Source organism: Zonotrichia leucophrys, chromosome 3 (assembly GCF_028769735.1).
Source record: "Zonotrichia leucophrys gambelii isolate GWCS_2022_RI chromosome 3, RI_Zleu_2.0, whole genome shotgun sequence".
In the NCBI taxonomy this organism is placed as follows: Eukaryota; Metazoa; Chordata; class Aves; order Passeriformes; family Passerellidae; genus Zonotrichia; species Zonotrichia leucophrys.
The window spans coordinates 87,044,503-87,116,591 of record NC_088172.1 but is presented as its reverse complement, the minus strand read 5'-3'; the positions used below and the strand labels follow the sequence as shown (position 1 = coordinate 87,116,591).

The window sequence follows — 72,089 nt, the reverse complement described above, 5'->3', positions numbered from 1 at the left end:
GGCACTTTGCTGCATCTTCTCTTCTCTGATACACCAAGAAAAAATACCTCATATTGTCCCACGGCTTTCAGGCAAGAGGATAAGGTAACACTGTTAAAAGTATTGTAGATAATGATGATGTCATAATTTTTTTTTTCTTCTAAGATTAAATCTTAGAAATTGGAGGGAGGTCCTGTAGAATACAGCACTGTTGACTGTTGTTTCTGCAAATGTCTTTTGTCACCTTTATTTGCTAATGTGTGTGTTATATGTGATGTGTTGGCCTGAGTCAACAGTCTGGATTCTCATGCAGGGATTTTTGCACTTGGTCCCTTACTTTTCAGGCTGTGACTTCCCTAGGGTTTGGGCAAAGACATCATATTTCTTGTGAGCATTAATGTATGCCAGCATTAATGTATACCTAATGGAAGAAAAATCTAGTGTTAAATAAGGGACTAGGCTGAAATTACAGAGTACCACCTTGCAATTTCACAGAGGACATCTGAGGAAGAGAGGTTTGACCAAGAGATTTCTATGGGGAAAATCCATATTTACTCAAGAATTGTTACTGTACATGTGGAAGGGAAAAGTGTCTCTTCACCTTTGATTCAACTTTTCATTTCTTGCTTTGTAGTTAGCTTATAACTTCACTGTTTGAAGTAATAAGTTTGAAATTAATGTGCCTTATTTCATGCTTCTACTGCATAAATAACACTGAAACAAGGAGAAGAAGACAATACTTATTTGGGACATGTTAATAACTTGGACAAGGAGATTAGAGCTTCTGTCTGATTGCTTCTGTCATGCACTTGTCTTTTCTTTTTTGAAAGGTTGCATTTTATCCTTTTGTTTTTTTCAACAGTGATCTTTCCTACCTTTTGCTGACTGGGCTTTGACAAAAGACTAATTTTCTGTATATTTTCATATATAGAAATCTGCGTTCAGAGGTTTAGAGATCCTTAAAGAAAAGGCAGTTCTGAAGTGAAGTGTTATCAAATAATGTTTTCTGCCTCCCCATGGTGTCATCTGACATTAGAAATATATTACTTGTTCCTATCACCAAAATGCTGAAGTGGAAAGACTAATAACAGAAATTAAAAAACAAAGCAGTTGAAAGTGAACTGCATTCCCTACCAACTCTGACAGCACTTTTTGAGTTTTCTCATCTCTTTGAAAAGGTATCAAAATCAGCAGATGAAAATTAAAAGCAGTTTTGGCAGAGCAACATTAATGTATCCTAGAAGTTCTGCAATTTTCCTGGAAAATTAAGGAGATTTAAAGCTGAGATTCAGCCACCTAACTTTTGACCCATGACTAATGCCTAGAGAGAAGCCTAGTCACTCTGAGCTTCATTTCCAAGCAGTCAGAAGAGATGGATTTGGCTGAAGGGAGGAGAGTGTAGTTTCCTCTCAGATATGCTTCAGTGTTTCGTAAAGGGCCAGCTGGGATATTTGGAACTGAACCCGTCAGCGCTACCGTAATAGGAGTTTAGCCAGAGGGAACACTGCATCTTCAGGCCCTTCTAGGTTGTAATCTCCTGCTTTGCAACACTGGTTTCTCAGAAAAATAGCCTGTAATGTTGTCTACAGCACAGAACTGCATCCCAGTAGCGGTCTCCATCACATTTATATTTGTGTGTCTCTTCTTGAAATACCTCTAACCTCATCTCCATTGTTCATAGGTTCTGGGTTGTGTTTATGAATATATGTCTGGAATAGAACTTCTAAAAGTACTTTGTGCAAAAGCTACTTCGAGGTCTCTCTTCCAAGGACCAAATTCAGAGGATTTCCAAACTGTGACCACAGATTGTGTCAATTTTCTGTAAGAAAGACAGTACTTCATTATTGCCACAGGGGGTACTGTTGGCTTAATTTTGTACTTGAGTCACTGCTGCTGAAATTATGAAGTTAATGATTTATGCTCCTATGATACAACAATCTCTAGTGTTTAAATTGGTTACTATGTTTTGTTTACTGTTTATAACTACCACAGTTGTTTTAAATGCCACTAAAACTACTTGCCAGCTTGTATGGTTTATTTTTCCCTGCAGGTTTTTACAAACCACTTATTGATATAGTGGGAGGAAAAAAAACTATAGTGATTTATGCTTGAAAAAAAATCCCAAGAGCTATGAATTAACCACTGTTCTGCTATATAGAAAAAAATAACACTCTAGCAACATTGAACAATGGATGTCAAAACCTACTTATTCTAGCACTTGCTTCTGGTTTTATCATAGTGGAAAATTTGAGTGCTTTTTTCTTTCTTTTTCTTTGAGTACTATGACTGCATCAGTTTGGGACTATGAGCTCACTACTTTTTCCCCAGGGTTCCTCCTCATCATGCCATGTTAAGTACTTGATTCACTTAAACAGACTAATGTTTGCAAAAATGGAAAAAATGTCCCAGAATTCGCTGCTTGACAGAAGGTTAGCTCATTTAGCTCCTGGTACACACAGAAAATTTGAGAGGCTGATTTACAGCTCCAAGGAAATTATCTGATAATGAAGCTCAGGTAGATTCTGGGCCTCTATTGCTTTAAGGAAAAGAAACACGTTTCTGTTTTTCACTGGAGAAAGCACACAGCAGTGAGGTCAGAGCTGAGCTGTGTAGGGCCGGACAAAGAGGTTCTACCAGAGAATTACAGCAGTTGCCTGACAGTGGGCACTTTCCTTCACCCTGCTGGGTGAAATTGTGGTCACAGTAAAGCACAGAAAAATACACCTGGTATCACATCTTAGACCTCCTTTCTGTCAGATCTAGTGCCCATTTTGGATTTGTCTCTTTTTCATGTGCCTCCTGAGCCACTACTTCCACATGCTTAGCCAGCTACTTCCTGGTGGGTTTGTAATCAAAACTAGGGGTACAAGCTAAATGATGTTATGGCAATATGTAAAACACACAGGAGAGCCTTTTCCAGGAGAGCTGGAATCCCAAATTCCGCCGACCTGCTCCATGTCCATAGATACACAGACTGTGGATCAACATCTGAACAGCTTCTCATTCAGCAAAGAGGTCATGCTGCTGTTCCACCTCTCAGCCCTCAGTGCTTCAGCCACTGGCCTAGCTCCTAGCAACTTCAGGCTGTCCAGACAGACCTAAATGGATGGAGCTGATTAAGTGGGGCTGTCAGAGACATCCCAGCAGCACTACCAGACCCCCTCTTTATGCCCCAACGCATGGGCTGGGATTTCCTCACTATTGGGATCTCTGGAATCTAATACTTACCCTTAGACTGACCTAAATTGCTCAAACACAAGGCAGAGTGATGAGCCTAAGAGTTTCAAGTAGAAGAGAGATGTTGACAAATGTAGAAAATCAGGCACAAGTACTTTTAAGACAAAAAGGAACAGGATTCCACTTCTATACTACAATACAATGTAAACCCAAGTACTTACAGCTAATAAAGGCAAAACAGGGCTGTAATATTTCTGTTCCAGTTTCCCAGCAGAGAGTGGCACAGATCCTGTGCACAAGAGATTGGTGCATTTGGGGTCCATCTGACTCACTACACGAACCAGTACATTCACCTGGTGATCTGCACACACATTTGCCTGGGGCTGCTGTACATCTGGCAGCCAGAGAGCTACCTTTTCTCTGGGCTCACTTACCCAGACAAATGGGAAAAATTATCTTTTACTACCCAGAGAGCATTTCCAGGCAGAAGGAGAAGGATATGTTCTAGGAAACCCAAAGCATTTAGTACCCCCAGATAGTGACACAACCTGTTAAGTCTGGACTTTCACAAATTCATGTGATTTCATTAACTGGTTGCATGTAAGCAATTTGAAGTCCTGAAATCCACAACAGAAAAGCCTCAAGTCTTCCATAAATGAATGTAGGCTTAAGTTAAGTTCTGGGTATGTTTTCACATGCCTGTCGTGATCTTTCTGTGGATCCAATCCATCCTTCTCAACAAGCACTGCAGAGAGAACAAAGGCATTTAATGTGGTGTGCAAGAATTTCTCTCACATAAGAAAATTTTAGGTGTGAGAGATAAGAGCATTGATTCACAGAGGAGATGGGGGACAGGGAAGTTCAGCTGTCCAGAACACAGCTTTGGGTAACTACACCTAATCCTGTAAACCCTTCCCAGTATAGACTGGGAGAAAACATAGATGTGAGTAATTCCTCTGGAGATTCCTTTGAAATGCCAGTATCAATTTTACCTACAGCATACTTCAGCAGTGAGTGGTGGGTGTCCAGGGTGCCTGGACTGTGGGAGATGCTGGCTATTCATCCTACACAGAACGTTCTGTTCTGTGGGAAGAGAAGTCCATGAGTGCTGCTGTCCAGGCTCTTGTTAGGGAATACATCTGCCAGAGAAACTGGCAAAGGAGAATGCATATAGTCCTCTTGCTTCATTACGTATCTTTTTAACCTAACTGACATCTAGTCAGAGATGAGCTGCACTTTTAGTTTACTTTCAAAGACATTTCTTGTGAATTTTTCCAGAGCTGGAATGCTGTGTATGTGATATTTCCTTTAATAAAGCATCCAGGAGTTGTTTTTCAAGTAGGTGGATGGGAGTCCGCCATGCAAGGGAGGCCATGGGTAAAAGATCTGAGAACCTGCTGGCAGAATTACCCTGCAACTTTACTTTATAGGACTTGAAGGGGTTTTTTCCCTTCTCAGTTTATAGAATAACACTAATCTGTGTGTGAATGTGGGGCCTGTGAAAGGTGTGTGAAAGGTCTGCTTAGCCTTTTGCACAGAAAAGACTCATCTCCTCTGATTTAGGTGACTCAAAAGGTTCACAATGTTCTCTAGGTGAAAATTAACTCATATAGGAAAGTGTCTATAGCAAGAAAAACTTAAAAAAAAAACCTTTCTGGCATCAGGGAAACTTACTCATTAATACATTGTGGTACTAAGACTCTGAGAAAATAAAGGAAGGTGATAAATCCAAACTGTGAGCTATCTGGAAACACCTCTCCCACGCACAACACCCAACACACACCTCTGGAAGGCTTTTAGAGGACTAAATGAAAGATCTCAAACAGACCAAGTAAGAAAGGAGACTCATTTAAATTATTTTCCCTTGAGGTTCTAGGATGAAATATTGATATAAAAATGTAAGTGATTATTTCTCTCTGTGATGCAAAAGCTTAAGGTGGGAACTCCTGCATTTCAGGAGTAAAAGAATACTAAACACAACAGAGTTCCATCTCCATTACTCTGCCAGGAAGATGGTACTTCCTAAAGCATTGAGAGCATCAAAACAACAGGGGCAAAAGAAGCTGCAAGCTCATCAGGTGAAATTGTGCTCCTAAAACAAATGGGAGATGTCAGTTTTCAGAAATTAATTGCAATTTTTCAATGTTTCATGAGTTTTAATGCATCACTGCTGATCAGTCAGAAGAGAACTGTATAAAAGAGCCTCCAGTGAGGTATGAGGTGTTTGGCTGTTTTCACCAAGCAATAAAATTGTGTAGTAACATGGCAATAAAAAATTGTAAATTTTTAAAATAAAAACGCAAAATTCACTATTTAAAAAATTCTGGATGTAAAATCTGCCCTATTAGGTAAATGAATGTATAATTATGCTTTGCAATGTATAATTATGCTTTTTAAATGTTTAACAATGTTCTTTACAGTTTTTGCTCTATCAGGAAATATGAGTTTTAAGTTTGAAAATATGATCTTAACAGCTTTTATTCTAATAAAGTAATAACATTCTGGTATGACAATTTCAGAACTTCCAGTTAACTCTGAAAACACTTTTTACACTGATTTTTCTCTTTGGTGACCAGTGACAGGGCCTGAGAGAATGGCCTGGCACTCAGCCAGGGGTGGTTTAGGTTGGAGATCAGGAAAAGGTTCCTCCCACAGAGGGTGGTTGGGCACTGGAATGGGGTCCCCAGGGAAGTGGGCACAGCACCAGCCTGACAGAGTTCAAGCAGCATTTGGAAAATGCTCTCAGGCTCATGGTGTGATCCTTGGGGCTGTCCTGTGCAGGGCCAAGAGTTAATGTGGTAATCCTTGAGAGCCCCTTCCAACTCAGTTCTGTGATTCTCTGTGTCTATGCACCCTATGTTCATGAAATTCGTGTTAAGAAGTTGTCTTAGAAGACTATATTGACTTGTAAGCTTCTTTCTTTCCTTCTTTTCTTCCTCCTGGGGGGAAAAATCCCAGTCAGAATGTAATTCGTTCAGCACTTTGTATTTTCACTAAAGTTGGTGGGAACTTAATTTCTGTCTAGAATTAAACTGTTTTAAACAACATCTGTTCAGCCCTTGTGGTTTTATTCTGAAGCTGTGATCATTATTTGAGCTGAGAGCAAAGGAAAATGCTTTCTTTTCACTTTTATTTACTGCATTAAAATGCCTTTGTCACTTACCGAGTGAGAGGTTTATCCTCCCCCACTGTCTCCACTCCCTTTCTGCTCTCCCAGTCCGAGGCTCCTGTTATTTTTTTCCTTACCACCCTCAGTCACTGTGTCATCTCTAAAGCCAGTTTTGAAGTAAAACCCTGACAGTCCACAAGCTCATTCAGATGTGTGACACCCTGAGTCTTTGAGCATATGATTTGCTACCTCTCCCTATATTGAACTATTCACTCTTACTCATGCCTTCTGTTTCCTGCCCAGAAACCAGTTTTGAGGCTTACAATACTTGTACAGCCCTCTCTGTGTGTTTTGAAGGATTTCTGAGAACTTCATTACACCAGCCATCATACAGGGTTGTGCAAGAGGAAGGGAACCACAGAAAGTCATCCTCCCTCCTTGCTTGGCTTTTCTGCTATGCCTTAGGGAAACCTCTGTGCTGGGGGCAAAAAATGCTCTTTTACTGGGGCTTAAGTCAGAAGGAAAAAGTGTTTATTTTGGTGGATCTCAAGCTGTGCCCCAATACTTACGCAGTAAAATAAATCATCTCCCATCAGAGAGCAGAGTGGATTGAAGAGGTGGATGGATCCTTGTCCCTTCCTCTTGCATATTTTCCTAGTCACTGGGGGGAGGGGAAAGGACTAAGAAAAGCAGGAGACGGAAGGCAGAAGTCCCTTCACTCACTTTCCAGACAGGCATGACAAAAACGTTGTGCTGAAGCGCAGAAAGTGGAGTTCATTTTAACCTCCCTAATGAGAAATGAAAAGTAAACAGTGCTTTGAGAACAGCATGACATATATCAGTAAACAGTAAAAACTTGTACAGAGGAAACCAGGTTGCTTCAAGTTACCAAATGTTTTCTATAATATTATATCCCTCTCCTGTGGACAATTAGGAAGACTGTTCTGCATTGGAGGACTAGTGTTGACAGCGCAGAGCAATGGACATTTCAATGAAAAAGTTGCTGTTTTCTTCCTCCTGAGATCCAATAAAGATTTTATACATTGGGGTTTGCCTTATTTCACTTCCATTATGACTTTAAGTACAGAATGGTGTTATTTATTTATGATACACTGTCTGTTTGCATGAATACATAACTATAAACAGGTACTTTCATTTTCTATGGAAACTGTGTCAATCTTTTCTAATGACCTCTTACACTGATTTTAAACGATCTACCAAGCAACTTTTAAAAATGGGCTCAAGCTACAGTTACATGACTTTGCCCCAATGTTTAAGTTTGTGTTTGATAACCTATCATAAACAAGCAAATCTATCCTCATTTGCCAAAGGAATGCTAATAGTGCCTTACTAGATTGTAAAATCACTAAGTCAAACTTTTCTGGCTTGTCCCCCACTAAAATCTCTATTCATGGAAATAATTTTAACTACAGAACATCTGCCCTTCTCTTAGTCTTCCATATTCTGCACGTCTTCAGAGCCTGACTTCTGTCCTTGGTGGCCATCATTTGCATGATGTTACATTCAGGCCTGGGTAACCAGGTTCCCACAAGGAATCTGGCTGCTAGTTCCTGAGCTCTGTATCTGTCATTATCATCACGGTCAGGGAAATACAGTTTTTAGTACTGAGGTTCTTTGTTGTCAAGTCTGCCCTCCCTGGCTTTCCCCTCCAGGTCAGCCGGAGGAGAGGAAGCAGAAATGTGGTTGTTTTCCCACACTGCTTAGAGAACCCTGGTTGATCACATACTTTGGATGTTGGACCTTGAAAGAGTTGTCCAAATGGACCATACGGACTTCTGAAGAGGCAGCTGTAATTAGTTTAGTGTTACAACGAATCCATGGCTCCTTGCCAAGGGTGAGCTGGTGAGCTGTGAGCTGCTCCTCCCTGGGAAGGGCCCAGCACAGGGGTCTCTGGTCCTGGGCACCAGGAGGGAATATGTGGCATACACACAAGGTAACAGATCCAAATTGGGCTTGTCAGTCATCCTACGCTGTCAAGGCAGTAAGACAATAAAATAATTGCTAAAAAATCCATTTCTGCCTCATCACCAAAAATTTCGCTTTGCTGAAAAAGGCTTCAGAAAAATTGGAGGCAACGATATTCCCTGGAAGCAAGTGGATGGAAAGTGAACCATTGTGGACAATGGTTCCATCCTGTTATCAGTAACCCTCTAGGAATAATGCCACAGAACTATTAAGCAAAAAAAATTTCAACTTCTCCAGGGTCCTGATGGTCCTCCAATAAAGTATAATTTTCAATTTTTTTTTTTAATCTAGTTACCTAATGCTGTCTTATACTTTTCAAAAGTGTTATATAACTAACCCAAGAAATACTTATACAAAAAAGAGTTCTGAAAGTCTGATTTACCAGACCACTTAAGCAGATTAAGCTGCTACCATGAAGCCAAAGCTGGACATTTGTACCATCTATGAATTAGGCTGATCAGTCAAAACAGCCAGAAGCCAAAACTAAATCTGATCATTAATTATTACTCATTTGCAGTCCAAGAAAATATAAGGTCCCTACATCATTGAAGTTTCTGGTTGGGATCAAATTAAATTCTCCAATGTTTTGAACACAGTACTTTTGGAAAACTTGCAGACTTTCCTTGTACACCATAATACAGAGGTCTGCTAGCATTTTTCAGAGCACACAGATAACATAAAGAGAAAAGAATGGATTGAAATGTAGTTACAAAGAAAAGGCCAAAACAACAGAAAAAATAGCACTTTTTTGAATGTCCCACCTGAATTCTGAAGCCCATGGGTAGCTGCCTTGATTCTAAAGATGTTTTTGCTACTTGGAATCCTTCAAAGAATCAGTTCTAAACTGCTTAGCAACAGCCTTCATTTCCCAAAGATAGAAATTAAAATTAATTTGGACTGACATGGATAGAAAGAGAGAGGGAGAAGAACAGATTGCTTTTTTCATACAGCCTTAACAAAAATGGTGTGTTAATTTGGCTCAGGAAAAAAGGTGCAATTAGAAGAAAGCAAAAGGGAGGGGAAAGAGAAAATAAGTATGGTTTTAATTAATAAAGTTTATGTTAAAAAAAAGCAGAAAATAAAGGATTCCATGATGTTGTAACTAATTAACGATCCTTTAGAAGGATTTATCACATGCTGCCACTAAAATATATTTTAAAATATTGCTTAAGAAATATGTGAGAAAAGCTCCAGAATTTTAGAGACTGAATGGAAGGATTTAAAGCATCGCAGAAATTTCATCTGTAACACAGTGGGCTGAGTTTTTACCATCTTACAGTGTCAATAAGACTGGTGTTCAGACAGAGCTTAGGTTGATGCTGCGGTTGTAATTCATCACAGATGGGATTAATTTGATTATATTTACCATGCCTTCTTTGAGATTAAGCAACAGAGGCTGGATAGGATCTTCAGCAAGTGAAATCACTCATGTTTTGGGTATGATCTCTCGATTTGTTGGTAGGAAAGTGGGCAGGCACTCTGAATGCTGGATGCTGCAGGATGACAGGGGTCAGACTCATCCTGTGTCACAGCACTGATTCAGCTCAATGTGTGAAATACACTTGTGTAGAGCTCTGACCACTCTCCTCCCTGTAATCTCTGAAGTCTGCTCTGAATCACAACAGTGAATCACAGTGCTTAGCAGAGCAGGGTCTGTCTTGTCTAACTTCAGCAATGCTCACCTAAAGTCTGTCAGGAGTCAAAGGAGAGAGGTAGGAACTCCTACCAAACTTTGTACGGAATTTACTGGACTAAGTAGACCAGAGGAAGAATGACTAATTTAGACTGTGTGCCTAAAATTTAGGTGGCCAAGCTGGGAGAGATGATGATGTGCAGTCACTGTGGCTGTACCAGCCGGAGGATTAATGGATCACTGCTTGTTTTGCTACCCCACCATGAGAGTACCTTGAATATGGGAGTAGTGGTAGTGGTGGGAGGATCTGGAATCACCGCACTCCTTGGAATTTTTCCTTTAGTGGAGGATTCCCCAAGACAAGGCTTGTTGGGGAAATTTCAGGTTTTTTAAAGTCACTTTAGGAGGACAAAATGAAAGTCCTGATTTTGCATGTGTAGAATTCCCATGTCGTCAGGAAGCTGACAGAGCTTTAATCCATGCCATAGTATACACCAAGCTTACAGTGGAAAGCTGAGAGTAAGCCCCAAAATATAATCAAAACCAGCAGCTGTGTCAGAAAGCTGCAGAGACATATCTTTAGTTTTGCTGTTTTTCTTTTACCTCTGTGATGCAAGTGGACCTGTCAGTTGCTGTAGTGTGAATCTGACCTCATTTGAGGTTCATTTTTGCAAAGAATAGGAGGTCTGTTCACCAGGCTCTGAAGATGTTCGGACTCTGCTCGTCCTTTGATCTCCAGAGTAGGCTGGGCTCACAGCCTCAGTGTGTATTGCCAAAAATTCAGTGACCCCACAGCTTCTCCTATTAATAAGATACCATCTGGTTTATAAGGGTGAGAATAAATTTAAATTCAAAGTGAGAGGCATGCCTCACAATGTGGGTAAGTAAATGCATAGTGACATAGTGCTGTCAGTACTGTTTGCATGTGTGCAGTTCAATCATATGGGCCACACATATGTGGCCATGCTTTCAAAGATGGGGCCAGTTGCTTTGCATTTTATCTGGGGAATCATAATCTTAGTAGGAATCAACCATAACTCAAGCAGAAAGCAGAGCTTTTAATGTAGAGGGCTTTTTTTTGTTTGTTTTTCTTCCCTTTTCTGATGTTCCAAATAATCCTCATTCCTCAGTAAGTTCTGTCAGCCAGAGTTTTGATTTTTCCAGAGTGTGCATTTTTCATCTATCAATTTGTGAAGGAAAAAATTTTGGGAGCTAGTAGCAAGGTTTTAATTGGGGAAACCACCCAAGAGCTCACATGTGCAGCTGACCTAGGTTATCTCACCCCCATGAATCAAATATACTCCAGTACAACCACACTGGAAATGAGAGGCCAATTCCTCTTTCACAGCCTCTAGTGTGAATCAGAAATCATTATTTTGAAGGAAGAGCAATGAGGCTGTGTAAAAGCAGCACAAATTCTTGGAGAAAACCCAGCAGAGTTACTGGTAAGAATCACCCTCTACAAAACTGAGTCCTGGGAGTTCCAGGCATTCTCACACACCCAATTTGATCATGTTGGAAGTAAAACAAAGTCATCTTCCTCAGCTTTGATCTGTGTTCCTGCTTCCGTGCTGAAGAGAGAGATGAAAAAAAAGAAGAAATAAAAGAAAATATAAACAAGTATTTTTGAATATCAGAAAGTTTTGTGTCAGTAAAAAGCGAGGGTTTTTTTAAATACATAGACTTGTAGAATCGTAGAATGTTAAGGGGTTAAAATGAACCTTAAAATCACCTAGACCCAATCCCCCTGCCTTGGGCAGGGACACTTTCTACCAGACCAGGTTGCTCAAGGCTTTATCCAACCTAGCTTTAAACACTGCCAGGATTGGGGCATCAAAACTTCCCTGGGCAACCTGTCCAGTGTCTCACCTGGGATATGTAGAACCCTTATATTTTCTGAACCTGTCCCTTTTCCTACCAAATAACTGAAGGATCATCTTCATTCAAGCCTCAGGTCTCAGTCTTACAAAACCTTACAAATAGGCTTCCTTGCTCCCTCTCTCTCTCAGGCAGTGTCAGGAATATACATTCACAGTTCACCCGGTACAACCAATGCCAAGCAAGGATTTTGAACCAACAACTTGGACACAAGATTTTTGCAAAACAAACTTTTGCTGAGCTACAGCGTCTTATGTTGTGCGAAAATGTCAACTCCCAGAATACGTGTTGAAGTGAAATATTAAAATTCTGCTTCTTATTTTGTCTAGTCAAATACACCATTTTAACAGGGGTTATTAAGGAAATACATGCCAAGGGTAGGAGAACTGCAAACAGACAACATCTTTTTCATGGTTGGGCTAAATGTCAGCTTTCTGATAATGATGACAGAGGAACATTAGTCAAATGTGAGCTTTGATTAAGAAAAACATCACTCTGGATAAAGAGCAAAAAAGAAAATGTGCAATTTACTTTACAGGCAGCATAGGTACAGGATGCAATAAGAGAGGGACAGGTACTCATTAATGAATATGCTTGCATTAATACTATCTGTTACAGAACAAAGGGTTGTGATCACATTCAAGACTGTGAAACAATGTTCTCTGTGTGTGAAAACAGTTGATTATTCTTTCAGAAGGTAATGCTCCTTTTTCCAGCTTCCTCCTTACATCTATATTATTGCAGTCTCTCGAGGCACTCATAGACATAAGACAATTTCTAGTCCAGTTAAGAGGAACCAAATCCCAGGAGGTGACTGTGTTGCTTCCACACACTGCTTTCCATCATTTTCCTTGGTGTTATGAACATCTACAGATGAAGGAAGAAGGGAGTGTGTTGCAGATGCCTTCCCAAGCTGCAGAGTCTGTAGTTTGAGACGCTCTGGTTCCTGCAGCAGAGCGTGGTCCAACATCCAGCAAAGCGAGCGGGACACTCTCCAGTCATCTTACCAAAAGTCCACAGCCATTGTATCGTGTAACTCAAGATGTCTCTGGTGGGTAGAGAAATGGCCAAAGCAGGCTCTGGGGTTGGGAACAGGCACTTTACATTCCATGTCTGTACACAATACTAGTGGAAAGTGCAGGAAAACAATAGCAACTCTAATTTTGCTTCCTAATTAACAGCATTTCATTTTCCCATATCCAACCTCAGATGCTTCTGTCACAGCTTTGTTGCCCATTTGTATCCAAAGAAAAGTGCAGAAGAATGAGAAGCACACAGATCTGGGACTAGGTTCTCCCCAGTACATGGTGGGAAGACCACATGAAAGTCTTTATTACAAAAGTTTCTCTGAGGAGTCCCTGCTGTAGCAATTCCAAAAAAGCTCAGAAAATTAGCTTTATTACATGTACCTCCTCAGGAGATCTTCTTGTCCAAGGACATTTTATTTACAAATTAGACAGTCTGTTCTGCCATGCATTCTTAATGCAGCTCATTATCTGTGCCAAAGGCCCCTTCAGGATGTACCTGAAAGATTTCTGCTACGTTTAAAACTCGAGGAAAATGTCACCTAAAGCCCATGGGGAATGTGATGGGTTCCCTCATACCCACAGCAATTATTCTTCACATGCTGTGAGATGCATCTGTAGAGTCTGAAAACAAGAATCTGTCATCTGGTTTTATTTTGTTGTTCTTAAGAATGCCAAGTTGATTCAGCAAGGTCATGCATGGTCTAAATATATGCCAATAACTTTTTTGTTGTTGTGAAAATCATCTCTAGATTTATGACTATGAACAATAATCTAGCTTAAGCTCAGTTTTCTAGTTCTGCATGCTATTTTGAAAATAAAAATAGCTACAAACTTTGAGCTTTCAGACCAACCTTGAAGTTGGCATGAAAATGTACATGCTGAGCTATCAGTTTCCTAATGTTTGTACTGTGAATATGTTCTCTTTTCTTAACTCTGCAATGCCCTCACATTCAAGATGCAGTTCTTGTATATCCATTCTGAAGGGTTCTGTGGTGCTTGTGTCATATTTACAGACTCACAAAGGAGGTGGTCGTGCTTGCATCCTCCCTTTTTGCTACACTTCACTGAAGCTCCAAAGAGCAATACTGCACAAATGTAGTTCCTAGAGGCTATATCGCAACTGGACATTTTTCAAAGCTCCTTGAAAGCCATAAGCAAACATGTAAAAGTTATGGTGTGGAAGTTAATGATTTTGATCTGAGTTTCAGTAATGTCAATATTACTGGAATAACTTCAGTGACCACATAAATGTATGCATATTTGTCTTTAGAATTTGGTTGTAGTCCCATCTACCAGGGTCCCATACATGCAACAGAAAGCTTTTACAGTGAGGTGTGGCAGCTGCTTAATGCTGCACAGGAAAGCAAAATTTAGGAGAGTTCTGCACCAAACTCTGCTTTCAAACCATTTTTTGCAGCACTGCAAAGGCATTGATCTATGCATGATTAAAGCATATACAATTAAAGGGTGATTGGAGAAAAAGAAAAATTACAGCCAGCTGAAATCAAAGGATTTCAACAGAAGCAAATAACTAATTATGGAAACAGTGTTTTTCATACTCAGCAGATTTAACAACAACATTTTTGAGAATGTGTCAGGGAGTGCTTCATGATCTCAGTCTTTGGTAAGTAGATTTATGTTGTTTCCAAAAGGAGACAATTATTCATATAGAGGGCCCTCTACTTCATTATCAGTTCAAGAACCAGCTCAGATAGGCAGATTAATAGGATCATTCTAAATTTAGTTTGAATAGTTTTTCAAAAATGACTGCATAATGACGTCTGGAAAAATGCTACAATTACAGTGCACTTGCAATGAAAAATAAATTGTTTTATTGTCTCATTTTAAAACATGTCAAGTTGTAAAAAAAAAAAAAAAAAAGTATGCTATTGCTCTAAAATTATAAAAACACAAGGGCTCCTATAGTAGTAATCCCTGGAAATTTTTTTGCCCCATAATGATGCAGTGAGCAGGTGTTTTATATTCTGACCAGAATAAAAAAACACAGAATCACAAAACCAAACTGAGGTTAGAAGGCACCGCTGGGGTTATTCCTCCTCAGGTGGAAGATTTTCCCTTTGCTTTTGTCGATGTTCATAGTACATCAAACTTGGACCTGATATCAACCCCTGAGTGCACAACCTGTGACCAACCTTCAGGGAAATTTCTTGCTGGGCCCAAAAGTTCCTCAGGTTTCCAGCCCACCTTGGTGTCCATTTATCCAGTCTGCATCTTATCCTTTTGTCTGTGATGAACATGGACAAATAGCCTTGCCAAGGTGAGGACAGACAGCACAAACTGCTCTGCCCTCACCCATCGACACTGTGGGTGATTCCCCACACATATATCAGTGTTGGTGCCTCAAAAGCATCCTGCCCTTTGTATGTTTGGAAATGGCTTCAACGAGGATTGTCTCCATCACCTTCTTGGGGATAGTGATGAGGTTGATTCCGATTGGTTCAAACCAGTTTTGACCAGTGCAGACTGGATGCAACTGGATAAAACTGGTGAAAACCAGTTCCAACCAGTTATGGCTGATTCTGACTGATTCAAACCAGTTCCAGCCTATTCAAACTGGTACTGAATTGTTCCAACTGATTCTGACTGATTATGGCCGGTTCAAACCAATTCTGAACCAGTTGGAACCAGCTGGAGCTGCCCAGAATCGATCAGAACCAGTCTGAACTGGTTTAAACCAGTCAGAACTGGTTAGAACCAGTTGGGATTGGTTAGAAGTGGTCTGAAGCTGTTGGAACCAGTTAGCACCAGTAGGAATTGGTCTGAACTGGTTTTACCTGGACAGAAGCAGTTTGAACTGTTTTGAACTGGTCTAAACTGGTCTGAACTGGTTTGAACCATTGGTGATGTCAGCCTTGAACTTCATGGAAAGAGCTCCACAACCCTTGAATTGTCACTGCTCAGCCACAAAATGGCCAAGAACTGAATGTGCAGGAAGGTCCAAATGTCTGCTCCACTCCCAAGAAGATCCCTGCATCCAGGGACTTAAGCTCATTGGCAGCAAAGGGCACTCCTCACCCTTCTCTTGATCTATTGGGAAGTAAAGTGCTTCTGTTTCCAGACTCCCCTTCTAAAACATTTCCTGAGAACTAAAAATGTTTAAAAAATGTAAAAGAAAACAGTTACAGAAAAACGATATTAAAAGAAAATTCCAAACGGCAATGAATGCCTCCAGCCAAATTTCTAAACTGGGCAGCAGACTGGGAGGAAATGGCAACATATTTTTGCAGCATTTACACTTTTTATGCTACTGCTGGCACACACAGTTTTGTTCCTGTAGAGAGAGCAAAATATTGGAGTCAAAACCTTCCCTGTAGATCCGAGAGCAGAATAATATTGAAATTCAGGTTCTTGGTGTAGGTCTGAAGATACAGCCCTGCCCTTGAGTTGAACTGCCTGTGAGAGGCTGGGAGGAGATTCTGGGAAGGCTGGCGATGGAAGTGGGACGAGCGAGCGAGGCTGGTGGCTCCACTGAGGGGACAGGCAGGTCCCTGCGGCGAGGCCAAGGCCAGCTGGCCAGCCCAGCCTGTGGCCAGCAGCTCTGCCGAGCCTCCTGGGGACAGGGAAGGGAGTGGGAAGGCTCTGCTGGGAGGATGCTGAAGGTCCTGCCGGGAGAATGCTGGCGTTGTTCAGGTCTTAGGGAAGAAGAGGCGGAGCAGGTTGGATGAGAAGCCTGAGGAAACCCAGCATTGTTGCTTTGCTGTACTCAGAGGAAACACTTTTGTTTGTTTGCTTGTCTAAAATTTTCACAAGAGCACCCTGAGTCCCTTTGAAACTTGTTTAAAAATGAATGAAACACAGCATTAAGTGTCTGATACATAAATCAAACCATTACTGTAACTGTGGAATGATCAGTAGAGACAAACAGTCTCACTTTAGTTTGTTACTAGCCTGGAAAAAGCATTAATTAGCACTAATGAATCACCAGAGCGATGACTGAGCCAGGTTTCCAGCACTGCCAAAACACAAGCATGATTCAATTAATGCTGAAGGTTTTAGTACATGTGTTTTTATGGAACAGTCTTTTGACACTAGTGTCTTTTTAATAATGCTTTGCAAATCTCTTCCAATATTGTTGCGTGCAGACTGAGCTTCCCAATTTACTGCAAACAATAAAGAGTCAGAATACATCTGTGACCTCCTTTTGGAAGAAATATTCATCTGGGTAATGTAATTATTATGTAAATTACTCAAAGTTAATGGTATTTTCTATTTATGCTGGATTTACTGCTGTCAGAGTTGATGACTGACTAGCACTAGAGCTTAGATATTGGCTCAAAAGTTAATGTGTTATTTAATTTAATTTAAAGATTCCGAGAAACTGCTCCTAGTGTGTAAACAAAATCTTATCAACAGACCTCCACAACAACTTGTGTTTTCATTGGTAATCCCTGCAGTTCAGAGACAGAGGCCAGGGGATAATGTAGAATTGTCCTGAAGAGTTGTGGGAGATCAGCTATGATTCTTGCCCAGTGTCCTCGGAGCAGGGGGAAAGACAGTGCAGCCTCTGCCTTTGCTGTGCAAAGAGTTCCATTCTCTTCAGGTGGACTCTGAGCTCAAACCAAGAGGTGCCAGAAAGTACAGTACCTGGACCATGCAGTGGCACAGACTGCAGCTGCTGCTTCATTGCCTTCTGGACTGGCTTATTCCCAGACATTATCATCTTTAGGGAGAAGATGACTTTCCAAACCCCAAAATGCTCAAATTTTCAGATTCAGTGTGCAGTGGTTTGCTCTCTGTCATCTGTGAAAGTAAAGGTAGATGAAAGCCTTCCTGGTTAAAGCTGGCTGAGAAAGAAAGTAAAACCAATATCTAAGGTGGTGTTTCCTGCTGGGTGTCTGAAGCAGAGCCGGTGCCTCCTTCTTTAGCAGGAGACTCACTGAAGATTTTTTTCAACAGTCTCTGCCTTTCAAAAGAAACTCAGAACTCCTTATTTTGAAAGAACAGGCCAGTTCATGTTCCTGAACCACCCACAGTGCTTGGAGTAGAGACATCTCACAGAGTCTCTAAGTATGCAGAAACAGAAGCTTAATGCCAGTGCTTGCCAAATGTGAGCTACCAATGCAAGTGACCTCTTTTCTTGCCGTTCTTCCATGTCACCTTCAAGGCCCTCCATCTCTTAGCTGAAACTGAAGCTGCTTCCTTCAAGGGGAGGCTGGAGGTCACTCAATACTGGATGGGCAAAGGGAATTCACTGACAGGGGAAAAGAGCAGCTCTGGCAACATGGGAGCTTCACATTTGCACCTGATTAGTAATTTGAATGTACTGCTAATGAAAGGGCATTTTGCATTTTCTCTGGAACCACTTGACATAGTCATTAAGACCATGAACTGATATTACCACTGCAAAGAGGACATGGAAGAATTCCCTCATGTAGAGATAGTCTATACCAGAAACACTGGTTTGAATCTCTTCGTCCTTCATCTACTTGAATTCTGAAGGGTTGAATAAAGTAGTATAACTGTAAGCAAAATCAAATCTGCGACATTACACAAATGCAGCACAATTTCATATTCCAGATGGCCATCAACTTTGCCCATTTCCAGTTATGTCTCAGGCTTGCAGTCATCTACTCATCTTCTCTGCTGCCAAGGCTGCCTGCTGAAAGTCTCTTTTCTTAAGAAAGGCCAAGCAATTACTCAGTGGGACTACATGAGGCTGTCAGCTCCTCCTATACCACTAACACTGGGCTTGTTGTAATCTTTTCCACCATAAGCCAAAATTTCTCAGCACTAACAACCCAGATGTACACATTAATTTTGGTCTGAAACTGAAAACAGAAGGAATTAGGCCACCCAGCTCTGAACTAAGGACAAACTTCCCAATCTATGTGTAGTCCCTATGAGAAAAGTATGGGTCTCAGTTACAGCTGGGAACATTTATGACATTTGGTATGTCTGCACATTCTCACTGCGAGGGACAGATTGTCAAATTCTGCTTCTAGTTACATGCATCCAGACCAAGTGAAATCAGTAAATGATCACATCACCAGCCTCTCCAGTGAAATCTAGGTCTTTTATGAGCTTTGATAATGGATTTTTTTCTGCCTACTGTCACATAAATAAAATAGGAAATTGCATTTTAAAGGTTTGCAAAATAATTTTATAAACACAGTGCAAACAAAGAAAACATGAGTCTTAAAACAGGTAACTGAATGCCTTCTAATAAAACCTGTTGGCACTGGTGTATTTCTGACATAGCTTTAATTGCATGTAAATGTTGAATTTGAGATACTTCATGTGAGGCTGAAACCTGAGAGCAAACCCAACTTGGTAAACAGAATAGGCTATGTTAAAGAAATTATTTACAGAGCAACTCCAAGTCCAGCTGAAGTTCCCTGTACACTAATTTCACAAAGCCTACTGTTTTCTCCAGTTGTCCTCTGTAATGTATAAGCTCCTTTCTGTAGCCCATGCAGATGGTTACAAGTCTGGATGGTACCATTTTCCATTTGAATCATGTCACTCTCTCTTAGCACGGGTGTATTTTACTCAAAATCCTCCTGTTTGGCTTAAGGGGCAACATGTAGAGCTATCAGAAATAATGCCTTCTCTAAAATCCAAATTTGTGTTATGCTCTCGGATAACACCCTAGAGCTAACAACTCTGTTAGCTCTGGAGCTAACAACCCTCCAGAACAAATGGTTTTCTTAATAACAGAAAAATGCACATTTTAGCCGTCGTGTACTTCCAGTACAAGTCCTCTTATCTGCAGTTCCTGTGGGCTGCATTAGTGTCTCCTCTCCTTTCAACCAAATGCTCAATCTATTGTTTCATCCATCAGAAAGATTCCCCAAGACAATACTTGTGTGCTTGCCGTATGTTAGTAATCAACTGTTTGCCCAATCATATTGACTCTAGGGCAGCTATCCCTAATCATGTCCCAGCTGGAGAGTGACATAGTGGGATGATGTTTTTTAGGAGATGAAAGCCTTTTTATAAGATCCTCATACACAAGACAGAGAATCATTGATTTTCATTGGAACAGCAGCAAATCACTTCTTCATCAATCTAGGCAACTTTGGTTTTTTGTAGATATGATATCAAAACAAATTTGTCTAATCTTTTATCCAGGATCAACTCTCCTCATAGCACTCTTCAGGAGAGATTGCCAAACTTGAAGTCACCTATGAAAGCTGCTGCTCTGTGATTTTCTTTCTTGGAAGAACATAACTTAGTGAGTGTAAGTCACTCTTAACCAGAAGTTTGGGAAGCTGAGATGTCAGATGGGCACATGGAAAAGCAGCGGGAGTTGGTCTCTTCTCCCAGGTATCAAGTGACAGGGTGAGAGAAAACAGCCTCCAGTCGTGCAGGAGAGGTTTAGATTAGATACTAGGAAAAATGTCTTTACTGAAAGGGTGGTCAGGGATGGAATCAGGCAGCCCAGGATACTGGTGTAATCACCATCCCTGGAATTGTTCAAAAAAGGCATGGATATGGCACCTGGGGACACGGCTTCGTGGTGGTGTTGGGTTAACAGCTGGACTCAATGACCTTAGGGCCCTGTTCCAATCTTACCGATTCTATGATCCTAGCTACAGAAAAACAGTAGCAAGACGATTTCATGTTCCTTAAAAATGGGCAAGAGTATGAAAATAAAAAGATCATTACTTGTTGGTGAGTGATTTTGGAAAAAGTGAGCAAATATGCCAGTAAAAATGCAGTGGTAAAAGGCTGGGATGTGTGTGTGGATCTGAGCTGTTATGTGTTGTGCTAACAGTCAGTATTTCACTTCCAGCAAGAGTGAGGAGCACAGCAAGGGAAATGCTCCACTCTAATTAGGCCTATGTGAGTGTGTTTATGAAAAAGTGTGACAAGGATCACATGGAAAACATCATGAGGGCTGAATCTTTTGGGTGATGTTATCTTGCCTTTTCAAAACCAAATGCAGCAGTCCCAGCTAGTTAAAGATTTTTCCCTTAGGTGCCATGTCTTTATTTTTCTTGTGTTTCCTTGGGGATTTTCCCAGCTTCAGCAGGGCTTTGCAAGCACATGTGAGTGAAACATTCCCATGTGGTCACAAAAGGGGAAGGTAACAAGATGGTGAAGATTTCTGTAATGAGATACCTTTATCCTCATTTTACACCCTTACTGCAATAAAGATAAGATGGGGGATGAAATTTCAGATTCAAGCCCAAAGCAACAGAATCAAGAACCCCATCTCATCTGCAACCTTAGGGTTTGCAGAGCCCACATACAGAAGTTCAAAAGGTAAATTTAGATACAGGAGCTGCTGAAATCGAGGGATGGATTGTAATCTCTCTGCAACATGACTAGAAAACTGCATTGTGATCTTAGTTACAATGTGTATGGATGCAATAACTACACTGAGGTCCTGAGTTGTTCTAGCTTTACAAGCAATGTAACAACCATCAAAACACGGGACACAAAGCACATTGCCCTCTTAAATCTAAAAATCTCTGCATAAAATGCATTAAAACTGCTTAAAATCTTCAGTGTTATGTTGTCACAGAAAGCACTTCCTTGATTGTCAGGGAATTGGTGCTGCTTGTGTCTGCCTGCATGGAGGACTCCAGACTTTCTTACTTCCATATTTAAAGATTATCGATTTTGTAGTTCTTCATGATGACTTGAAAATTCTTCAAATATGTAGGACAAGGAAATGTTGACATTTGAGTTCTTAAAATCTATGCTGATCACAGAAGTTATCTGAGAGAAAATGAAGGGTTTAGAGAGACTGTTTAAAACACTTTTCTTCCGGAAAGGAAAGGTCATTCCAGGAAAAGCACTATGTTAAGAAACCTTTGTACCATGGCTTATTATTTCATATTATGATCAAAATTTTCAAAAGAAGAATTCTGTGTTGTACATCCTGGTACCATGAGACTCTCGAGAGTAGCACCTGCAAGACACTTTTCATGTGTGTATGTGTACTATGTACACTTTTCATGTGTGTATGTGTACTATGTAAAAGCAGTGAATCTCTTAAATTTCATAACTTAGTTAAATTCTAGAAAGCCAAAAATTGTGTTTATGTTGTGATAAGCCCAAGTTGTGAAAAAAAAGGCTAAAACCAGGGCTCATAATTTTTTCATCTGTCTTGTTGATGCTTGCCACTGAATGGCCAATTTGGTGGGTTTCAAAACAATGAAAAATGTGCCATAAATTTTTTACGTATTCTGACTGACTGTAAACGCGATTGAATATGTGGGACTTCCTCCAGCTTTGTTCTTTGGCGGATTGCTATTAGCTTACATTCGAAGTCTCTGTTGGCCACACATTTCACATTGTTCTTCCAAATGTAATAATTTCTTTCTTTTATCTGATCTCTGACAGTCTCTCTGTTTTCATCAATATTTGACAGCAATTCCCAAAGATACAATATAGTCCATTCTAATATCCTTGTGCATACTGTCTTCTCCCTTTGAAATCCAATACCTAAGCAGTGAAATAATTTATTGTGCCTGATTTAGAATTTTATTTTTTGCATGTGTTTTGATACTGTCCTTTGAAATGAAAGTTATTTGGAAATTTAAACCAACTGTTCTCAAAACATAGTAATGAAATGTTGTTCAGTCTGCCTCCCTTTTCAAAGATGCAGTGTTTATCACGTTTTCTTTCCATGCATTGTTTAAATATTTTTCACATTTTACACTCCAAACCCTAATTTTATCCAAATGTACACAACTCAATTTACACCAGCCACCTGAAAACAAAGTTTAAAAACAATCAGTCCTGCACAGATCAGTGCCACCCTGAAATCATTTGACCTTTTAGACTGGAGGATCAAAATTGGAACTGAGCTTTCTTCATCTGGCATTTTCTGGCAAGAGGAAAACATGCCATATGTAAAAAGGAGAGAAATTAGTTTTCTGAATAAGCATGACTATCGCCATTATCCCTGAATGCACAGATTTAACTGTGAAGATGATACCTTTTCAAGCAACCTATAGAGGAGTGCTGGATTCTTAAAGACAGGCATTAATTAAATGCCGGTTAAGAGGTTATGTTCAAGGATAAAGTGGCAAGAGTGCTTGATTAAAAATCAGACTAAGTAATTTAGAATTGTATTGATATTTCTTAACATTAAAATTACAATTCAGAATTCTGGATCATATGATGTTGCAATGAATATGGAAGTGCACTTAAATTTACAATAAGGAAAATTGAAAATATATTCTTTTAACTCCTAATAACAGACTTATAAATTGTCACTTTATTGACAGAATGAGAAAAATTATTAACTACATGCTATAACTGATAATTATTTTAAAAATGCACTTTTCAGATGTGAGGAAACACCAAGAATGAAGTATTGCTCTGTCTAAATTAAAATAATGTTAATATACTAACCAGTATGTAGAATAAGCCAAAGCACTTTTTGGAAGTCCAACAATACAAGAAATAACTACAGCACGGCTGAACACATTAACTTTCTGCCTCAGCTAAAATAGCTCTTGGAAATTAATATTAATAAAAGTTTTTACCGAAACAATTTTCAAACAGAAATTTAATTTTCATTTAAAACTAAATATGTTAATACATTAATTTCAATAAATATCTGTTTTGAAAAAAGAAACAAAACAAATCCTTTCAGTAATGTCCAAGACATATATTGATTTTAAAAATTGACCCTTTTTTATTTTAAAAGCCAAAAAGTTAAGGGTGATCAGCTCTTAACTAAAGTACATACTCCTTTTATCTAGATAAGATGTTGCTACTGACTTCAAACGGTCTTTAAATTTGTATTTCATGGGAGTTTGGAGGTCTTGTTCCTTTCAAAGTAGCAGAATTTCCTTTCCAATGACAAGCCAGTTCCTGCCCACTCAATTATGCTGTCCTGGGCTTAATCTTAGTCCTTCTGCTCAGAAGAAAGCTTCCTTCTTAGGCATCAAATATAAATGGCCTTTAGTTTTCACAAAAATATTGAGGTAAGGGTGAAAAACATCTTGCTGCATTGCAGAAGTGGTAAATTGGGGTCTCTTTTTTGGCCAGATTTTTGACAGATCTCTGATAGTGAGTGATTCCTCTGGTCTCTAGCACATGAATGCATGACTGATCTGCAGTTGTGAGTATGCTGGCTGCATGAGGCAGGATGATTTTGATTTTCTACCAAGAAATTTATATTTCTCAGGTGGCATATTCCAGCTCCATACTGACTGCCAGTACAGTTCTTCCCCATGTGCCCCCTCAGCAGACCTAACTGTAAGTGCTGTGTTTTGAAGCAGGTTAACCTGTTTCATCTTCTCACATGTGGTATCATTTCTGTTCTGTGTTTTTGGGGCCCACTGAGCAACTGCGCTGGACTCGGATGAAAAGAGTTCTTTCTGGAAGGGGAAGAAACTGCTGCCTGTGCAGCTCTGCTCATTTAAGGAGGGAGGAGATTGCATTTGTGGAGTTACCTGTCTCCCATTCAATCTGCAAGGTATACCAGCAGCCTGAGCCGCAGCATCCTTTGTGCATTTTCTTTCCATGAATGCTGAATATTCCCATAGCATTCCTAATTTATGTGACCACTGACTTGATGTTTGTCTGGGTTTGCTACCAAGAAGTGGCTTCCTGCAGCCTGGTTCTTCCCTGGCAGAAAAGATTAAATAGTTCTGGACCAATGTTTCCCATTCAGGTTCTGGAGCAGGCCCCTCAAAGAAGAGGAGAGGTTTTGATTTTAAGTACTTAAAGGGCTTCACAAAGTTTCAATTTCTACAACAGTTCCTCTTATGGAGTCAGCTGGTCCAATCACGAGCTGTGAAAATAATTACATAAGAATTGAATTTTCAATTCATGTGTCAAATAATGTTGAATTCTGCTAAAATTCCTAATACTAGGGCAAAAGGAAGAAAGAGTTTGTGTAAAAAATGTAGAGTGAGATACAGTTCAGGAAATATCTGCTATCCCTCCACTCACACCACAGTTTCTGGGGAGAAGGAAAGGAGGGAGAGAGCTTGGTTTATTTATAGTTTACATTCTTTCCACTCTTCTTTGGTTTCCTTTTCCTTGTGTTGTTCTTTTACCTACTGAGCACTGTGTTGGTCCTCTTAAACCTTCAGAGTTTGGGACAGTCTGTTTGCTCATTTGAATCAACTTTCATTAACTGTTTGGGATTTGGGTTTAGGGCTGTGCAGAAATGCTCAGAATTTTGCAAGGGAACAAGAGACTATGCGAAATTTCTAAACCCATGAGTCTCAAGATGATATGAATTAGCAAAATCTGAGGACTGAAGTTATAGAATCAGGGATAATGGAAACGAAAGGGCCGGATGGGAGAAGAAACGAATGCTGGGCTGAGACTGGCACTGCTGGCAGAATCATTGGTATTGGCCATGGAAAGAGACAAGCAGAAACAATCTGAGAAAGCAGTGTTTATTCTCTTGTACTTGCTGGGCTATCCAGAACGAAGAAATATAAAACCGATTGAAAAGGAAAGAACAAACATTACAAAACTGAAAGCACATTTTGAGCACCTTGGAGTAGATTCTTGTTTGAGGGTTGAGTTTGTTCATTCTGCCTGTGTCTGAGTGGGTTTGCCACCTTTAATTTGCATCATATGTTTCTGCTTGTGTACAGTGGAAATTCTGATCTTAATTACATATTGCACAACATTATTGCCATAAACAAAGTCTGAAAAAATGGAGAATATCTAAAAAAAATTGTATTAATTGAATCAGAATTTTAATGTTAACTAGTCAATATTATAGGAATAACCATTAGCACAGCACAGTTTGGTTTGGTGTTTATTATGCACATCCACTTAGCGATGCTTTTCTTCCTGGAATGGAAAATTTCTGTAGCACTATATAAATTTGAGACCTAGAGCTTATATTTTGGCATCTTTTTAATGAATTCACCACCCAGCAAGTTTCCAGGGTCACAATAAGACTTAAAACTTCAAAAACATGTTTCTTTGTTATTTTTTAAGCTCATACTCTGACAGTAAATTATTTACGACATCTTTTTGGAAGTGAAATGTTGCTTGTCTCTATAAAAATTTTGACCTTTTTTTTATTCAGTTCCAAAAGATAGAAGAAGAACGTATGTGAGGAGGCATAAAAACACAAAGAAAAGTTGTTCCAAAAGTACTGAAACAATTTATTTGAACATGGTGATGGTGTCAGGCAGTAAAGCACTGGGTGTGCATTTTCTGTTTTGTTCACATGAAAGTGAATTAAAGAAACACAAAGTATACTGTAAGCTTAGCAAGCTCAGTGTTTCATGTGCTTGTCTGTGCATATGAATTTATAGCATTATAATCCTTCACATGCCTGATTTACAGTACTTAACATGGAGTAGGTTTGGTTTCTGATACACTGTGAAAAAAATTGTCATGTAAAAAAATTGTCGTGTGGTGTTTTGTTGTGCTATAGGTGTAACTCTTTCCTTTTATTGGAGATCTTCAAATAATGCCAAAGCAAACCTGTGTTGTAGAATCCTTCTAGACCTTTCATTTTTGGTCTGCATTTGAATATAAAGTCATGCTAAATCTCTGTTACTAAGGTCTATAAGAAATCTGTTGTGTGTAAGAAAAAATTTCACTCATTAAGTAAAAATGACATTTTGGTTCTTCTTCCCTTTCCCTCCTATTCTAGGGTAAATAGAATTATCACTATTTCAAGCTGATTTAGACCTGGCAAATGCTGAAATTACATAATATATGAAGGGTGGAAAAGATTTTTAATCAGTTCAGAATTAAAAAAAAAAAACAGAGAAACTTATAGGGTTGCTCTATTTATATCATGGCAAGTAAAGAGATTAGAAAGGGAATATTGATATAGGCAGAAAACTTCTGTAGGAGAAGAAAGTGTCTTATGGAGAATTTCACTCAGCATTGGTTGCTTACAAAGAACTGATTCTCTGCTAAAGCACTTTACATATGTTTCCCAGACCTTATTGAAAGAACACTCTTACCCTGTGTCCATTCCTCAGGAAATAAAGCATTCTAGGTCTACTTCTAGAGATTATCAGTGCTATCTAAGGGAAGTGTTGGAGATGAACATGTTCAATCCAATTGCAAACACCTCAAAAGACTTTGCATGGTCCAGCATAAACCCAGAGCCCAGAGACAGCTGCTGTAAACTGGCACAGCTCCACTGACCTGTGGGACATAGTGGGGTACTGCTGATGTACAGCAGGTGGACATTTGACCTCTCTTGTTGGACATAATCTTTGACAAAAACTGACTGTGAGCATCATGGTCAAAATATTTAGGGAAGGGAAGTCAGGTGGTATGTCAGTCTTTTCCCCAGCCTCAGCAAAATATATATGGGAGAGCAAATGGAACCAAAATCAAATCCACAGGTAGGTCTGCTCCAGCCTTCTTCACTTACAGTATCTCATTAATAGAAGAATGAAAGCATACAGTCACTATTCCTAGGAGCTTGGTGTGTGTCTCTCAAATGGCTTAAGAAATTAGAATTTTATTGTATCTGTCTAACACATAAATTGGCGCTTCCTGACCTGTCCAGTGCAAAGTACCCATCTTACACACATCATCCATCTTTGTGGGAATGAACTGACTCTGCTTTCTGAGAAGTTTGGAACACTGGCTTAAACATTTTGTGGAGTAAACTCTTGGCTTTTTCTCCACAAAAGGAAGAGGCCTTCCTATAAAGCACTGTAGTGACAAAATTCTAGTCATAGAGCCATGTAGGTCACCAGCCCTTGCACTGCTGTGTGTGAGCACTGCTGGGCCCACCTGAGGGCCTGAGTCAGGATTTGTACCTGACCACGCAGTGCACAACACCTCAATCCAAGGTAGCTTGCCCATTCTGCATAATTTTGTCCTCTGTGGTGTGGAAAAACCCTTTGGATACACTAGAGTTGTCTCCATGGGTGCTAGATTAAGGAGTGTGTCAGAGATACACCTCAGCTGCATATCCCAATGAAGAGATTTAAAATCACAGGAAAAGGACTGACAGCTGGCTGCCCAGCTCTCCAAAGTCCTGACAGGAGCAGCTCAGCCTGTCCTATGGCAAGCTGTGGTTATGTAGGAGCATATATGAGTATTGAAGAGGGTTGGGTCCTGAGAAAGGAAAGCAGAAAGAAAAGTGGGAAGGTATATCTCTGGACTGCAAGGCTCCTAAATGTCTTACTCTGTTTTTGTCCTGAGTGATCAGGGCTATGAGAATGCCTTGGGAAACCAAGAAATGGTCTGACTTCTTTTAAAGGAAATAGCACAGGACATTTTAGAAATATATAACCTTTCCTAGCTGCTTCACAGAGGAAATGATCCCTAAGTATCCCTTATCTTAAAATTAAATAGGTGGCAATGGGAGAGAAACAGAACAGCTGTTTAGAGGCTGTACTGAAAGAAAACAGAGAGGATTGTGTTTTTCTATGCTGTCCTGCTGCTTTAAAAAAACTTTTACAGGCAATTAAAAAGTGAAGTGGTGATAATAGTCTGACAAAATTCTTCCTTATCTTTGCTCCCTGACTTTACCTATCACTGCAGGAAGACCAGTTCACAGCTTGACCATATCTTAGTTTGCAGCACATGAATCACTATTCTCCAAAGAGGTATTATTTACTTAAGAGTGATTAACAGGGATAAGAAGGGTCAGGGTGTTCCACTTCGTGCTGTTAGATGAACTAACTTGATGATAGGCATAATGCAATGGGTCTGGGAGATCTGGACTATGTGCCAAAATGATCCCATGCATTATCAGATCTTACCTACCCTTGTTTAAACTAAACATATTTGGCAGCTACTCAGTTACATTTTCCATATGGTGCAGTATCTTCTGAGCAGCAGCTTGAATCAGCCTTTTTGAAGCCATATTTTGAGTTATTTTCCTGCTATCCATATTTCTCTCAACAGTGAATGTTGAGTGCAATAATAAAAAAAAACCTAAGGAGACTGTGTGCTGTAATTAGTCTGTTTTTATAGCTATTGTTATTATTAATGGAAGACCCATGTGATATTTAGTGAGAAAAAACCGAACAAACAAGCCTTTGAAAGGCCATTTCATTTTAAGAAGGCAAACAAATTACATCATTTGACTTAAAAAGAAGAAAATGGATGGATCTGATTCTCCACTCACCCATGTCATTTTTTCTACCAGAGTAACATAACTGATGTAAGTAGAACTTTCCAGGATGTAGAACAGAACAGGGGAACAGATACAGGGTGTGTATTTATGCAAGTCTTTCAACATCAGTTCTGGGTTGGGAGGGTGATCAGAGTTTGGAAGCCAATTCTGGAAGCTTTTCTGAGGACACTCAGTGTGAGTGCATTTGCTCAGCCCATGTAGGGTGGCTATTTTCTGGAAGAAAGACAGGGCAGAAAGAAACAGAAGAGGGGTGAAAAATAGTTTAGATCTGGAAAGGCTGGGATGTGAAACACATGTCACAGGATGACACAGTGGGATGACAGACTGGATGAATAGTGAAGGAAGGAACATAGGAAATAATGAGTTGGGGGCCCATGTTTTTGGTTGGCGTGAGCTTACACTTTATTCTCTTCCTTCCAGCCTCCTTCCCAAACTCTGCAGGACAATATCCTGATTTCAGTACAACTCCTCAAAAACCTGGAAGCATGACTGGAAAACCAGATCATTTTATCCACTCACATGGGAACTGGCTGAAATAAAATGTACAGCAAGCCATTCTCCAATGACTTGTGATGTGAGAACAGGGAGTATGGGGAATGGGCAATAGTGATGGATTCATTCCTTGGCAGATCTTCTTGGCCATTTCCTTCCACACTCTACAACCCCGGGGAATTTAACAGCTCAGCTACTCCAAGCCTCTGGAAGTTTTGTTGGAGCAGGAAAAGTTACGCCAATTTCTGTTCCTTGCTACACCAACCAATGCTTTCATCTAGAGCACATTTTGATCCAGAGTGGTTTTTTTTAATTATTTCCTCAAAATGCTTCGATTTTTCTCAGGGATTTGAAAGATGTTGCATGCTGACCCCATGATGACTTCCATTCATGAACTTTTGATATATTTTTCCTGTCTATCCATATTTAAATCTCAAAACTCATGCAGCATTTCTGCAGGTTCCTTGCAATCTCTGCCAGGTCACTGAGGAAATCCTGCTCATTAGATTTGGTCACCCATAGTGTGAGAACTTCACCACAGAATAATCTCTACAGCACATTTCCCTGTCCCTTGCAGGGACAGGGACTTCATTTCCTGATCACACTCAGTTAATCATTTTATCAGTTCGGCCAGAAATGTTAATGCTCTTTGAATAGATCATTTCCTTTAGCTGGAAAGAATTTCTCTGGTTTAATTAGCAGTACAGGAAGCAGTTTTGCATTGATATGATTATTTATTATTTCCTATTAGTAAGCAACATATCCTGTGATAATTTTCCTAATTAGTGGGTCAAGTGTAAATTTCATCAGAATGAATGTCATAGCCCTCACTTTTGGCTTAAAATACTAAGTGCAAAAATAGTTTGAAGTCAGATGCCCTTCCTCCAAAGCACCTTTGGCACGGTGTTCTTATGTGGCTTAGCAATTTTCATAAAGTATAAAAAATAGCCAAAATGCATTTATCTTGTGTTTCTACTAGAGTTCTACTAAGCTGGAATATGCAGTATTAAAAATATTCCTGTGCCACGATGCTTTGCCAAAGGGATAGCCAGGAAAGAGGCCAGGATGGAGAATGCATCCTTCAAACACAGCACTAATTACCACCCATCGTATGCTAATACTTATCTGCACCAATCTGACCTTTAGGTCAGGTGAGGACAGGATTCATGGCAAAGAAGGATTGGAAATTTTGGTCCCCCTGCAGTGAATCACTCTGTGCTCCCATTTCACTGGCTACAAAAGGAACAGGAAAGAAATGCAGGGGGGACATGATATTGTGGTAGGAGCAAACAGAAAGAAACTGAGGTATGGTTATGTTTAAAAGCGATAAAAGAGAAAAGAATATGGTATTTTCCTGGAAAAAGGCACTCCTTTTTATTTCGGAAAGCTGTAATTAAAGTTGCACTCATCAGATGTTTGTGGTCAATGAATTCAGCACTCTATCTTCAGAGAAAATCTCTGGATTCCTCTTCTTTACAAGAAGACCGGAACACTGTTTCTTGGAAACACTCTTAGAAAAAAGCTCTGTTTTCTCAATATTTCCTGCTGAAAAGCCATCATTTTTCACCTAGGTCTGCTCTTCCTCAGCTTTGTGGAGGGGGACTCCCCACTTTGGGATTCATTTCACTTTGTGACTGGAGATGCATCTGTTCTGGTGGGCCTGGTTCATGCAATCCAAAAGCAGCGTGGGTTAAGTTGGACACTCAGGGATGTGCTCTGGGGCTGAGTGTGGATTGACTGTGTCCTTCTCTGACACACATGCAGAGTCAGTAACAGTTTTTATAGACTAATTCTTTCAGCCTTTCTTCATTTCTGTTAATTTTCTCTGAAGTCTTTGAAGCCAACAGTGTCAAGCGCTGTCTGAAGCATTATAGGTATTATATGATTGTTGGTACTTTGCCATTTAAAGTAAGAAAGTTTCCTTTTTTTTGGCTAGTGACATGAATTGTCTGTAAATGCATCCCATACTTGCATGAGGCTTTTTGCCATTTTACCAGATGGAAATTTCATATCTAATTTAATGTCCATTAGGTCTTTTTCAGTGCCACTGCTTTCCAACTATCTCCCTCCTATGAAGTTCATATTAAGTGCTTGCCTGACCTCCCCTCCCACTACACAATTATCCACCCCTTCCTCTGCCTGAAGGTCTTAAAACAAAACCTGGAATTAAATATATGCACATTTAGTGCTGTGCACGCCTGATGCTTGTGTTGGATCCACCGACACCTGGTGAGAGCAGGCTGTGCTGGGATCAGCAATGGATAAACAGGAGGCCTGCTGCAATCAGTGTTTTCCTACTGGCAAAAAGAGGAGGAAGGATCATGCCAGGAGTGAGAAGCAGCAGGGTCACAATTCTGTTTCCCTCAGGAGCTGACAGCAATGAAACAACACGTATGGCTGCTGCAGGCCTTACTGCTCTGGCCAAGGTGGAAGCAGATTTTTTCCACTTCCTTGCACAGCACAACCACTCCATTAAATTAATAATCCGACCCTTGATGCCGCAGATGACAGAGGAGGCCTTTGAAACCTGACTGAACAAATGCTTCCAGCACGCAGTGAACTCTCGGCACACACGGACTCCTCTCTCCATCAGGGAAATCATTCATTAGCCAGTGCTGGATATCCTGCTGATCTGGGGGCTGCTGGGCAGCCTGTCAGCAGGAGCTTGCTGGGGACTGGTTTGTTTTGTGCCCTGTGCATTTTTAATTCCCTTCTGCCTGCCCCTTCATTAAGCTGTTGTTTCTTGAAGAGGGGTTCAGACCTTCCCAGGAGTGCAAGGGCCAACTTATCTCGCAGCAGGAGGTGGGAAACATGCTCATTGCTGGCTCAGGTTCTAAACACAGAGCAGGAAAGGAAATTTATCTTCTACAAATTGTGGAGAACAAGGAAGGGGACGAAATTCATAAAAGTCAGGCACAGGAGGGGTGAGTAATCCTGTTGAATAGTCATCTATATAAGCCCCACTTAAACAAGACAGATATTTACAGTGGTAGAAGAGCTGCATGGGGGTTGAATAATAAAACAAGGATTTATTTTTGCAGACTTAGAAATCCAGGTAGGACCATAATAAGTATTGTGAGATTGTTGAAATTACCACTTACCAAGAAAATCATGTGTTCTGATACCAGGTATTGCCAAAACATGTCTTTACTTTAGTATCCAATCCTGAAAGATCTGAACCAGCAACCCAAGCTAGCATCCCACCTTAGAGGAGCCTAATCATAAACCTGGGTGAAAGATCCTACAGGCTCCAGAGGGTCTGTTTCTGGGGCCACAGCACAGGTACTGCGTGGGATGGCTGTGAGTCTGCACACTGAAAACCCCAGGACATGATTCTGGTGCAGGAGCTCTGCAGCTGGCACAGAGCACTAGGAATAGCTAGGTAACTTCAGGGGCTCTCTCCAATCTGGTGTTCACAGTATGGGTGACAACAAGGATTCCTCTAAAGATGCCTCAGTGTGTTGCCAGGTTCAGCATGTGCAGGACAGAACTTCAGCCTTGTCATTTAAATATTAATTGTTGTATTAAACAATTGTCTTTGCATTTACGCCACCAATTTATTATTGGGGAAGGTCTTGCTTTGCCATTGCTATGGAATACATGCTGCAAGAACTCACAGTTTGACAGAAGGACAGGGAATCTGATGAATGATGAGGTTTACTTGCACATTTTTAATCCAGCCTGGATGTAAATTTCTCCAGCGTCCAGGGACTGTTTGGATCCAGTTTTTCTCCAGGCACATCTCTTCTTTTTTCAGATGACTGTTATTTTTTGAAACATAACACTGTGCAAATAAAAGTGAGGCTGTACTTGATTGTTAAGAAATGTATGGAGAACATCAGTAGTGTAGGGAATGTATGCTCAGGGAATAAGCCTTCAGCAGGAATGCTAATTTAGTTATAGTTTTTGAAGCTGACTGCAAGCAGCTGGGTAGCATTAACTGTATTAGGAAAACAAGAAAGGTGCAGAAAAATCTAGGGGACTAAGGCATGGCAGTGCCAAATATATGGAAAAGATTTGGGATATGTGAAGCGTACTGGTGCTGGACCCACACTGAAATGAGGGTGATGCAGTGTGAAGCTATCCCTGGGATTTCCCAGCACATTAAAAGACTTGTGGAGCAATGTCTGTGGCTTGTGACAGGCCTTGATAACGTGGCAGGGACACAGAAACACTGGTAAAAATAGCATGTGCTGTGTTCTTCTATTGTCTTCAGTCCCACTAGAGAGGAGATCCTGTCAGTCCTTTATTCTCCTTTCACACACATGCTGCAGCTACTTAAAAAGTCTGCAGATTCAAAGCTGAGGGATTAGGTTTAAACTACATGTGCTCCAGCTGCATAGCACTTTGCACTTTACATATTCCAAGAGCTGTACAAATGTTTATTAATTAGACTGAATCCCAGCAACACCACTCTCACAGCGCTAAGAGCTTTTCTCTGTTTTTATGGATAGATGGAGGCAAAACATCCCCTCAGGAGCAGACTGCATTACTTAGCCTCACGTAAGTAGATCCATGTTCATGCTGTTTCCATAGCTCAAGTGCAAGTTTCGTGGACTGTGATGTTAAGCAAAAATGCTTTGTAAGGAGCTGGTTACTAGTGTGAGTAAGATGTTCAAAGTATGGCCCTTTGTGGCTTGCCCAAGACCACACAGTGAGTTAGGAGCAGAGCTGGGATTTTACTTCCTTTAACTGATTTTCTCACAATTGTGGTTTCATTGCAAACTTCTTGGGTTACTTTCATATTTTTTATATTGCTCAATGTCTCTATACCTTATTTTAGATTATTTTTTAGGCTTATTAGAGATGGGTCTGAGGTGGGACAGCAAATGTACTGCTTCTTGACTCCCTGGGGACACTAAGAGGTATGCACATTCCACCAATTGCCCATTACCTTCTTCTTGTGGAAACAGAGCAGTTGATGCAACAACCCATGAGAGGTGATTGAAGCAACCTTTCTTTAGAGCTAGACACCTAATCAATAACAATTTAGCCACTGGCATCCATGTTTTTATGTTCACATATTTACTCTTATCATCATGTTCTTCATGTATTTCTTTGAAAGATGACGCTTTTGAATGCATTGGAAGAACAACCCATTAAGAAAAAGCTCTTTTTTGCACAGATATTTTTTTTAGTTTTTTTCCTCTACTCCCCAAAGAAATGGTTTATGAAACTCACAAGAAGTTCATGTTTCAAAGCATGAAATCAAAGTGTCACCAACAAAGTACTGCTGAGCTGTGCTATGTATTATCAATTTCAGGCCAATCCTGACTGCTTATCCCTTCACCTTTGCCAGAAGTTAGTGTTCTGTCAGATCTTCTAGGTTAAATAATTAATTAGAAGTTTATTTAAAAATAATTAAATAGAAGGTTTTTCACTCTTTTGCTTCCTCCTATGTATTTCAGTTTAAAAAAAAGTTTTAAAAGCCAAACTGTAATAAGTTTCATGTTATTCTTTACACCTTAACCATATCATACAACTGAGCTAGGAAGAGAAGGGAAGCAGGGCTGAACTGGCAGGACTTGGAGCTCAAGAGAGTTTCCTTTAGCAGACACAGAGACAGGGAGCAGGGATGGGGAGGAGACTGAGGAAGGCACTTGCTGTAGCTGGGTCAACAGTAGCAGATTTAGGTGGGCCAAGTGTGCCCAAATTGTATCACTAAGTGTAAAATGTGTATTAAATTTTGGTTTGGAATTTGCTTTTGGAGAGCAGTTGAAAACCCATTCTCTAAAATTAGCTTTTAGCAAGTATTCCTGTTTATAAAGTTCATTCACTAGCATGTTTATGGAAAGTGAGCCCAGAAGGGAAGGAATGCAGTAAAAGTACATTCATTTGAAAATTCAAATAAAAATATTTGCTTTGAATCAGAGGCTTTTTTCAATCCTTCTGTGCTCTTTGTCCAGTTTCTTAGTACTTTTGTTGTCCAGCAAAACAGTCACTGTCCTGAACTATTCTCATTACAGTACAGTACATGCGAGAGAAGACTCGTGCCTGTTCTGTTGGTTTTGCTTGTAAGAATGGGAAATTATTATTTTAAAAATCCAACAAAAAGAAACCAAAAGAAAACAACATCTCCCAGCCCCAAACCCACCCTCCGTTTTTGAGAAGCTGGGTGTGAGCAACAGCTGGGAGCTGTCACTGTTCCACAGACAGTATTGATGACATCAAATGCAAAAAAATTAATCAAGCCTTCACCACACTGACTTAAAATAATGAGGTTCCTAAACTGACAGTTTTAATTTGTCTTCTGGATTCTGAGAAGGGCTCACTAAGTAGTAATCAGTGAATAGGATTACATTTTCATTTTCCTTTAAAGTTTATGTCCTCCACTGCTGGCTGTTCGCTCCACCCTGCCCCTCAGGCATTGTTCAGCCATGCTGCCATTCCCTGCCTGGTGAAGGAACGAGGCAGAAAAAAAAACATGAAAAGAAGAGGAAGGAAACTACTGGAAAGAACAAGTAAGTGGCCCAGGAGGCAGATCAACAGAGTAATGGAAGTGAAAATTGATGTTGTTACTTAGCTCCTTACACATCTGGTAATGCTAATCAGATATCAAATCTTCTGGGTACTCACTTCAGATATTTATACACATGGGGTTGATGATAATGCACTTGGATAACTGGGAGGGCTGAGTCACAGCATCACTGTTATGTGGGATCCTCTCTTATCTCCTTGTCAGGCAGTGCCAGGCTAGGCAGAAGGTCACAGTGGGACAAAGGAACCTCAAACTGCCCGTAGGTCACCATCCCCAGGGAAAACACAGCTCTGCTGCCCTAACAGTCACTTTGTGGATTGAAAAGCACTTTGATCACATCATATGTTAAGAGCTGTATAGCTGCAAACGCAAAGTCATTCCTCTGATTTCATTGTATCTGCTCAGCATGGAGCCAGATTCCATTAAGAATTAACCTTGTTATCTCTATTAATTACTTCTATTTGGTTACTTATATTTAAACACACCAAGTCTATCTAACTTCTTATCTCCATTGGTTATGAAGGGAGACTGATGAAATCCCTTCACAAATTATATTAGAAACAAATGTTTTCCACCAGCTTTGATCATTTTTTATTGGCGAGCTCTTTGTTTTCATCCTTTCAAGCAAGAGAGACCACTGTGTAAAGAGGAGGACCAGAGCTGCTGATCCGAACATGCTGATTTTTTGAGAGCTTTGGATCCAGAAACTGATATCTAAGAAAAAATAAATACACTGGGAGGCAAGGACGCTCTTTTATCCGAGCCTGTTTCAAGCTCTGCAGAGACTGAGATGTGAAGGGGAACACAGGTCACCTGGCTTCTCTTTCAATGTTTTTTATTAAATGAACGTAATGGATTTTGTTTACTTCTGCTACTAGGCAGATCTGCAAACTACCCAGGAGAGAACATGAGAAAATTGGCCTGGCAAGGTTATTGCCATCTCCAGACTTGTCTTAATCCAGTACCTTCTGCAAACACTAGAATAGTGCCATTAAGAGTTTTAAGAAGTCAATCAAACCCTTTCTCACATTCATGTGTCTTTAGCTGTGTGTGGTAGGAAAAGGATCCAAAGAGTTTTCTCTTATGTGTTTGCTTTCATGGCAATGAACTGAACTGTTCCCCAGAGCTTTCACTTTAGGGGTTTCATGGTACAGAAAATTTAGTGGGCTTTATTCTGGCCTTGCCTTCTCTGTTCCTGTAAACTGTGCAAGAGTAACTGTTCAAAGACATATTAAAAGTTCTCCTTGTTTAATGTAAGAGCTGGTGAAAAAACATAGTTTCTGCTGGAAATAGTTTTACATTCCAAATCCTGTTCTGTCACATCCTTGTTCATCTACTAATTTACCTTCAGAAATAAAGCTACTTCAGAAAACGCTATTTCCTTTGTGGATTGTTCATTTACTTAAAGAAAACCACTAAACAGACAAACAGTGTTTCACATGACTATTAAGAAGGACAAAAAGTCCTCTGAGTGCTTTCTACTGCTATTAAAAAGACAACATCAAAGTGAGCATTTACCTCAGCAACTGTGAATTGCATGTTTTAGGCTTTCACTGTCCTATATGATATCTTTTATTCTGTGCTTTTCGATGAGGATCATAAAATGCCTTACAATATCTTCTTTACATCATGAAAGTTATTTGTAGACTGAGAAAGTGGAACCAAACAAAGCCCATTTCTAGCAGAGTCAAGACTTCTGGACTAAAGTTTAGAAGCCTCCAACTGCACAAAGCCATCTTCTTTTGTATGTACTTTCTGTAATTCGGTACAATCACATTGATACAGATTTATGGACACTGATGACTTCTAGTTTTTGGACAGTCTGAGTGCTCAGCATTTCAGAACAACTTTATTCCTTCTGTTTCTCTGTCCCAAATGACACCTTGTAATTCTTTCTGATGATGGCAATACAGAATTTGGACTTTCAGGCTCTTGACTGACTCGATTATATCCAGCAGATAACAGGAAGTCCTATGTTTGTCAGCTACTTACGTTTCCCTACTGTGCCTTCCCTCAGATTACTCTCCAAAAACATGTGTGTAATTATGCCATGTGATTCAGAGTCTAATGGCTTACATGCCCTGATTGCCTCACTCAAAAAAAAAAAAAAAAAGAAAGAAAGAAAAGAAAAAAAAAAAGAAAGAAAGAAAAATCTGTGATTTTTCAGTGGTCATATCAGAAAGATTTTCTTCAGCTGGGTAACTTTTGTGTTCCACTCTATATTCAGCTTCAAGTTTAAAGTTAAAATGAACCTGAAATAACAAAAATCTCTGAGTCTCACATGGTTTCAATACAAAATCATGTTTTGTGTTTGTTTCAAAATAGGCCCAGGTTAGTTCAAAAGATTCATGGACCCTGGCAAACTTTTCAAGCAGTATGATTTAAGTTTCTGTGTTTGTACTGTGTGGTTTTATTGTTTCTCATGGTCTTAGTTAGGAATATATCATGGATTCACTATACATCAGCTGTGCTGATATCTGGCCTGCATTTGATGGTTGATGCTCATGTTTTGATTCATATCTACCACTATTCCTATATGCACAGCTGAGCACTTGTTTAATCTAAAAGATTGACTTTCCTTAGATCAATTAAGAATTTGGTTTCACTTGTAAAATAAACACATTCAGAATTACAGATGGAGAAAAAGACATCTAAGGTCAAAGAACTTAGGAACTTGGCAGATCCTCAGAGGAACTATATCAAAGAAACAAGTATAAACTCTTTAAATATGGAAAGAAGGCTAGTAATTTGAGTTAGAGACAAATTTGGTTGAATTATAAGCTTTTCAGAGCCTTTGAAACAAAGAGGAAAGATACAGAACCAACCATTTCCATTCTCTTTCCTGGTCTCCTTAATTTCTGGGGATGCAATGGCATGATATAGGATACACGGAGGTAGATAATATTTTCTTGTTTTAATATTGGCAAACTAGAGTTTACCCAGGTTCTTAATTCATGATCTTGAGTATCAGCCAGATGTTTGAGATATTTTTATTCATCCCACAGAATGTGTTGAATATTACTGCATCTCTGAAAGGATCTATGTTCTGAAATTTGGACTCTGATCCAAATTTTCTCCCTGTTTGAGTGGGCTTTAGATTTTATTTCATAATTAGGGTTATTAGGAGACATGCACTGATAATGATTTGCTATATTCCAAATTGTTTCCTAAACTGAACCAGAGCTCAGCATAAAGAAGCACCAGTTTGCTTTTCAATTTCTGCATTTCTGTTTTTTGATATCACGTTTCCTTCCAGTCAGAGCTCTGCTGTTAAGGTACTACTTCAGCAAGAAAATAGGAGAAATAAAATCAGAGTGAAATAAATCTATCTTCATCTCATTTCTCTCTGCCATTCACAGATGTCAAGTGAATACAATAGCTCTTTGAGATGACGGACCCATGTGGGGCAGCAGCTCCAGTGACCCGAACACCAAGGTGTACAATTCTGCAAAGATTCCATAGCAACTGCAGGAAAAAAATTGTAAAAGCTTGGCACAAAGGTGTACTTTCAAAAGCACCCCTTTATTTATATAAGCATGTGTACACATTCCTTGAGATAGCTCAGAAGCTGGAGATTTTGAGGTCTCACTGAACAGTGTGTCAGTCATTATTCAGCATGGAGATGCATTTTCAGCATTGGCTGTAGCTCATGCAAGCAGGAGGACTGTGTGTTACGGGCCTTGTCCCTATGGTGCAGCTAAAATCACCAAATTACCTCCTCCTGGCTCAGCTGGAAACAGCGCTCCTCTCTGCCTGGCTCAGATTGCTGCTTATGTTTTCAGTTGAAGCTGGCTGAAAATGTTCTTTTTTTCTTTTTTTTTTCCATTTTTTCTCCTTAATCAGTAAATAGGGTTTTATCAGCAGTTACATTTGTCAGAAGGAAATGTAGAGGTGGAGCTCCTCAAAAGAGGAACCCTTATCTTAACCAGTCTCTAAACACAAGCTTTGCACTCTGCTTTGGAAATTTCTTAAGAGTTTCTGGATCAGTTTCTGGATCTCACTCTGTGTGTTTGCTTATACAAAGAGGCATTTTAACCCTGAGTGTGTAAAGGGCATGACCATGGACTTCCAACCAAAACCAAAAGGGCAACACCTCTGAATTAAAACCTGTGTGATCTGGAAGTCTTCTGGCAGCTGATGAACCCAGAGAGAAATTGAATGATATCAACAGTTTATCTCCTTAAAGACGAGCTCAGGGCCACCTTGCAGCTTGGAAACGGTAAAGTTTGGATGCACACTTTGCTGGATAGTCTCTTAAAATCCCAAAGGCATAATCCTAAAAATCTTTTTCCAGTGGAAGCCATGGTGGCTCCAGATCTTGTCACACCCTTTGGCAGCAGCGCACGGAGGCCTGGCACTGAGCAGACCACCCTCTTTCCTGGAAGCCATTTACTGCTGCAAGCCACAGGAGACATAAAACTCTTTCTAGAGTGCCTGGAAAAATGTAGACCTAGCCCTATTTTTTGTCACCCTTAGCTGGTTTTGGTGAGAATTTGCTTGGTTAAATTGGCAAAAAAAATACAACACATTTTTTTTTCTTCCAAGAAAAAAAAATTCAGGGCAGAAAAAGGATTGTAGGTTTACATAAAAGTGGATTAGAAACGCAAATCTATCTTTTCACCAGGATAAATGCAAGCAAAATGTAGCCTGATACTTTATTAATTTTCCATTATATTTGAAGATGCTCAATATTTTCTGTACAAAAGTAGTTTCAAGCCAGTGAAGATTCATTAGAACATCTTAGTGGCAGTTTAGGAGTACTTTATGAACTAGATTATTATTTATTATTAATCACATGTTGGTGAACTGAGAATTCAAGAGGTCAAATACAGTTGGCATTTAATAGCTGTTTCTTACTCAAAAGATCATCTTTTAAGCAGACTCAGTAATGAAAATTAATTTTTGAGTTGAGCTATTATCAGTTTGGAAATGTTTGACTCCCACAGGCTGAGGAGGGAATGTGGAGGGAACCCTGAAAACCAGCCGAAATTCTTTATTGCCTTCCCATGTGATGTACATTTGGTTTCCCCATGATAACCAGTGTCATGCTTGTCAGCAGTACATAAAACAACTCAACCCTTTTTTTACCCTTCTTTTATGTGCCTGGAGGCCCACCAGTTTCTAATATCTCAGGATCCAACAGGGTGCTTTTAGCCTTTACCATGAATGCAAAATGTTGTGTTTCCGTGGTCCACATCCTTAGAGAATCTCAAAACATTTTATGTATTCTCATGTTTCAGTGGACTCCACAGTATTCCCAGGAAGTAAAATAAATTAAAAATCATAAATCCCTTGATTTGGAGAAGCATGTGTCAGAGGACCCTGTTAGCTGTGCTCGTTAAAACAGCACAAATTCCAAAATCCAGAGTGAGCCATGTGCAGCTCCTGCTCTCCAGCCTCCCTCCTGTGTGAGCTGTTAGTCTTCACAAATGCTGATGTGGCTTCCTTGCCTGTCCTCGGCACTAAATTACCTTTATTGGCTGTAGGATACCAGAGTGGATTTCCTCATGCAATTGTGGGTTTATGTCTTTCAGCACAGGTTACTTTTCTTCACATCTTGTCTTTCCATCCTTATCTCCCTGAGAGCAGTTTCTGAGCTAATGCTTTAATAAATTGACATTTTGGTAGACCAGAGTCCTTCTAAAAGGAAAATATGCAAATAGAGATAAAATGCTGAAGGCAAACGTCTCAAAGACAACAGAGAAACACAAAGGTATACATGACATCTCTTGTAGTGACATTTCTTAAAATGCTTCAGAAGTTCCTGGAACATTTACTTCTCACCAAATTCATTCCATCCGCATGCTTGCAAACATCTATTTTTAGAGTAATGCCTAAAGTCACAGGTGCTTCAGGTTGTTAGAGAGATATTTTTACAAGTGCAGATGGAAGCCTGGATCTAACCATGTATTTCAGGTTAGCCAAATTCTCACATCTCCAGGCACAGAGCAGAAGTAAGAATAGCTCTGTGCTGCTCCAAGCAGAGTCGTGGGGGCATCCACAACTTCAACTTCCAGTCATTGCAGTGTATGAGTTTTACTGACAAAAACACAGTGAGGTATTGGGCTTTTAGGCCTTCCCAGAGAGCAGAGTTAGGGGCGCAGGTGGCAGTTTGAAGTGCAGGCTGTGCCTTGCTCTGGTCATGGAGCTATGCAGCGCTGCTCCTCATGCCGGAGTGTGCCAGGCTCTGGTGGGTTGTTTGCTCTGAGCCACAGGTGTTCTGCACTCTACAAAGCCGCCACAGATCAATCACAAATGTTTCTGTTACTATAAAGAGGATTAAAAGGATTTTTAAACATAGTGGTCGGCCCGACTGCTGGTGAGATTGCCAGCATTTAGCAGAAGAGGGGGAGGCCAGGGTAGCAGGGTGGAGTGGGAGCTCCAGGGAAGCTGCACAGCTCCTTTCAGGGGGGTTTTATGATCCTAATGTGGATGTGTAGCACTTTCAACTGGAACTCATTAAGAATTCATGGAGCAGAAAATGTGAGAAGCTCTGGAAAAGAGGGCTTTGAAAGGCCAAATGTGAGCTGTAAAAGTAGTGTGGGTATTCAATTTTGGCTATTAACTATCTCAGAAAATTCTCTCAGATCCACAGATAAGGCTTTCAACTAAAAATCTACTTTTAAAAAGAAAAGGAGAAATGAAAGGAATTCTACAGACTCCTAAGGCAGAGAGCAGATAAAGAGCAGAATCAGATACTGTATGTCTCAAAAACATGAGCACTTATTGATTAGAAGCGCTGAACAGCAGTATTCATTCTGGCTCTGATTGAGCAATGTACCAAAGCATGTGTTTATCTTTAGGCATGTTTTGAAATCCCATTGACTTCAATCACCATTGACCCCTGTTACTGAAATGGGACCCTTGGGAAGACACAGCTTTCCTAAATATTATGTGTATAAACAGGAGAATCAGGAACACCCACACTTGAGAAAGCCAGCAGCTTAAGCAGAGTGCACCAGGATCACTTAGAAGTTACCTTCTAACTTTATCTGCTGCAAATAGGTGGTGCTGGAGCTGTCAGTCATTCATCACTGTATTTTATGGAGGCCAAGACCTCTGTAAGAGAACATTTTATCTGCTGCTATATTCATTTGAGGCCCTCTGTACAGAAAGTCCTCATTCCCTTCATTCCTCATTGCTGCCTTAGGACATGGACCCCAGTCATTTCAAGAGTTTGAAGGTAAGCGTATCAGTGTAAGTGAAATGCTGGACTAGCTTTATAGTGAGGCCTCTTCAGGAGCAGAAGGGCAGCTGTGTTGTCAGCAGCTGAAAGCCAGATGAAGTAACATCACCTGGTTTGCAGCCTTGTTCTCTCCTTTTGCAGGTGCAATTTTGTGTTGGTGTTTAAATGCAGCCACAATATTTACCCTAGCTATGGTAATTTTCCATTGGAAACTTGGACTTTTCTGCCAGAAGTGATTTGAACATAGTGGTCTTTTCTCCTTTGTCTTTTGTGTTGAATTTCATGAATACTGATGTTACTGAAATTTTTACTGAGAACTCTTCAAGGAGAGCAGTCTAATCCATTATTTCAACACTGCAATAATAAAAAATAAGTGTTTGCTAGCATCTATCAATCAAAAGTTGGGATCAAATAGTGAGGAACATTCACAGCAGATCTAGAGAAAGCAAAGTCTTTCTATGCATCAGGTCAGTCAGTGCACAACACAATTTAGTCTAAAGAAATCAAGAGTATTAAATCTGGGAATAATAAATCAATAAAGGGAATAAAGTCTCTCCTGCTTATGGGAACACCTGTTAAAAGTAAACTGAAGTTAAACAAGCAATTCTCAGAGGACCCGATTATTGCCCGTAATTTTCGATTGTGGTTTTTTCACTTAAAAGAAACACTTAGCAGCTTTCAAGAACATGTTAAAAATTTCACTTACAATTTTAATGCAAATAGTGGTCTCTCTGGTCAGTCTCTTCAGTTCCTGCAAAGGGTGAGGGTTATTAAACATATGAAAAAACTTGAAAAAACTTTGAGGACTGGGCAGATACAATGGGAACTAGCTGGTGTTTTACTGAGATTTCACCAGCATTTCTGTAGGTCAAGAGCCCAACATTATCTTTATAGAAAAATAGCTCCTGGAAAGAAGAACATGTGCAGCTGATGCCTCAGCAAGCTGATAACTCCTTGAAACATTACAAAATTTGATTCTTACAAGCAAAATATTCTGAAGTTCTAAAAAGTATATTAAAAAGTAAGAAGAACTCAAATATTAAAAGTGGCAGTTTGACTATAAGCAAATTTACAGTGCAAATCAAATATGAAAATTCCTTTTTTAGGTGATTTAGCATATATCTACTGACACATTTTGGGAGTGCCTAATATTGGCTTGTCTAGAGGAAATTTGGTCTTGAATTTATTAGGTTTCACGTTTGGATATCTGCAATACCAAAATTACATGACCACTGCAATGGTTAGAAAAAGTTTGTTTACATCAGTTTTGCAGCAATTAGCTTGTTATAACTGAATGTTAATGTTTTAGCTGGCTGGGAGATTATGACTGTGTTGGGTGAGAAAAAATTCTAGCTTGATATTTTAAGCCCATAAAGTCATTGAAAAATATGTGTCGGGATAGAGTTTTTAAAGATACTGGAAATCCCTTTCCAATTCACAGAAATTCAATAAGGTGTCTGGAGATATTAATGTTATACCCTGAAAAAGACCATATTAAAATTATTATTGTCTAGTTTCTGAGGCACTGTTTGCCTCTTGTAAGTACACTTATCCCTGATAAATACCGGTAATGGGCCTTCTCTAAATCTGCCCTAGATAAGACCCCTTTTTCTCTCTCATTTTAGCACTCAGTTCTTTCCCCAACAGAGAAAGAATTGGTTATATCTTGGAAAATGTGGACTGAAAAATTTCTGAATTACCAGTATTGCACTCTAAATATTTCAACTTTGTATTTTATCTTGCTCTTTTAATAGAATTGCCCTTCTCACATAAACTCCTTTCATTGGCTTAACATTACATCACAACATTCAGATGCTCTGACTTGATCTGCAGGATGTTGTGTTTGTCATCTCACACCTGCCTATATCTTTTGTTTCCCACTTGTGTATTCCGCTCTGAATTCTCCCAGATAGAATAATCTCATTCTTGATACCCTTTTCTGTATCTTGGGTTTGCTCCTTCTTTGTGCTGCCCCTTGCTCTTGGGTTACTCACTAGTAATCAAGTTTGGGGTAGCTCAGCTAAAATCTGGTGTCCCTCAGCAAACTGTTTTGGCCATGAGACAAGTCTTATCAAATGGCTCACAAAGCACAAACTAAATTTCTTTTACATCTCCATTCTTGTCAGAAGAAAAAAAAATGCAATAATAAGAATGGTAATTAAAGTATGAATGTTTCTATGTTTTTGTTATGGATGGTTATTTAACATAAGGTTAAGGTTTTGCCACACTTTCTGAACCTGGACATTTTAAAAAACACTAAAAGGCTTCACAAAATGAAACGTTCTGCCTTCATGAGTGATAAATACTCACCTTTTTTTGTTCCCCGAATACTTCAGTTCTTGGTGAAAAAGCTTTAGCCTCACTAAAATTAAGAGAGTTGATCCTCACTTTGAATCAACTCACATGGAAACAACTGTACTAATTTGGCATGGCCTTCCCACAGCTGGCAGAGTCCACAGAGTGCCCTCAACCTCTCCTCTGATGTTGTATTCATATTGTATTATATCATATTTCTAGAGTCTCATACCTTCTGGGTGGTTTTCTCACAGCAGTGTTGTCATTACTTCTCAATCAAAGCCCCTCTCCAACTCTCCCCAAATGCCCCAGTCCCTTTTATCCCAGCTACCTCCACGGGCTACAGCTGCTGCCCAATTAAGGGCATCACAGCTGCAGCCCCTTTACAATAACTAGAATCAGGGCAGGGTCACTTCTACAATACAGAGATCTTCTACTGCAATACATATATTTACTCAGGCCCCTATACTCTAAGGCTGGGGATCTGGCTGAGCAAACAGGGCAGAGTTATGTCCTTTCTGACAGGTGAGTCAGAGGTATAACCATAGTGACAGCAGTGAGGTGTCTGCATGTTCTTCCTTCTGCTGGGTTTTGAAAGAAAATTAGGATGATGTGAAAGCGTAAATACTGCCTTGTAGTAAATAGACCAGAAACAGCTGGTGCAATGCTGTTGGAAAGGCTGCTGAGGTTCTTAAAAGGTTTTGTACAACCAGGGTGCTCTGCGTTGTGCTCTTTATCATTTAGAAGCATTTCTCTCTTTGTGAATGAGGAGTTCTCTCACACAAACTGCTCCACTGGAAGGTTGCTGTGAACAAAATGTAGCGAAGGCAAAAGGAAACTGCAGGTTCTTCACACTAATGCCAAAGTGCAGGATTATAAAGCATTGTCAGAGAAGAGACAATTCTGGCTCTGCACCTTAGCTCATCTCTGAAGACCAAATGCTATGAAGGAGAATGGGATGTGTTTTGGAGTCAGTTGCTGATATACATGGGGCCCTGTAGGGATTCTTTACTTTCCCAAGTAGAACAGCTTGCTACTCCATTTGCACATCAAAAATGGCCTAAATGTTGGAATCAAAGCCAAGATTTTGTTGGTTTTTTTTAGAGAAGATCTAGCAAGGTAGGAGTCCTTGCAGCCCCTAAGTTTTAAGTAGCACTCTCAGATTTTCTTGCTGGTCCTCACACCTTGCCTGAGAGTGCACATCTTCAAGGGTGCCAAGTGAGAGCTTTGCTATGATAGCCCCAAAAATCTGGGGTCCTGTTGCTCAGCCACACACTGAACAGGGAGAGTGGAACCTGTCAGAGCTCATAATCCCCTAGGAGCTGTGACAGGGCGCAAGGGGGAGCATCCATGGCTTTTCTGGTCTCCCACCATGGAGCCTGCCTTCAGCCTCTTGGTTTGAGGTGCTGTCCCAAGGAATGGACCCAGCCTTTCCCTCTTTGCTCAGACTGGTGCAGGAGCAGGATCCAGGGTGAGCTGTGGGATGCCAGGCTGGGACACTCGGTGCTGCTGGGCCCCTTCCCTGTCACCAGGAAAACATGTTTTCCAGCTCTTTCTTAAACGCAATCAGCGCCCTTAGCAACTGGGTGCCTTAAAATGTATTTATTACAGCTCCAGAGAAAACAGTAGTTTGCTTTTATATATGGACACCATAGTGACATAACAGTAAACTTACAGCAATTCTCTGTGTTGCTGCCATTTACAGTGGTTGCCTCAGGAACTGCAAATAAAGTTACATGTTTTATTTGAGCATTTGAAAAGGGTCACTGTGAAGTAACTTAGACCAAAAATGCAAACTTTGGTAGCAAAGGACAGAAAATCTACAAAAGACTCCCTTAACAGGAATGGTTTTGAGATTTTAGAAAGGCAAAGTTAAGTTACAACTTTTTAAAACTAATTTTGCTATGTTCCCCTGCAGCATTTGCAGTCCATTACCAAGGGTGTTGTAGTAGTCAGACCACCAGCAAGGGAAGGAGAAGCAAAGCTGCTTATGTCTTTTCAGCCTTTTGATTGTACAAAAACTTCGACAGCATTGCTGTAAAAAAGTGAGTATGATTTGTTCAATGCTATAGTTTTCAAACTTTAAATGTCATCAACTCAAAGCAAAAAAAAAAAAAAAAAAAGAAGGAAAGATCATGGAATGTAGAGTTTAACCAAAGCTTTGTTTTTTCCCCCAGATATCACAAATATGGTGGATTTGCGGCACTTTTTCATATTTGAATACTTCACTGATTTGATTAAAACAGAGAAACTTTGAACCACAGTGAAGAACATTTAATATTTTCATAATATGGCCATTGTGCATCTGACTTTGGGATGCACTCCAGACCACATTCCATTTGGTTTGCTAGCCCTAAATCCACAGCAAGTGTCCAAAATATCAAAGCTATGGGTGTTATTATGAAAGCAGACCTGGTTCACCAGATTTTAGGGAAGGCTGTAGTTACATCATTCTCCTTGTTGGTGGACTTGCACTTCCACCAGTTCCTGCCAAACAGTTGCATTAGGTCCAAAGATTTACATGGACATGTCTGAGGAAATAAGATCTTAGCAACTCCCACAAAACAGGATTCTAAAATAAGAATTCTGACATTTTGAAGACATTTATCTGTGTTTTAGACTGATCCATTCTTCAGAAGAAGATTTGCATTTGAGCAATCCAGGCTGAAGAATCAATGGATTTGTAGTCTTTATGTGCAGAGATGTATAAAGTGTTACTGAATGCCGCACTTTGATACACAGTTGCATTAAAAATACAAATTACCAAGAAACAGATTTCACACATTCCAAGGAAAAAACATCTTCTGCTGTTCTTTTGTAGGCACAGTGTTTGTAGAGTATAATTTACATAGTTCTAAATGAAGGAAAATCTATCCATTGCAGAGGTAGAAGCTGCCTTTGCGTCCTATAGTATGAGTTTAAAGATCCTAATGCTCTACAATATCCATAGCATATCATCGAACTGACCGTGTAAAGATGCGTAGGAGATTAATTGGCCACCCACTTCTTCAAACTTCACATTGCTGATAATTAAGCACGTGGAAGGAACAGCAAAGTTTAATGACCTTACTGGTGTAAACTGTCCGCAATTATCTGATCTAGCCACACATTAGCCTCTTCTGCAAGGACCAGATACGTGAGTTTCCTTTCTGCTCCAAGAAGGAAAGACAGGAGTTTCAGACCACCCATTGAGCTGTCTCCCTGTGATGTTTAGGGCTGTTTCCCCATTTGATGATAAAACCATAAGGTATTTGTGTTCCACTGTGAGGACATGTGGCACTATTTTAGAAAATGCTTGCGTAACTTTGACCACTGAAATATACAGAGTTAAAAATAGGCCAGCATTCCAGAAATGCCTTATTCCTCCACATCCACAATGGTTTTATCATGTAAAATTCAGAGAAATTCTGGTAAGGAAATTAATCTCTAGATTTCATATAACTACAGAAGGAACAGGGATTGCTTGGGAGGCAGGAGACATTTGGGGATACAGATTTAGGTCAACAGATACTGCACCTCCTTACACAAATATAATGTTTTAAATATTCATCTCATATGGATAAACTTAAAATCCAGGGGTAGTCATCTAAAAAAAGGAGATCAAGAGAAAGACAAAAATATCCATGGATGAAACATAGAATCAGAAGGTGATAAAATAATTACAGATACTTCAATTGGTGAGTTTGTTAGGATTCACTGAAAGTTTTAGGAGTTCTGCTTGAGCTTTGTTTACTTCAGAGCTTTTTATTATCTCCATGGGAAAAAGACAGAGTTGAAAAAGTATGTTACAAAAAAGAGTCAAAAGGCTTCAGCTGTCCTTTCAACACTTGTATTATTTTTAATAATGGAATGAGAGGAAGAGGGGGTTAGGAAAAAAAAGAAGTAAATGATTGTTTGTTAGTTTCTTTTAAAATAGAACTGGTTTTGAAGCTGTTCTTTCCTCTTCCTCTCTGCATTCATTATATAAATTTTTCCCTCTCTTCATTGTGCATTTGTGTGTGCTGCATTTTGTTGTGAAAGATGCACAGCATTTTTCTTGTCTTGGTTCTAAAGGTTCCAGAGTTAATACTCAGCTTCCTAGCAGTGAATGCCACTGGAAGCATCCTAACTGCCAGAAATGTCATGGTGTGCCAGCTGTGCATCCCTTTCATTTCTTCCTACTCTTGTGTGTCTTTTGTGATGATGAGGAGGCAGCATAATCTACCTTGCACAAAGCAGGGCCAAGATTCAGGCTTGACTACTCAAAAAAGTCTGACTCTGGGGAACTCCATGTCCTTTCCACACCTGTATTATAGAATCATAAAATCTTAGAATGGCTTAAATTAGAAAGGACCTTAAAGACCACCTCGTTCCAGCCCTTATTCCTAAAGAGAGAGATCTTTATGAGCACCATGCAAGTCCCAGTGAAACAGCTGTTTTAATAAGCACTGCATAAAGAATTAAAAACCCAAGTGATGCTGCCTAAAGCACTCACATGAAATACATCTGTTAGGATGTGATTCAGGAAAGATTTAAGTTTTGAGATTAAGGTAGGAACTGAGCAAAGCAGAAAAATCGAAGAAAAAATACGTGGACCAAAATCACAGGAATGTTGAATAATGAGCAGGAATGATGTCTGGAAACATGACAACCTTTCTTCAGGTGGTGTCATTCAGGATGACTGATCGGACTGTGCGTGTGCTTGGAGTAGACAAAGGAAAGGAGGTCAAATCAAGCATCATGGGCATGAAGGAAGATGGAAACAAAACTTGTGTGTGTAGAAGATTGAATAGGATGGAGATAAACACTGTGGGATTTTACAAACAAAGATAAGAAGTTTATTTTTGATGCAATAATGGGAAAATAATTAATAAAAGAATGCAAAGGGAAGAGGGCAATCAGGCCAAGTTATTAATAGGATTCTACCAGCAGTGATTTAAGTGGATGGAAAGAGGATGCAGAACTATGACAATGTTTATACACCCCAAAAGTTGAAACTTACTTTCCAAATGAAAACACAAGAAATTACAGCTTTCTGCTTTCTGAGTAGACAGGAAAAAATAAAAAAAGAAGAATATTTGGTACAGAAACAGAAGTGGCAAGAGAGGGAGGTGGCGTGCTGTGGAGGCATCTGGTTTTCTGGCTCAAGGGCCTCACTGGAAATGCTGACTGTAGTCTCTTCACAACCAAGGAGTCCATTGCTCTCCATTGGCATATTTCACTGGATTCCCTTTCAAAAAAAAAGCCCTAAATATTGTTTGGTAAAATGAAAGCAGTAATACAGACCATTATACTAAGCCAGTCTGACACAGTATCATTAATTCTTTTTTCCTATTACTATTTTTTTTACACCATACACCCTTTTAATTAATACATCCAGAAAAATCAGGATGAATAATAACTCTGCTTATTCTGCTTTTGTCTGCTCCTCAGAAAAAAGACCTATCACAAAAATGTTTCATTATGTAATAAATTTTACTTGACCACTTTTTTCTCTTTATGTCACATATAGAGCAGTACCAAATAGTAAAAGGAAGTTATGAGTTCCAGTAATACAGGTGTATGAGGAACTATCAAAATAATTCTCCCACAATTTGCTTGAGAAAAGAGGTCAGTGTAATCTTTCCAACTGTTTGCTGGAACAACCATGTTAGTGCTGTAGTGCTAGCACATATTAATATCTGTATTGCATCATTGCACATATGTAGAACAAATAAAGTGTGCAAGTGTGCTAAAAATACTTGGAATTTTTTTCCCCAAGATTTTTAATCTATTGAGACTATTGGTTAATGGAAATAAAAATGTTTCTTGAAAAGCCATCTCTTGTACTATTCTTTTTCTGTTCTCAAAAATATGAACCAGAAAACATTAGAAAATTTCAATGAACTGACTCTTAAAAAAATAAAAAAAGTAGAAAGGTACTATACCAAGAGAAAGATTGTCACAACATCCCAGAGTTTGCAGGAGGTATTAGACTTGCGCACTCAGATTGTCTGAAAGTGCCTTTGCCATCCTTCCAAATGACACCAAACAAGGTCCCCTAAATTCACAGAGGCCAATTCATTACTCAATAAGTGCTTTGGAATTTCCTTTAAACTGAGAAACTACCAGCTGTCCAGATGAGAAAAAGAAAGAGAAACCAAAGTTTGAGACTCCATTGTAGGAGGGAGTCTGAGACATTCTCTGAAAGAAAAGTAACATGGGAGCAACTGAACATGAGACTCACATTGGATATATTTGGTATCTGTATTTTATTAATAGTGTGTGTTTATTTTATAAAAACAACTTTGCTTCATGAACATAAAACTTCCTTTTGCTTTGAGCGTGTCTCATGCTTATTCAGGAAACAATAAACATAGGCATTTTTATGGAAAGGGTAAATTCCTATGAATCAATATAACAGGCAAGTCCTGAGGAGCATCTGCAATAACTAAACCAGCCCAGGTGTGTTTTATTCAAGCTCTGCGTGGATTGATGCCATGGTAGGAATGAAGGTTTTCCCAGGTGGACACAGTTCAATGTTTCACTGGGAAGGAGCTGAGAAGGAACACAGGACTTTTGGAAATATTATGTAGGAAATTTGTGATGCTTCCTGATTTCTACACGAGGAAAGAAAGTTGAAAAACCTCAGGCAGAAGTCATAATGTAGGACAAGACCATATTGCAAGAGACACCACAATCCCACATTTGTATTGAAGTCCCTAAAGGAGGCCTGTGTGGAAGGCACTCCTCCCAAGGACATGCCATGATAGGACAAGGGGTAGTGACTTCAAACTGAAAGTGGATTAGGTCAGATTGGGAGGAAAAGTTTTTTACTCAGCTCTTTGTCTGGAAGCAAAGGCAGTGAGGAACTGAAGTATCGTGAATGAAGCACCAGACATTAATTGATTTGGATTATTGAATTAACTAGTTCAGGGCTTGATTATTATAGCTGATGAACACTCTCAGGCCACAGGTTTGCAGCTCTTACAAGATATACATGTGAGCAAGTAGAGGTGACACAGGGATTTGGACACTAAACCTGGAGGTTCTGCTGCAGCTTGTTGGGTGACCCCAAACACTGTTCTCAGTGTTTATGGTTTATGTTTATGGTTTTTCCAGCAAAGGGATCCTGCACATCCTTGCCTCAGACCCCACTTTCAGTTTTTGCTTCTACACTACATGTTCTAAGAAGAGTTAAAAGAATAAATGGGAAGGCAAAATTAAAAGGAATGAACAAAACAAAAAAATTGGAAAATCTGTGTAAAAACTGTTCATGTACTAATTTTGGATGCACTAATTATCTATTCCTAATGAGAAATCATGGTGAGGGGTGGGGTGAATGTTGGAGACAATGATTTCCAGAAAATAGGAAAAGAAATCCAGGGCCTAAAAGTAAAGTGAGGTCATTGAATTATAAACTGTTGAAGAAAGGAACCACCATGGTAAACCCAGATTTCAGCAGATGGTCTTGGAACACAACACAGGGAAATTGCACTCTCTGCTGCTCTTGTACCACACAAGACAAGAGGAGATAAAATACTCAGCTGGAAAACACAGCTACAATGAGACATCTCAGGAGAGATAAATTGAAGACTACTAGTTTTGTTAACTCAGAGGAAGCGCTTCATTAAAGAAAAAGGAAATATTAAACAATTCACTATATTGAACCTTCTATGGATGAAATTATTATTATTATTATTATTAGAGTCACTTTTAGTTAGATCTCCAGCAGTGTCCAATTAGACAAATGAGAAAGTCAACCTAGGGAGCAATATTCATGAGATAGAGAGATCAGCAGAGGGTCTCTATGAGCACTCCTAAAATAACATACCTTTTTCCCTCTATCACCTCCAGGAATCTGGAAATGTTTGGGCAACATTCTGCCTAAATGCCAGCCACCATACAGAAAGTAACCCTTAGAAAGTTGAAATGGGGAAGAAACTAAGGTAACTGATTACAGGAAACCTAGAGGCAATAAATTTTCTTTATTAGGGGATTTCCCTTTACTTTCAAGACTTTGGTTCACATTCAGAATAACAGTACCAGAGACAGCATTTTTCAATACGATTTTTTTTCTTTTTATTTCAGAGTAAACTCTTCCAGCTGTCTGTGGTGACTGTCCGGGGAGATTTAAAATTATTTTCCACATGATAATGACTGGCCAATTTTCCACTGTTCTCAGAAAAAGGAAATGTCATTTAATTGTTGCACACAAAATGGCTTCTGCTACGGCCCTCCCAGACATGGCACTGTTGATACCTCACATTTTTCATCAAGCCCTTTAGACTAACATCTGAACAGAGAAAAGATGCTGGGTGTGAAATAAGATTCTGTTATATCCTATGTGGCCCAAAGCATAGTGGTTGTGAAGCAATGATTGCATTCTTTTACCAATCTTTGCCTGAACATTAGAGGGATAATTTGCAGAGAAGACAAAGAGGCACCAGCCAAGGGACCAGGCTGCAAGGGAAAATAATTGCACTTGGTTTTGCCATTTGTGTGCAGTCCAATGCCAAGGCTATGAAAAAATCAGATGCTACTGTGGAAAATAAAAGATACCCTCCCTCAGGAAATAAGTGGGTCATTTTCTGAGGAATTATCTCCTATGAGAAAGCTGAAAGCCACTATCACCAGGCTGGTGATTTCAGTGTGAGAACTGTCATGAGAATCGTCGCGGCCTTTGCCTGAGAGGGCAGGGAAAGGTACCCCACAGCAAGCTGCAGCCCAGAAAAGCTCCCACAGAGATGCTGAATAACTCACCTACTGTGACCAAAACCATTGCCCCAATGTTTGAGGGATGGCACAGAGGGAATTTATTTTACCTCTTTCCCAGAATGAATTTCTTGGATGGATTCATCTCGCACGCTATAGTATCCCTTGAATAGCATTACCTTTGAATAAAAGGTTTTCACAGAAGTTCCTTCCTACCTGTCATAAACTTTCATATATTTTCATCTTTGTATTACCTGGGCTACATCCAATATCTCTGTCACCTTCAGACAGCTCTTTCTTTTATTTCACATTTCCATCGACATTTCTGGCGGGCCTACAGTGAAATATTCCGTAGCTTTTTTGAATGTGAGGAATGTGGTGGTGAACCACAGGATTCCCCCACCTACAGCTCCCCCTTTCAGCTGCCAGCTGCTTGTCAGATTTTAATTAACAGGAAAGTTGCTAGGAGTTATTCATGCTGGTTCCCTCTGTTCCTCTCTGGAGAATTCCTAAGCAGCGTTCAGAGCATTGAGCCTGCACTTTCTCTTTTTTAATGCTCTTCTTCCCAGCAGCCAGTGAAAGATGTAAAAAGTGATGAGTTTCTGCATCCAGAGCTCAGTTAACAGAGAATGATGTCCACCAGTTATGGATGTGGCATGTAGGACCTCCCTTCCTTCCACTTCTCACTCCTGTTTCCTACTCAAAATGAATGGAGAGTACTTCTAAAAAATTATGTCTGCTCAACTGTAGATATGTTATTGAAGTTTTTGGGGGTTTTTTGCAGTATCAGGAATATAATTGGGGTGAAAACACTGAAGGATGGCCTCCACTGGGAAAGCCAATATGGGCATGGACAAGTGAGTTATCACTGGAGCGGAGGGAAGGCTTCTAAAAGCACTGTCTTTAGCAAAGCCACAGCAGCTCATGATGAGAGTTTATTTCTCTTCCCTCTGGGCAGTCCCTAAAACATATACCTTTTTTTTCTGCCTGTCACTGGGATACAGAATTGTTTGGCCAACTAATAGCTAAATGTCCGCAAATGTTTAGGATCATATCAGAAAGTCTGAAGGACAACAGGACAGGAGTACAAGAAAGTGAAAACTTGTTGCAAAATATCAGCACCCAGTGAATATCCCCAGCTGTAGCCTAGCCCTGACATCTAACTGAGAACAGTTAGATGCTAAATGGGAAAGTTGTACTTCTCACTGTTGGCTATCAGCCTTTGAAAATTATTAAAAGTCAGCAATGAGCAGCAGTCATTCTAAGTGATCCAGCAGAGACTCAGAGAGCATTTCTGCACTCAGTCTTAAAAGGAAATAGCAAATGGTAAACAGTTGGTTACAGCAGATAGCAATTTAATAGACATATCTTTTAATAAGCTGCAGATAAAATATGATGTACTATGGAACCCCAAGGAACTGCCCTATACTCTGAGTGTAAGTTTCCATCATAAGCCCTGTTTTGATGCCCTCAACCAGCCCTTCATTCTACATTTCTGCAAAGAGCTCCTGCTTGTGTAATGTTTCTGCTATGTGGAATCCAGCCAGAGAAAATCTGGAAAGAAGGGAGGGAGAAGAAAGAAGCTGGAGCTTATTCTCACAGGTATCATTAAAAGAAAGGGCTTTGTAAAGTGTGATATCTGTTTTGACACATTATCAATCTTTTCTAAGGCAGTTTTTACTGTGTCTCTGATTTGCACTTCACTTTATTTTTAGTTTTTCCTGGTAATTTTTTTAAGAACTGGAGCGGGGAACACAGCATTGTTTCAAATTTTGCAAATGGCTTTGTGACCTTTGCTGCCTGGGTGCCTCCACAGAGTTGATGGTCCAAGCATCTCTAGTCCTGTGAGACAGTAATGGCCCAATTTAGGCATCCTCTCCCTCCCAGATGAAAAGTGTGCCCATTTGGGTGGAACTTGCCCTATACTGAAAGAAAATGAAGCTTCTTAGTGATCCTTCAGTTCCTCCATTTTATCCTAAATGGAAGGAATTAATTCCCTTCCCATTACTAATATCCAGGGTATTTCGTCCACAAACACCCTGAGTAGTCACTGAATAAACATGGACAGACATTGCAAAGCTTTGCAGACCAATCCTGCAAAGCCTTTAAGGGTTGATATGATGAATCCTAAATAGTCTATGAGAACCAACCATGTTTTTCTAATGTCCACAGGTGTTATACTACCCTGTGACCATCATCTCCTCCAGTCTAAACCTGTATATAAACTGTTTTCCCTGCTTTTTGCCTGTGCTTGAAATGATACTGCAGGAAACCTTTAGATGAGAATATCTTCAATCCAAGCCCTTTCATACCTATTCACTAGTGAAAAAATGATGGTTTGATTGATAAGTTTAGTGTGAAGGGTAGGTGATGGCCTTTTCTCATGGCCAGGAAGTGTGGAGTTCATCTTCACAAGCATCATTTGCAGTAACAGCCACATCCCTGCATCCCTCTGATCTTCTACAAAGTTCCCGTAAAGAGACTATTGGCAGCAAACTAGCAGAACAATTGTAGGCCTAAAGCAGTGGAAAAGTAAAACACAAAAATGTCATGAGAAATAGCAGGGCGAGCTCCTGGATAAGATATCTACGTCTGTAAAACTGAGAAATGGCCTCCAGCTCTGTGGACTCAGAGCAGCAGCCACACAAAGCTGCACAGTTCCCCACAGCACAGGGGCACATAATGGCACAGGTTTCCAGCAGTGCATAGGGGATTTAGGCACACAGCTCCCAAAGCAGTCACTCAGATGGCCCTCACTGGAAATCCGACCGGAGTTCTGCATGGCAGAATCTCTCCTGGTTAGGCCTGAAATTGTCAATCCGTGCTACTGCGTGCCTACATTTGTTTAAAGGACAGAAGCTGGACAAACTCCAGTCTATGCCTGACGAAATTCATACACACAGGATGATTTCAAATATTCCGAATAAACTGCTATTGGCCTGGCTTTACTTTGAGGCTACAGGCTTCCGTTCATCAGCAGTCTCTTTTCACTCTTTGTTTCTTCCTTTGGAATGTTTCTGTAAAGCAGCTTATAAACTTTTGGCTTTAAATAAAAAGATACTAGGGGTTTTTTGTTGTTATTTGGATGGGGTTTTTTTTAAATCTATTGCAACAGCAACTGCAAGGTCTCTTCTTCCACCAGGACTCCCCCTGAGAATTAAAACCACAGTCAAACAAAAGAGAATAGAGAACAGAGAGGACTGAGAAATCCCCTACAAACCTCTGAGGACACCGACTCATCTCTTTATCAGCCTTTGGCTTCTCTGCATCCCAAAGAAGACTCAGAATGTTCTGAGGTTGTCCCATGCAGGAGGTGGTGGTTATAGTGTTACAAAGGCTCTTCTGTCAACTTCGCAGCTGCCTGAAAATTGGCTTTTATTTCATCAGAAATACTCCAGCTCTGAAAGGGGATTTCTCTTTTATCGTGACATTGCATGTGTCCAGCCTGTCTGATTCATACTAATCTGGCATTCCTTCTGTTCATTAATTAAGGTCTTTAGCTAAAAAAAAAAAAAGAAAGAAAAAAAAAAGCCAAAAAAACCCAAAGAAAAAAGGTTAGCACTACGTATTGAAAATTCCTTGTGTGCTTCCCAGTTTAGGGTGCATTTTAATGATTTAAATCAAATGGCAGCCATGCAGTGTAAGCAGTGTAAGTAGGAGCATAGGACTTGCCTTATCAGATCAGACCACTGGTCCATGAAGTGTTGCATAGTGAATCCAACACCTGATTTGTGAAAGGGAGGTAAAAACAACTGAAGTATTATCCCTCTTAGCTAAGTCTACAACACTACCCCCCAGGAAAAATTCCTCCCTTGCACCTGTGGTGATCAGATCACTATACTCTAATTAAAAAGGGCTTCTCAGCTCAAACCATGCAAAGAAAGAATGTATGAAAATTGATAGAAAAAGGATAAAAACCAGGAAGATGCCAAGAAGCTTGGAGGGAATTTCCATTTACCAAACTTGTTCACAGATGGTTGCAGAGTTAAAGGCAACAGTTAAAATTTGAGCACTGCAGGTACAACATGAGAAAATGTCCAGAGTGACTGCTAACACAGCATCAGCACAGTAACTCAGAATAAAATGTATGCATGGGGTCACATGTCTCTGACCTTTACTTGTCATACAGTTTCCCTGCAGACACTAACACGGTCTCTGAGGGCCTGACTGACACAGATGTGGTCATTCTGCTCCCATTTTAATGACAGTAAATTAATACTTGCTAGTAGATAGCAAATTAATCTGGAATGTAGTGGCCTCTTTATGATGTCATCCTAAGTGCCCATTGCATAGCTGTAAGGTCATTGTAAGGACACGTCTTTTGGGGCCCTGAAAGTGTCTACAAAATACAGTTTTCATGGGGAGCTTGATCACTTGAGATGTTTAAAAATCAGGTCATCTTAGTTGCCCTTCAATCATCAAGCAATCTGGAATTAGTATTCAAAAAATGTAAGCTTTTAGGACTGTATCATGAGCTGAGTCCTCCAGCATCTGCACTAATTACTTGAATAAGAGAATGTCATTCTGTAAAATAATAAATGAAGTAATCTTTCACTTATGAGAACTACCAGCAGGATTTGCTCTGCAATGCCCTTATTTGTGGAACTTCTGGAACACAGGGCTCTGTACAGAATTGTGTGGTCTCTCTTATCATTGTTGTTTTGCATCCCTTAAGTTCAGAGACATTAGCAGGGTGTGGCTTTTTTTCCATTAAAGGCTGTTTTGGGTAACAGTAATCCAAGATCTATTTTGTTATGCTAACAGCTAAAGGCCTTGTAACAGTAATTTCTGTTTGGCAGCATCACAGTCAATTTCATTGATGTTAAAGTTGTTTTAATTCTCTTTTTCAGGAGAGAGGAAACATCCAGTAATTCTTCTGAGATGATTTCTCCATACTTTTCATCTTTTACTGCAATAGGGATTGCCAGGGAACTATCCAAGAAAGAAATGCAGATAAGCAATACCACCACCAGAAGGAAAGGGAAGGGGAGGAAAAGAAAGGCAGAAAATACTTGGGGATTTTTGTGAAACTCAAACAAAAAGCAAGAGCAGCTCTAAACTGGCAGAGACAAAGAACTGTGTAAGCCTACAAAAGTTCTAGCACTTGCATGGATAGAGAGGTACTGACTCACCACTTACATGATATGCAGATGACTGGTTATAAGTTTTAATGTGTGTGGCAATATTAACTAAAACCAAGGCATGTGACAGTAGTGGACTAAGCCATAACCACACACATACACTGCAGAAATTAGTGATTATAACAATGATAATAGACCTTATCCTTATATTCTTCAACTCTTTGTTTCACCCTATTCAGCCTATATCAGAGAGCAGAGCTGAAGGTGAGTTTTTCAAGGTATTTTTAGTACAAACCATAATTTGTAAGAAATCTGCTGGAGCAACTCAGGAAGAAAAAAGACCTGTTGAAGCAGGAAAGTCTTGAGCAGTTCCCAGCCTTGCCTTGCACCTCCTGCTATGCTCCTGTCCATCCAGATTCCTAATGCACAGCTTCTAGCCTGGCCCCCAGGCCTGCAGGCACAGGGCAGAGTGTGCTCCTGCTGCACCTGGCATTCATCTTGAGCTAAAGAAGCTGGGAGAGGCTGGCAATCAAGAAAGCTTCCCAGTATGCTTTTAGGAAAAATACAACTTATGCACTCTGGGTTCACAAATCCTTCACTCATGAGATTTGTGCTCCTAAATTTTCAAGGTGTTTCTGGAAATATTTCTTTTGAAATATGAATGTATTAATTTTGGAAAATTCACCAAAATGTTAATAAATCCTAAGTCAGTAGTCTCACACCAAAGGCAACCTTCTCTATTACTGTTAGGAAGGAGAGCTGTTGGCATCAGTTGAATTGAAGGGGATTTCCTTTTGTTTTGCAATGTATGTGCAGACAAGCAGGCACCAAGCTACAAGTGAGTAACTTTCCCACTAATCCTCCAAGGCGTGTGACAATATGACCCTGAGCTTTTACAACTAAGAACATTATGGTATGTAAATATTATGAACATATATGGTAAGCGCTGTACTTGCTGAAAAACACAGAAAATGATTCCCCGGAATGCCTAGCTGACCCTAATGCTACACAGATTATTCTTTTTTTGTCTGCAGCATTCATCTCTGTTCAAAACCATGATGATATATTAGATGCAATTTCACTGAAGCAGGAATTTTTTCTTGCTGCCTTTATTTCTCAATTAGGATCTGTCTTATTTTGGGTATAAATAATAAAAATGAGAAATAAAAAAATATTGTGTTGTGTTTGCCACTGCATTCTTTCCAAAAAGGGAGATAAATAATCATTTGTTGAACTGAGAACATTTTAACTGCTAGCTGGAAACCAAAATGTCACTAATTGTGCAGCACACATTAAATGATGACAAAAAGCGTGACTTGTTCTCTGCAGTCACGCACCAAAGCAACTGAAGAAAATCTGGTATTATTTCCTTGAAAATGTTGTGACATCCATTGAAGTCACTAGGATATGGGACAAAAATAAAAGATAAAAAGGTATATTGTTTTAAGTCTCTTGATAGAAATTTCACAGCACAATAAAATGTCACCTTTTTTGATTAATATATATCCGGCATAAAGCATATCAATGGGCACTGAAACAATGTGCAAAACCTTGGTTTATTTACATAGAAGAGCTAGAACAAAGCAGATGAGGAAAAAAAGTACAGTGGAGATTTTCTGATTTTGCAATGGAAGAGTCATGAATATACTTTCAATACCAATCTCAACAGTTGCAAGGGCCATGTACCTTCTGTCCATTTAACAAAAATATATTCTATTATGGAGGCACATGACAACCTTTGAAAGTATTCATCCTTTAATATGTGTATATATCTCATTAAATTCTTGCAGTTCTCACTGTGTATTTTCTTGATTTGCAATTCAGCTTTCAATGTGGGTAGAGACTTGGAACCTGCGTCCCACAGAGGAGTCCCAAGAGTGTAGATTTATCCATGGAGTTATACCAAGAGTGAATTAGACCATGGGCCTCAGAGGCACCACTCACAAGGGTATGAACTACTGGCTACATTCCACAGCATCTGTATTTTGGTTATTTCCATTGACTTCAGTTTTACTTGATTGGATTCAGTCCTTGGTAAACCTTATCTTTGTTTTGTTTTTTTTTTTTTAACAACATGTTTGCATATCAAGTACATTTTTCACATCCTTGCTGAAAGTCAGCAAAAGGCTCTCAATAAAAAAGGAACTTGCAGGCTCTCATATAATATAGCAAGAACCAAAATTCCACTACATCTTGGGAAAAAGCATTGGTTGAGGGAAGAATAGGATGCAATTATTCAGGTGAGCTTTTAATTAAATGCAAGATGAATATAGTTCCTGGGGACCCTAGCATTTTCTCAGGGCCTTAAAACCCTTCCACTTTCTTCATCATGCCATTATTGCTTTATTATCAGTTTGTTTTTATAAAAATGTTTGTGCTAATTTATTTTTTTTAATAGAAGGAAGAAAAAGACAGCAGATATGGAATTAAATGGGACCAAAATGGCTTTGAAGCAAGGAGTGGCTCCTGCCACCATTTACTGAAGAATGCAGAGTTCAGTTTTTAAAACTGGAAATAAGCTAATGTTTCACACAGACTGGAAGTTTCAGTATGGTTGAACTGTCGCAGAAAACAATTAATAAACAGAAGCGCTGTATCTCTTGGTCCCAAATTGATGGCAGTGTCTTGGAGCATTTGAACATTTGTTAGGATTTGCCCTTGTGAGCAACTATGTCCTTAGGGTGAAGTCCTATAGAAATCAGAAAGGTTTTTCCTTTTAAGGTCTTATTCAAACCCCATTGATGGCAAGGGAAAAAAAATCCTATTGACTCTGTAGGCTGAGTTCAGGCCCATGAAGCAGTCAGTTCAGTGGCAACTAATTTTTCACCTCTGACAGAATATTAGAATTGCTCAATTTATTAAAATAATGTGCAAGTACTTCTGCAAAATTATTTCAGGTTGTATTTCACTGTTTGTTGTTCTTAAGCTCATGTCATCTGTTGTTCACGGATATTCAGGCTAACTTACAGTTTAGTCATGAAAATGTTTAAAAATACCAGAAGTTCAAAAGTTTTTGGACAAATGATCAATCATCTGGAAATTCATCACAGAAGTCCATTATACAGTAGCTGTCATCATTGCAGTCTTTTGTTTAAAAAGTATCAGCCACTCAACTGGAAGCATGAACTGTATCCAAGATTTGTGTTAAAGCAAGGTTATAAATTACCTTCTACAGAAAAGAAATATTTCTAGACACCAAATAATCAATTACATAGATTTTTAAAAGCCCTGGAGGCAAAAATTTGAGTGTCAGTACTATTTTTTCTCACTAAAGCATTAACATATAGACATGTATATACAGCTACACAAACCATACAGAAAGTGAAGTATTATGTTAACAAGAGGGCAAGAACTAAAATAAACGCCTACCCTCAGCACTCCAAATTTCACCCAAAAAGCAGCTCACACAGACAAGATGTTTGTACCTAGAAGTATATCAATTTTTGATACAGCAGTCTCAGAATCCAGGTTGGTTGTGGCTCTGCAAAGTTAGGACCATACTCATCTACATTCAGTGTCAGGATGCTGAGGCTCCAGAGGGAGCAGCAGGATGGAACTGCTGCCAGTTGACAAATTGATAGACATGGCAGAAAAAGGATAATTTTTTTAGTAGGATGGCTGTGACTAATGATGGGCAGACACCACTTGTTCTGTTCTCCCAGAAGCTGGGTTTCCATAATTCCCAGCTCATGGGTGCACAGGACAGCTGAAAGCCACAGTGTCCTCAGTGGTCGCATCCAAATCCAGCACAGCTCACCATGAATCAGAAACCTAAGCCTGCATACCAGATTTGTGAGATGTAAGCAGTTTTAAAATGCAGAATTCATGCCAGATAAACCCATACTGAATGGGAGAAGCAGGAATAGTTGGGTGTCAAAGGTCTTGGGTAAAGATGGTATTTGGGCTGAGTGGTTTTATAACCATCCTTGGTGAAACAGCAATGAAGTTAGACTGCATTCGTCTCTCGGACATCAGGAGGGAGTTCCACCTTTAGCTCACTCTCTTCTTCAGAGCTGCACAAGAGGGTGGGTTCATTGTTGTGGTTTTCCACACTATCCAGATGCTGCACACGTTGAAGTTGGCTGGCAGAAGAATACTTGGCTTGGCACAGAGCTGTCCTGACCTAAGAGAACAAATCCTGTGTTCCAACCTCCCACACACTGTGGTCCTGCACATGCTTCTCTGTTGCACAATGATCATATTAATAGCCATTTATCTCTTCCCATCCCTGCTAATTAGTTCAAATTCTGTATTCAGCACTCAGTAATCCAAAACTGTGACTTCCACCCTAACTGAGGGCCAAAGGAATCTTCTGGTAGAGTGCATTTTTCAGTCTCTGTGGAGGAAATCAGAGAAGTAAGAACAAACAATAGAAGGGATGCTCTTAAGTAATGGAGAATTCCCCACTCTTTCTTCAGTCCTGTGTAATAGGTGTGCATAAAGAGCAAAGACGTTTACTGGTTAAAATTAATATTCCTTTGTGGGAGTCAGAATTGAATCTGAATTGACGTTGATTTTAAATGCAGATGCTGGCAGAGTAAAATTAGTTTTCAAATGCTGAAGCTTTCCCTGGTAAAGTATTTAAGGTTGCATTTTCAAGCTAGAAGGAAAAAGTAATGAAAAGTTCTGAAAACTAAAGAAACAAAATCCTTGATTTTGATCCAAAGCCCTGCAAAACAAGATCCTGCATTGAAATGGCCAATCTTAGGAGAATGGAGGGGGATAAAATCAGTACCTTTTCTTCCTCTCTTCCTTTGCCCCCTTTATTTTTAAGCTGCATGAAATATGCCACAGGGGATTTCTGCCAATGACATCCTTCACAAGCATTTGTCCCACACGTTATTCTTCGTGGCTCTGTAAGGAAATAGACATGTGGTAGCAGAAGGGATGACACAGCATCAAGCAGGGCAGGGCACAGGTTAGTACAGGTTCTGAAAGTGGCATAGCCCTGTTTCCAGCCCAGATTTTACTGTTGTGATGGCTCTCAGTACTTCAGGTTGTTCTTCTACCCGTTCAGCAAGGCAAACTCTAGCATCATGCATTGCAGGCAAAGCATAAATGCTTCTGCACAGTTTTAAACTTCCTTTCCACATATTCTTAGGAGCAATGCCTGTCCTTGGTCAGACCATGTTTTGTACTATGAATAAAGCAGCTGGGATCCTAACTTCTCCTTCCGTGCCAGGTGAAAATCAAACAGTCAAGGAGTAGTTATGTAGCTACTACTGGATATTATTATTATTTATTGATCATACTGTTAAAGGATTTATAGGTTTTAAATGAGAAAAGGTCCTCTGTGTCCTAAATAGGTTCTGAAAACTAAATAAGGCTTTTCAATAAGCCTCTTGTCTGAAAAAAGACCTCCAGAAAGATGTCTACTGTTCCCACTCTCCACTGCCATAGGTGGTTTTTCCCATGAAGAAACAATTCCTTTGGGAATGAGTTCAGTCCATTGTCCTTCATACACAAAAGTACCCTGGCACTTGTAGACAGCCACTTACACTCATCTGTAGAAGGGTTTTCACAGTGAGGCTGGACAGACCTCTTAACTTTCATCCTGAAAATTCAGGCCTTATAAGAAAAAAGAACCATAAAACACCATGTTAGCACACAACATGTAATGACAACATTTCAAAGATGTCCTGCAAATTCAAGTGATGTGCAAAGATTGCAGGCAGTTGTTGAGTGTCAGTTATCTTGTGTTAGCTAGCAGCCTGCATTTTCTGAAGTTGCAGCTGGCACAAGGTGACATCATTCATCCATAAAATGTTCAGATAATAATTCAATTAATAACATAAGTTGATATAATAATTTCATTGCCGCACATTTTACTAAGAACTGTGTAGAACCAAACCAATGGATGAGAAATAATTTATCTTGTTATTAAATCTCAAACAATAAAGAAAGTGCTCAAGACCAGGTTGGAGGAGGCCCTCAATAGCCTGGTCAGGTGGGTGAATCCCTGCCCATGGGATGGAACAAAATGATCTTTAAGGTCCCTATCAATGCAAGCCTTTATACAATTTCTATGAAATTTTCTATGAAATTTTCTGCTCTAAAATGCCTCTCCTGGGTTGTGCTCTGCTGCCTGTTTTCTTCTGTGGAGAACAAAGCACTGTTACTTAAAAACCTCTGCAGCTCCCTAGTGAATAACTGCAATCCCTTCATCCCACACCCATGCCATGTTTAAGTTTGTTGGCTCAGAAAAGGAAGATATTTTTCTGAAGTAATAATTTACATGAGTGAGACCTTAAGCCACAATCAGCTGACGAAGCAAAGGAGCAGAGTGTTTCTGTGCTGTGAGAGCAGTTCCATGGTTTTGGAGTGTTTTTTGGTACCATTGTACCGTGAACATTCTCCCGTTTAGCTCCTACAGCAGTACGTTTTCTATAGTAGAATGTTCTTTCTTGGTTTATTCTTGTGTACTATACAGTGGACTGCAGAAATGCAGTATTATTTTACTGAAAACTAATTAAATGTAAATTAGCACTTAATAATTTTTATTTAATTTTGATTAGCATGTAAAACATACTTTAATTACATCAGAATAAACCCTGGAACTTGAGCAATTATTTAAACATACCCCTAGAGTTTAATATCATTTAGGGCTGGACTCCCCTCTGATGTTGTATGGGGGCTTTTTATAATGAAACATTTAAAATAACAGCTAATTTGTAACATACACACACACATATGAAACCCATTATTTTTAGAGCATTATTTTTGCTGTGTATCTTGAAATAGAGTGTGTGTGTATATTCATTTAAAGCAACTTGAGGTCTTGGAAAACTTGGCTCAAATTCCAATTATTATACATTACTTCTAAAGCAAAGTACAAAAAAAGGAGGGTGGTTGTTGCTGTAAGCATTTTAATGGGCATCGCTGTTGCAAATGGCAAGAGCTATGGAAGTCTCAGAAACATTTCTCCGTGCCAAGGGTAAAAATTTGCATTACCTTGGCCTGCCCAGTCCCAGTCACCTGGAATTTCTATTGACCTACCCTAAAATCCAGCTTTGGATGTGTATTAAACACACTGGAGGAGGTGCCAGTCTGGGTTTTTTCCTGCTGTTTGCCTCCTGCGGCCACAGCACCATGCTCCTCCTGCCACCCTTTGTGCCTTGAAGCATCACCCCATGCTAGTTTTCCCTCTTGGAAAAAGTGCTCATAAAGGAGAGTTGTTTTTTTCAGAGCGCCAAACATCTCCTGCAGACTTCAGCAAAGCATTGTCCAGTATTTTTTTGCCCAGAAAGGGGAAAATGTGGGCTCTGAGTTGTGCAGATTCAGATGAAATGATTCTATTTGCTGGGACACTGAGAAATTTTGTCTCTGACAGTTAATTCAGCAATAGGATTCCAACAGTTCTGGAAGTTCCTTCTTTGGATTTCAAAAAATTAAAGGGAAAAAAAAATTAAATCAGTCAATCAAAATATCCAACTAACATCCTGAAAAATAACCTAGCTTAATTTTTTCACTATTTAGTAATGTTGATCAAATTAATGTTACAAGATAAAATCAGGGCACTCTCTGAAGCCACAGCTTGAAAGGCAAGAAGTCAGGTTTAGGTCAGTCAAAATAAAGAGAGATGGGATATTATCTGTTAGAAACTGGTTGACCAGAAGTATAGCAAAGTTTTGTTTTCCTTAAAAAAAAGAATAATCTGCTGACTGAAAAGAAATTTCTTTTTCTCCATCAGACAACACAGCAACAGCATGGATTTCAGTGCCATAACATGATTACAGCTGTAGGAAGGGAACACCAGGTCACAGATCATGACATTCAAAGACAAGAGTACCTCCATCTGCTGATGTCAACAATTATCACAAAGAGACAAATGTTAATAATGTTCAGCTGCTCAGATGATTTAAGTTTAGGAGGGGTTTTTTTCTTATTTTTCCCTTTTTTCTTTTTCTTTGGTAATTGAAAAAAGGGAGTTTGGAAAATTGCATTGGCCATTATAAGTACAGACTGTACTCTCTCTTGATGTTTGACCCTACATTCTTTCTTTTATATGAGATGAAGTTCATTTTCCTTGGGCTAGCACAAAATGAGAACACCATGGAAGTTTGCATGTTGGCAGAGGGGAAGGGTGGGCTGAGTGGATGATCTAACTGGGCCTCTCCATCCCCCACATCTCACATCTCCTCACTGTGAAGTTCTGTGATGAGCTGTTGGTTTAATTTTACAGGACCTCCGTGGCCACCTTGTGAAATCTGGCTAGCAAAAACATGATGGAATTTATGGCTGGGTTGGCTGAGTTATTTGTTTGTTTAGGAAAAGAGTTTTTTTCAGTATATAAATAATAAAAATAAAGTTAGTCTTCATTAACACTTTAAAAGTTAATCCTATCTTAGCAGCTTAAATGGATCTTTTCCAGTCATCTATCTATCCCTTCTGACACACTAATGGCAGAGTCGGACAGTGTGGGGACTGAAAGTCTTTGAAAACCTAGAAAGATACTGAATCTGGTGTTTGGTAGTATTTTTGAAATGTACAATTATTGTTTTCTGTCAGTACCACAAAATGGATTTCACAAATTATTTCATAGGGGAAGCCTGGCTGTATAGTTTGCATATCACCATGAAACTATTTTGAAGAATAAACTTGAGAAAAACTCTTCATCTGTGGTTTCAATTTTATTTGGTCCTTATCAAATACTTAAAATGATTTATTATTCCTCTCTGCCCGAGGGGAGCTTGTCTGAAAGAGCCAGAGCAGGTGGGGAAAAGTCACGTTCTCTTTGTCTTCATTTGTTATATATTAGTGAAGTTTGAGTTATTACCTTTACTATAATGACATTACTTCATTCCTACCACCACCGAAAAGGAAACATTATGGAAAAGTGAGGAAATTTCTGGGGAAATGTATACAAACAACTTAAAATTCTGATGCCTCAAACTGCACCTGCCACCTGATGGTTTTATTTTTTATGCTGGTACAGAGAGTGTGTTAAATTGCTCAGAAGATCAAGCTAATTAAGTAGCTGTTATTGTTAAGCATGCCTTTTACAAATGAAAAATTAAGTTGTATTTAGCACTCAACACCTACACACCAAAGCACATAGCCCAGATGAGCTAAGCTTTAAAACTGGTGTAGAAATGAGCTAATGTTTTTAGGGAATTGTATGCACAATATGGCAAGAGATCAATAACAATTGGGGAAACAAAAAAAACCACCTAAAACTACTCAACTGCTAGCAATAAAGAAGTACCAAGTTTCAAAATGCATTAACTGTTTTTTTGGCTTGTTTGTATCATCTGCTTTGTGCAGTTTCATGTGACAAGTTCATGTCTTGGCACCAACACTGAAATAGTACTTGTTGTGACAAAATGTGCACCTTTACAACTCGTGGCAGCTATGCAAGAGAACAGACAAAGGTGTTACTTCTGCAGAATGATAAAAAGCCATGGACAGCACTGAATAGACTGGAAGCAGGAGTGTGTGCCTGCTGTGTATGTGCATACACGTACTTGTACTCACACATCCAAGCACACACAGGCACATACATCAATCTCAGTAACAAAGTTTTGGTTTTAAAAGCATGAAGTTGGCCTCAGGAGCTAAGAAACTGAATTTGTGAGCTGTTAAATGTCAGAGCTGACCTCTGGGAGTTTGAGGAGGGATGATGTGGTGAAGGGCAGGCTTCAGGTCATGTTTTATACAAGAAGTTTAATTGTTCTGGCTAGGAAGCAAAAGTGACTCATTTACTTGAAGTGGGTCCCTATCTCCCAATGCAGATTTCTAATGGAGGAGGATACTGCTAGCAATAATATCTTTTAAAAAATTGGACTGGTTTACTTCAGTATTTTAACTACTTCCATTCAGATTCATTTGTTTTGGACACATAATTTGATAGTGTTCCAATGATAGCAAAAAACAGTGCTTTGGTCACCCTTCTTGAACCCATGCAATTCTTTTTGTTTTGTTTAAATCAGATTTTTTTGCCAAAGAAAATTGTAAGTTAGTGGGCTCTTTCTGAGCCTTTTATTGAAAAATGTAATAAACTATTTACAGTACAATAACTGTATATATTGTAAAGTCATTGTGACACTGGTTTTGTGGTGTTGCTCTTTTCATCTTCACTTTTGTCACAGAAAGTTCCCTCTACAGATGAAGTGCGTGAATTTTGAGTCAGGAAAAAAGAAAAATAACACACATATACAAATAAAAAATATAACTAATTTGTTTAGTAGCATCTAATTTATTAATAAAGAGCTGTCATTCATTTCAGTTCAACTTGTCTGTGTCCTTTAACCACTTTGATTTACCAAGCTCATATTTCTGAGTTACCAGCCTATTCCCAGTCTTTAGTTACCTTCAGTTTCAATTTTGGATAGTCCTATTTTTTGGTGACTTAGTTTCTGTAAAATATGACTCTGAATAAAGAACTTTGCCCTAGAAAATGCAAGTATATTTCCTGCTTTCTCATCCCCTTATAATTAAAAGAATGCAAATAATTTATTGTTAGAAATATTTGTTTCAAGATGCTTTTAGCAACCTCAAAGGGTAAACACAATTATCACTGAAATGTGACAACCCACTGCCACTGAGACCATGGCAATATACCACTGAAATACAAGTGAGTTTTGTAATAGAGAAAGGGAAATGCCCGGAGAGGATTATACCCTCTTTGCACTGAGCAAACACTTCAAATCTACAGCTACCGTCTCATTCAAGCCACCTGGAAAGCTTTTTCTACTTCACAGGAAATATGACTTCTCAGAGATATTATTGAAGCCAAAGTTAAAAATACATCACTGGCATTTTATATAAAAATACTACACACTGGGTATTTTTAATCATAGTAAATCACAGAAATGGTGTGTGGAAGGGACTTCCAAAATGTCCTGCCTTCTGCCTGAAGCAGGATTACCAGCTCTCCACTGAGAGGAAGCACTTCTCCCCTTTCCAGAATGGGAAATAATGCTCATGTGGCTTCACTGTCCACTTAGTGACATGACCTTCAGAATTAGCTGCTGTCATGCCTTTAATGAGGATGATTCGCAGGCTGCCTTCAAGCACAAGTCCCATGATTTCTGCTGGCACAAGGTGAAATTCCTACTTCAGTAATGATACTGTCCCTGGCAAACACGTGTTGACTTAGTTAAAAATTGGGAGAATTCTCCGAAAATGAGATTTACCGATGAGTAGGATGAATAGGAAAATGTAAATACAAGACATATGAATGTATACTAAAAATTGGGCCAAGCTGCAAAAGCTGAACCCACAGCCAAGTCACCCTGAGGTTTGGAACACAGACATTCAGGGATTTTTTCAGCTCATTAAAGATATAATTGGACGCTAATCACAAAAATTTTATCTGCTGAAGTTCAGGTATTGAAAAACATCTAAAAACTCTGTTTTCTCTGTGGGGCCAGGTGTGGTATCAGTGCTCTTTCATATACCAGGAAGCTACAGAAGGAAAACAAATACAGTATCAGTGAGAAGAACATCTGTAAAAAAACTGTAGGGTGGATGAAGATATGCTTTAGACTAGTTCTTCTCTTATGACTGCATCTGGTGAGTTCTGTTTGTGCCTGAGAAACCAAAGCATTGGACTTTGCTGCAGCTTTTTCTTACAAATATTTTCTTTGGTTGCAGTGAAGACCACACTAGCCAAAAATCTGGACTGAAAATCCGTCCCAGGGTTAACTAAACCCATGTTCTGTATCTGAAGGCAGGAACCCTGTGAGAACTCAGCCCTTTACTATAACCAGCAGTGGTGGCAGACAATCTGCCCAGGAAACTGATCTGGGGCTTTCTGTTCCTACTGATCCTGCTGGAAGGCTGGGTCAGCCCCTCACTCTGCAGAGAGCTGATAACCTCTTCTCCCTTCCAGCTTATGTTTATCCATTCCCACTTTAGGGCCATTTGTCTCTTTGTCAGCAGTGCCATGGAGAATCAACTGCTCTACTCCCTCCAATGTTTACAGAGTGTGCTAGTATCTCCTTCCTGCTTTTATTCTCTTAAGCCTAATTATCAATTTAATTTTGTCTTTCCTCATCCCTATAATGAGTCCAAAAACCTTTCTTTCTAAAGCTTGAATAAAGGAGTTATGCAACAGTGTCGCTGGATTTAACGTAGAAAATTCAAACAAAACAGAATATAGCATCAGTTTTGAGGTCCCGGTTATAGGACAGGTTCAGTTTTGGCTACCACCAGGCTCAATTCATCGTAATTTGCAACCAACAAATTATGCCATAAAGCAGATCCAAGTCTTGAAGTAAAACTTAGCAAAGACCGCACACTTTGCTAGCTTACTTCATATCAAACAGCAAGAAATCATAAATCTTCCCCTTCTCATTCAACAGAATCATGAACTTAAGCCAAGCACTTGAAATATACAGCCTAAGATTTTCTTTTATAATAAAAAACGAGAACAGGTGAATTTCCCATTATTGTCTTTTTGCTGTAGAAGTTTTGCATACACTGATGAGATGAAGCACCCTCTCTCCACCTCCAGATTGAATCCTTCTGGAATGCAGAGTGTTTCAAAACATAAGCCAAACTGAAACTTTGCAAATTGCACTTATCTTCATCATGCACTGGGAATAAACAGATGACTCAGTATCAAGCCCAGTAGAGATTTTTTTCCTTTTCTTTCTACAGCAAACCAACCTTTTTTGTTGTTACTGCTAAAGGAATTTTTCACAAGTTGTTTTTTAACCTATCCTTTATCATTATTTCTCATGAATAACTGAATTGAATTCTTCATAGCTCTTTCTCTTATAAACATTTCCTTATTTATAAAAAGCACAAGCACTAATAGATCTGATGGGAAAAACAAATATAAATATACCCTTAAAATGAGGGGAGAAAGTTGCATTATTTTTATTGCAGTTCTTCCAAAGATGCAGCTTCCTGATCTCCTGATGCCAATTAGAATTAACAATGTGGAAAGGAGCACCAGCAAAGTACTTAGAGAAGTATCATCATCAAGAAGAAACATTCCATTAATAGACAAAGGAAGCAATGTCTTTGTATAGCACATAATTAAATTTTAGAACTCATTGCCACCTAAGACTGTGAAGACTGGAAATTTAAATGGATTCTTTGAGTGATAGGAAACTCACTGTTAG

General features: G+C 39.5%; 2 long non-coding RNA genes across 2 annotated transcripts; one reads left to right on the top strand and one right to left on the bottom strand.

The window, feature by feature from the left end:
- Nucleotides 1–40,224: 40,224 nt before the first annotated feature.
- Nucleotides 40,225–45,553, bottom strand: LOC135444991 (uncharacterized). Its single transcript, XR_010439417.1, has 3 exons — nucleotides 45,495–45,553; nucleotides 43,674–43,718; nucleotides 40,225–41,421 (listed from the first exon to the last, which is right to left on the bottom strand). It is a non-coding gene; the product is annotated as an uncharacterized LOC135444991 (long non-coding RNA).
- A 151-nt stretch (nucleotides 45,554–45,704) lies between these two features.
- Nucleotides 45,705–48,852, top strand: LOC135445925 (uncharacterized). The gene is made up of 3 exons (XR_010439636.1): nucleotides 45,705–45,787; nucleotides 47,181–47,307; nucleotides 47,440–48,852. It is a non-coding gene; the product is annotated as an uncharacterized LOC135445925 (long non-coding RNA).
- The last annotated feature ends 23,237 nt before the right edge of the window (nucleotides 48,853–72,089 follow it).